The sequence below is a fragment of the Perognathus longimembris genome, chromosome 5 (assembly GCF_023159225.1).
Source record: "Perognathus longimembris pacificus isolate PPM17 chromosome 5, ASM2315922v1, whole genome shotgun sequence".
Classification (NCBI taxonomy): Eukaryota; Metazoa; Chordata; class Mammalia; order Rodentia; family Heteromyidae; genus Perognathus; species Perognathus longimembris.
The window spans coordinates 26,105,736-26,177,824 of record NC_063165.1 but is presented as its reverse complement, the minus strand read 5'-3'; the positions used below and the strand labels follow the sequence as shown (position 1 = coordinate 26,177,824).

The 72,089-nt window shown below is 36.5% G+C and overlaps 1 protein-coding gene across 3 annotated transcripts; it reads left to right on the top strand.

Moving 5' to 3' along the window:
- The first annotated feature begins 12,883 nt into the window (after positions 1-12,883).
- On the top strand, positions 12,884-53,146 carry Vgll3 (vestigial like family member 3). 3 transcript variants are annotated; one of them, XM_048346442.1, is made up of 4 exons: positions 12,884-13,437; positions 24,096-24,213; positions 32,624-33,160; positions 47,597-53,146. In XM_048346442.1, the coding sequence occupies exons 1-4, from the start codon at positions 13,312-13,314 to the stop codon at positions 47,638-47,640; spliced, it is 825 nt and encodes a 274-aa protein (XP_048202399.1). In that variant the 5' UTR covers positions 12,884-13,311; the 3' UTR covers positions 47,641-53,146. The 3 variants fall into 3 exon arrangements, with proteins under 3 accessions (XP_048202399.1, XP_048202397.1, XP_048202396.1); XM_048346440.1 differs by having other exon boundaries at positions 23,931-24,213; XM_048346439.1 differs by having other exon boundaries at positions 23,928-24,213.
- Positions 53,147-72,089: the final 18,943 nt, after the last annotated feature.

Genomic DNA, 72,089 nt, shown 5'->3' with positions numbered 1-72,089 from the left:
CTTCTTTAACTGGCCAGGCAATGATGGTATGCATGAGTATATACACTCTTATGCATATGAAAATGTGGAGGTACTGTAGGGACTCATTTGTTTTAAGTTGAAGGGATTGGAATGTTTTATTAATTTGCTGAGTTGACCCTAAACTTTTTAAATCAGAAGCAAGCATCAGTATCACCTAATTGAAAGTGCTACTAGCCATTGTTGATATGCCATGTAAATCTTACTATTTTGTTTATCCAGTGCATAACAGAATCAATGGCATATTGAACATATCCAACAAATATACCACATTTGTATACTTTTTAATAATTGTATAAACAAGTTTATGAATTCATTCAAGATTCATATTCTGTAAAAATATGAAAAAGTAGTTTTGCATAGAAATCCAGTCCACTACTAGACCTGAATCTTCAAAAATTCTCCTTTAGTGTATGATTTATTATAGGACACGCTAGGCTGTAATAATATGAAAATTGCACAATAGTAGTGAGTGACCATAAAAACTTATTTCTTCATCTTACCATTTGCTGTATCTGGAAGTTGGCCTACCTCATGGCTATTTCCTTCAAATGATAACTTGAAAACTGGGACATTTATATAATGTTGTTCTATTCAGAAGTAAAATGAAAATGGCAGCATCACCCCTAGCATTCTTATTTTGTGCAAAAGTATATTTCTTTAAATTAATTCTTTGTGCTAGGCAGATGTGACATACTTGTAATCTCAGCTTCTCAGAAGAGAGAAATAGGAAGATCATAGTCCAAGGCTAGCTCAGACAAAAGCATAAGGTCCTATTTGAGGGGGGAAAAAAATTAAAAAGAAAAACAAACAGAGCAAAAAAACTAGGGTTAGAGCTGGAATGGTAGAAGCTTCCTTAGCAAGTAGAAAGCTTGGAGTTCAACCCAGTACTGCGATATATTAATTGAATTTAGTAATTAAAGTAATTTTTGACTTTTATTATTTTTTGTAGCAAACATCAAGAATGATAAATGTGTACTTACTGTAATTGTATGACAGCTAAATGTTAAAGTATCTATTTTCCTTTAGCTTCTATTTTTTCTAGGCTGCATATCATAATTCATGTAATCAGGCTTCATACAAAAATCACGCTATTATCTTATCAAGTTGATTCTTTTCCGCTGAGTATCCTTCAAGTTGTTAATGACATGAAGCGAATTCTGTAGCTCAGTATCCCATTATTTAAACACTAGAGATCCCACATTCTTTTTAATTCTAGATCATCTCCCGAGATTTATAGGACACAAGGAAGATGTTCTAAAGTATTAACCAATGCTAGCAATTCCTCATTCCATTTCAGCCTGTCACGTCTGCCACTGGGTCTCAAGGCTTCAGGCAGGCCTTGCCTCCAGGCAAATAACAACTGTGGAAGCTAGAGAAGGAAAACATCAAATTCCTGGCTTTTGAGCTTTAAAAGCCATACACAGATACTTGAAAATCAAGTTTCTCTTGCCTTTGAAGAGATCTGAACTCTCTAGACTTTTAGACATAAGTAAGTGCTGTGGAAGAAACCAGAAACCTAGACGTGGGAAAGGTTTGAGAGGTAGGTGGCTCTTTACCCTCGACCCTCTTCTCTCATCTTCATAGATAGGGTCAGCTCCTCAGATGTGAAAAGGAGCAACAAAAGCTAAACAAAATACTTGGGACTCTGTGTTCTGGCATGCTAAAAGACATGCTAAAAGACATTCTCTTCCTGAGAATGTTGACAGGAAAAGAGGAAAATATAGACGTTTCAGTCTATTTTAACCAAGAATCATTACCCAAATGATTTGAGAAAATCTTGAAATGACTGAACTGACTAGTGATGTACTAAAAATTGCTTTGCTGTGTGTGCTTTAGCATGATCAGATACCGAGACAGAGAATATGTTGGGTCTTAGAATAAAGACTGTCGGTGCTTCCATGTTTTGGGGACACAGCTTGAAAATACACAACTGCAAAGCGTTTGCTCATGAATGGAAAAGGTATTTGAATTGAATTGAGTTGAATTCAGTTATCACCTTGTGTATTTGATTCCATTTTAGTTTCTCTCTTAGAAAACAAAATTATCATGAAATATATTGATATATATGATATATGTGATATAATATATATATATATATCATGAATTTCTTATAGACAGAGTGAGGCTATTACATGAGGTAAGTGCTGGTGAAAGTGCTTTGTGATATTTGTTGTTGTAGACATGTCATCATTACTGTGCTTTGATGAAGATGCTATGATCAAAAACTTAGACTGAAAGGCAATATAAGTGATTTGATGCTGCATTTTGACCTTGGGTATGAAGAGACAGTAGGGCATGGTGTTTCTAAAGAACTACTTGGGCAGTTTGAAGTACAGAAACAGACTTGGCAGAGGCCAGACATTGTCTCCTTCTAATCCAGATAATAACAATTTGACTGGATCCAGAGACTTCCCTTGCAGTGGTAATATATGAGTGACTTTTTTTGCATATTACCTAAACTTGAATTAACAATGTTCAATATTACATCTCATATTTCCCAAGAATAGCTCCCACATTTCCTTATCTCTACCATCTGTTCACATGAAGTTTCTCATCTTCTAGACATATCTGAAGTTGATAATGCTATGACCTGATTATCAAATACTCTAAAATTACTTTAACATTTTTAAACATTTGTTATTATCCATAGCAAACATGATGTGCTTCCAGGAAAAGTAGAAACAAACAGTTCAGTCTCTGAGAATTTATGAGATTTAATTCCATAAAATTGGCAGCAGACATGCCATTATTTCAGTTATTCATTTTTAAGAAAGAACAAAACTTTTATTTGGATACTCTAAACAAGAAAACTGGGCATGTGTTGAGGCAGCTGAAGTGCTGTTTTACCCTGATTTGTTTATTTTTGTGTTTCCTGTCTCTTTGCTAGTTCAACAAAATAGTCTATGCAGAATATATATTTTTGTTCTGTTAAAGACCAATGCCATTTATACTACAGAACATTACTGCAGACTGAAGAGATGGTATTAATTGTGGTGGGAAGGGGCCTATGGAGTTTCTCAATACAATGGGTAAAATAATTTAGAGCTACTTTAATTATGTATCAATATTCTTCACTCCCCACTTTGGACATAGTAGGCACATTGAATAAGAACTGGACTGTGAGACAAATGCGTGGTTAGATGATGATATCAAATCAGTAAATCACATGGTACTTTTATTTCCTAATCTGTATAATGAAGGTAATTACTCCTCTGGTCTCCTGAGGTGCTTGAGGATTTGGTGAACTAATATATGTAAAGCATTTACAACTACCCTAGAATATTGGAGTTACTTTAAAGGGTAATTATTATTATTATCATTATCATCACTATTATTGTTGTCTCCTTATCTGTATCCTGATCAAATTTATGCTGTGTTAGATAATCCTCCCAAAATACTAACTGGACTAAGATAGAGATAGCTACTTAAAGATATATGAAAGTTACTCATTGAAGAAGAGACTGAAAGCCTAAACTGTCAAGTATATTTTCTGTTTAAAATTCATATAAAATACATTTATCATCTATGTTTTTGACTGGAAGAGACCAAAGTAAGAGCATAAGAAAAACACAGATAAATGAACAATTCCACAGCTTTCAGCATTCAGAGATCAGACAGTGCTGTTCAATTCAAATTAAGCTCAGCAGGTTTATACTCAATCCTTACCTTTGGTGCTGGATGAGTCACTAGCAATGTATTTAACTGCCTTTTCCCTCATGGAATTTATCTTTTTATAAAGGAGGTAATTATCATAATTGAAATGATCAGAGCAAAATAAAGAGCAATAATTCTAATTGCATACAATCAAGTCTCCACATATAAAGTGAAGGTTATACAAATTGCAATACTATAAAGCAAGTCAATTTTCAAACATTAGGCTATCCTGGTTAAATAAAGCAGGTGCTACTTTCAATGGGCTTTGGAAGTGGGTGGAATTTTTTAATATGTTCCAAGCAGTGAAAGGCATAGAAACCATAATGTTTAGATGTCTTCTCCAGTGATCTACGTACACAGTTTGAATGAAGTGAGTAGCTGGGATCCAATTAAGTTTTAAAATTTCAAGACATATGCATAAACTGTTTTTTGATCAAACAGAGAGTATGAAAATGGAGAGACAGCAAGAATAGCAAGGTTAACATTTTTTTTTTCCTTAAAAAGTTACTGGTGTTAAAAGTGGTACAAAAAAGAAAGAAAGAAAAACAAAACAAAAACTCTTAAATACACAGCCTGTTCTCTGTTTAATGTTAAATGCAAATTATTAGAAAAGTTGTGATTTTTCTCTCAGTGTTCTTGCTGAATACCTCTTGGGCAAAGCAAGAGCACAGCTTGTGGTGACACTTTGTCCCTAATACTTGTTGCAAATCTATGTGGGTTAGTTTCTCCTTTCTGTTTTCTGTCTCCTGAATGACAGCAACATGGTCCCTTGGCTTCATTTATTTTAAAATATTTAAATCAAATTATAAAACTAATGTATTAAAAATAAGAAATAAATGCAAACCAGATCCTTCTGGCTGCTGTGATTTATTAGCCCAATTGGTCTTTGTCTGTGGCTAGTTAGCCTGGTTGGTTAGAACAAAGTGCTAATGATGCCAAGATCAAGGGTTTAATCCTCCTTGGCCGACTTAGCTATGTTCCATTCCACGGACAGAGCCATAATAAGACCTAGGGCAGACTTCAAGTGAGTGCATTCTATTTGTCAGAGGCTGCAAGTGAGAATGTATTTGAATCAGCTTGTTTCTGTCATTACTACCAAATAACAAAGCAAAAATTCAAGGTACATACTAAGCTAATAGCATGATATTGCTTCCCATGAGAAAAGATGACTCCATTATACACTCAAGTGATACTGCTGTGTGGTTTTTTTATTAGTAATTAAGTTGTTAATGATATATGGCTAAATAATAATTTCTCAATACTTGTTTAGATAATTCTGGATTTTTAGAATGCTTTATTTCATTCAATACATAATAATTACCTATACTTATATGAGGTCTACATATAAATATATGGATATATATTTATATACACATTGTGGAATGATCAACTCTAGTTCATTAACATATCTATTATCTATCATCTTTCTCTTTTTTTCTTTTCTTTTTTCTTTTTCTTGTTGGTTTTGGGGGCTTGAACTCAGGGCCTGGGCACAGTCCCTGTTCTCTTTGGCTTAAGGCTAGTACTCTATCACTTTGAACCAGAGTGCCACTTCCCATTATTGACTGGCTAATTGGAGATGAGTCTTGAGGAAACTTTTCTGCCTGGGCTGGCTTTGAACTGTGCTTCTCAGATCTCAGCCTCCTAAGAACCTTGGATTACAGGTGTGAGTCACCAGCACATGGCCTTCTTATTCTTTATTGTACAGGTTAAGTTTGTATTGGTATGTTTTTATCTCATTTTGCTATTTCACAATTGGAATACATTTATTATTAAATATCTACAAAATGTATTAGATCTGAAAGGCTATATAGAATCTGAAAATCCAATTAAAATGATCAAGTACACGCAGTAGTGCATATGTTGTCATGTATATGTTTGACTGATAAATATAGGTGCTAGAAGGAGGGTGTGGCAAGCATAGGTTGGTCTCTCAAGAAGTGAGATGCTGTGTTAATAAATGTTGGCAATTACTGTATCTTTGGTGGATCAATCAGAATAGTTCAGGTCATATTTTATTAAGCAAATCAAACCATATGGACCAAGGAGGGGAGAGGAGGAGAAAAATGAGGGAGGAGGTAACAAGTTGAACAAGAAATTAGTCACTGCCTTGCATATGAATCTGTAACCGCTCTGTACCACACTTTGACAATAAAGAAAAAAGCTTAATAAATAAAGTAACATTGATAATTGATAGAGATGAAATTCTAGCCTCAGAAACTTCAGATGACATTCTCAGCTCTCACAATTTAATGTAATAACATAAGAAGAGTTAATAAGAGAAGCAATCACCTTACTACATGTAAAAAGATCAGGAAAAAATAACCTGAAAGAAGCATAATCTAAGAAATACTTGAAGAAAAGAGAAGAAAAGAGAATCTTTTAAATTGTGATCAAACTTTTGTTTAGCTCATTATGAGGTTTTGAAAAAAAAGTTTCCTGGGATAAAGAAAAGTTCTTGGGACAAAATATAAATTAAGTATTAAAACTAAAATAATATAGAATGCATAGGGTTTTATTTATTAATTTATAACCTCTATGTAACATACTTCTCTACTGGAAATGTTAGAGGTTCTGTGGAACATTCTAGTTTGGAGGCTAATCTTGTATGTTGTATTCATTTGGAGATGATTTAAAGACTGATATGAATATACAGCAAAATGAGAAAGGCTCAAATTCAATATTTAAATTTTTAGTAGGAGTTAGCAAAGGACAGTGAAAAAGAATATCTAGGTTTTAAAAAAGCATATTAAGCCAGGTACAGGTGACTCATGCCTGTAATCCTTAACTACTCAGGAAGCTGAGATCTGAGGATCATGATTTAAAGCCAGCCCGGACAGAAATCCAGAAGTGGGGCTGTGGCTCAATGGGGCTGAGCACTAGCCTCGATCAAGCTGAAGAGCTCGGGCACAGCACCCAGGCCCAGAATTCAAGCCCCACCACGGATCCTCACGCCCCCCCCCCAAAAAAAAAAAAGAAAGAAAAGCTAGTTAAGACAGGACAATGCCTCAATGCCTTGTAAAGTTGTCAAGAGGAGAGGAAATTTAAAGAAACTTTGACCCACAGGCCAAAATTCATGGAACATGAATTTGGTATAGGAAAATTTGCATTTGTCAGCAGGTTCATCATTAGTACCCTGAATAAATTTTCATGGTGAAGTTGAGATGGAGTAAAAACATAAGAGGAAAGGGAGGTAATTAAGAAAAATGAGTTTGAGGGATTAGTGAAATTTGGAGAAGATAGGAAGTAATGATTGTGAGAAGATGTCTGTACATAGGGAAGAAAAGCAGTAAATTGCTAAATATGGAAGACGACTATTTAAAGCAGGTAATATGAAGGGCAACTGGACACAATAGATTTTTAGCTTTTAATGCTTTATCCATGAATCCTGACTCCCCAGTTTTATTTCTATTCTATTGGTGCCACTGACACTTTTCTTAGAGGTAGGGAGGAGGCTTTCCCAGGCTTTGAAGTCAACTTCCTTTAGCCCGCCTATGCTTTCTTAGGCAAAGGCACAAAAACGATATCCTACTCCTAGATCTTCCCATGCAGCCTCCCTTGCCTCAGACACAGTTGTATTCTGTAACCAAGTGCCAGAAACCAAGTGCTGTATGTAACTAAGTGCCAGAAACATAGCGACTTGAAAAGATGCTCACTTTTTACCTTGTATTTCTGGAGGTCAAAAGTGCAAAACATCATCTTGTTACTGATGTCAGCAGGGCTGCGCTGTAGCTGGAGGTGCCAGGGGAACCCATTTCTTCCATTTCTTTTGTTTTTCTAGTGTAGATTCTCTGACTCTTAAGGACCTTCTATTTTCTACACTGGTGATGGCAGGTAGGTTTTTTTTTTTCTTTTTTAATAAAAACAAAACAAATAAACAGAGTCAAGGACCTGTAGTTCATGCCTGTAATCCTAGGTACTTAGGAGGCTGAGATCTGAGAATCACAGTTCAAAGTCAGCTGGGGCAGAAAAGTCCCCATGAGATTCTTATCTCCAATTAACCACACAAAAACTGAAAGTGGAGCTATTGCTCAAAGAGGTAGAGCACTAGCCTTGAGCAAAAAGAGCTGAAAGAGAGCACAAGGCCAAGAGTTTAAACCCCACAACTGATAGAAAAAAAAACATTGCATCAATATGACACTGACTCCTGAGTCTCCTACCTCATTTTCAAAGATAATTATCATCTTCTTCTCTTCAGATCTACTAGTAATGGTTTTTGAGTTGGTAGACAGGGAAAGAAGCAGTTACAGAGTTCAAGTCTCACCTTGAACCTAAAAAATAAATAAATAAAGACCCACTCATAAGTAGACTTAATTCAACAAGATCTAACTTCCCTTTGGCTATGTAAGATAATGTATTTCAAATAGAGTGTGGCAGCACACACTTGTAATCTCAGCTCTGGGCAGGATGAAGCAGGGGCATTATGTGTTAGTAGTACTTTGGGCTGCATAGTGAGTGTAATACCAGCCTGGGCTTCAAAATGGGATCCTATTTCAAAACAAAGCAAAAATATAACAATATTTGGATGCATTCATGAGTTCCCTGGGATGAGAGTTTGGATCTCTTCTGCAGGGAGAAGGTGGAATTACTTTGCCTTGAACAACAACATAATACCCTCAATAGATAAGATGCACACATGTTTCCTTATAGTCACAGATATTAGAGTAGGGGGAATTTTCAGTGGATTAAGTTTAGGACAGAGGGAGGACCAAAAGCTAGCTATTGGTGACTAAGGACAGACAAGAAGACATTTGGATACAGAGGCTGAGATAGCCATATGAATGTACTATAGGGTGTATCATAAATCATATACCATACATTTTACCCTAATACCCTGAAATAGGAAAAACTCACTTTAATTTGCTTCTGTACAAAAATTTTACTTTGGAGACTCAGCTCAATAAATTTTGCTTGAAAACTTGGAAGTATTCTGGGAAATGTAGTCAGGAGTCATAAAAATACAGTGAGAGTAGTACTGAAAGAACACCTGAATCCGAAGAATTAGGAATATTAGGGGTAATTTTTTATTTTTACTATTTTTTTCAGTGACTTGATAAAAGAAAGAACAGAAAGTAAATATTATGTGGGTAAGACTGGTTTCTACATCAGAATAGAATAATGAAGAGTGCTTGAGGATGAGAAGCAACATTATCTCAGACATCCACATAATCAAGTTCTAACCTATTACTTTTTTGTACACTATAGCCTGAGTACCTTAGTGGCCAGATTGCATTTTCTGATCTGAGCAGTTACAAATGTTAAATATTATTAGCTTGGCTTGTATTCCTATTAGGCTCTCCCGCAGTTTTTATAGAAATCTAACAGAAAGCCTCTTCTTTTATGTTTTTATAAATCCATGCTCTCAAAAATATGTATGATTATGTTCACACATCTATACTGTATGTATATATATGTAAATACATATATGTTTATTTAGATAACCTTGCCAAGGGATTATAGGAAGAATCAGAAGATCTGGGGCTTTGGCTCTAGTTCTGCCACCATCTCCAAACATCCTTTCATTAGACAATCTGCTCATCAAAAAAAATGAAATCTTTAACTGAGGTGAGTCTTTTGATACTTTACTAAACTGTTGAATATCTACCTGGAATAAGTGGGTTAGGTACATCCCCCTTCCTAGCAGAACTCCAACTTAGCTCTACTTCAGAGAAATTAACTTCAGTGTTTAAATGAACCAACTAAAACTGTAGAGTTTGACAAGCTATTCTCTCATGTATGTGTCTGTCTTTCTAGATTCCAATTCTGAGCATAATTTATCTTCATGTTCTCATTTCCTTCTACCACAGCAATATAGAATAAATGGAGATATCAAAATAAATTATTTTTAGGTGTGTTTTGCCAAATACTCCCAGACTGACTTCTATGCTGTTTTATACAGATGAATTACATCTTTGTCATACAAATAAATATTTGCAGTACACTGGGACACATGAATGCTGTAGCAATGGGGACAGACATTGACTCTAGTTCTGGTTTCATTTTTCTCAATAAATGAATACAATCTGGCACTTCCTCATGATAAATATGAGGAGTGAGTGAGAGAAACAACTTTTGCATATCTTCTACAGACTACACTCTCCGTAACAAGTGTAGTAGAGAAGGAAGATACAGAATACATCATTGTGCAAAATAGCAAAAACTAATGCATTGGGTTATTTGAAGATATAGTAGGAGGCATTATATAGGGTGTTGAGGAAAAGCTTCCCTCACACAAACTAGAACCTTGGCGTAATGTAGTCATTTTACACTTTGGCTCCTAAATTGTCTCATCTCACCAAGACTTGTTCATTCTATCACATAATAGAAAGTTTGAAACAGACTTTGCACCATGTGCTGTGGTGATTTTCACTGATTTAATTTGCTCAGATCCCTCATGAGTTTGTAAGATCTAATCACTGTCTCATTTCTCTTTTTTTATATTATTAGTGAATGAATATTAAGCCAAGAATTATAGGACTGAGTTTAAGAGATAAAAGTTACCTCTGTTTTCAAGCAGCTATGGTCATGGTTTGGAGACAAGGAACAATTTCAGATCAAGTTGTTAATTAATGGTTAGTATGACAAAGCTAATATCTGTGGAGTTCTGCAGATGCTGAAAATATATACATGGAATTGGTTTCCTTTGGATGTCTTAAAAGATGACTCCTGAAACAATAAGAAGGAAATAGCTAGCAAACAAGAGGCTGGCTGTTGATGTGCATGTTTTTCACATCTATACATACCCACACACATAATTCTATAAATGTAGGAGATGGTCCCACACCTTTGTGCTAGACTGAATGGTTAAGAATTGGAACTACAGACTATATGGAGTTATAGTGAGGAATTTTTTTTAAAGAGGTAGGAAACTGCATTACACTACTAGACTTGAAGTGGTTGGAACACCAAAAGTAGGCTATAGTGCTTGTGGCTCACACCTATTAAACTTGCTACTCAGGAGGATAAGACCTGAGCATGTCCATTTGAAGCTAATATGACCAGGAACATTAGTGAGGTTCATTGTCAGCACAAACCTAGAAGTGGAAATGTGACTCAAGTGGTAAGAACCAGTCTTGAGTGGGGGAGAAACCAAAACAACAACAAATGAAAAAGTGAAAGCATGAGGCCCTAGGTTCAAATTTAGTACACCACACACAAAACCCCCAATAGGATTGGTATTTGTGAAGAACAGCTTAGAATGTATTTAAACTTGAATCAACCCGGGAATTGAAAGTCACCTCCTCAGGAGTCTAAGTGAGACATATCGGAGGAATTAAAATGATAGCAACAATGTAAGAGGATGGGGGAAGAATAGCAATAGAAATGTGAAATGTTGGATCTACAGATGCCATGACCAGATGTGGGGACTGTGAGGAGAAAGGAGCATTGGGAAATTTATAGATGTGTATAACTGGAACAACAGGTAGCTGGAGATTTTGGTACCTGGGATGAACATTTAAAGAGATGTAGCAGATTGGGGATGTGAGGAGACTGCAGTTACCGGCAAGGGCCTTCATGGAACACAGCTATGGAACTGTGTAGAAAAAAGTGGAATTGATGGGGATGAAGCACAAGAAAGGGGTTTCATCAAGTAAGGTGAACTAAGGAAAAAGCAGGCATAAGCATTTAATTGATAACATTCAATATTTTCAATATTCAATGGGTAGAAATGAGTGAGTGAATAAAAGTTACTATGGAGTAGCAAAAGGTCCCCAGAAAATTAGTATAGTTGGTGTGCTTGAGTGTCTGTGTGTGTGGGTGTGGGTAAACTATACATAGATAGTTATGTGCTTAGAAACGTCTATGATTGGGTGACCAAATTTATCTTGTGCTAGGCCAGGAGAGAGAGAGAGAGAGAGAGAGAGAGAGAGAGAGAGAGAGAGGAGAGAGAGAGAGAGAGAGAGAGAGAGAGAGAGAGAGAGAGAGAGAGAGAGAGAGAGAGAGAGGGAGAGAGAGAGAGAGAGAGAGAGAGAGAGAGAGAGAAACAGAGAGAGAGACAGAGACAGAGAGAGGGGGAGGGAGGGAGGAAGGGGGAGGGGGCGAGGGAGGAGGAGGAGGGGGGAGGAGGAGGGGGAGGGGAGAGGGACAGGGACAGAGAAAGGGAGAGGGAGAAGAAGAGAGACTTATAATGACAATCCTTCATTGAGCCTTTACTACTTCCATAAAGGTTTGTCTTTAGACAAAGTCACATGTGAGGGGCTTATGCTTCAAAGTATAAACTCTAGGGGAACAAAATTCATTATAACATCAGTGAATTTGTTTCCAAATAGACTTTTCCTGGGGGGGGGGGCGGAGGTATATCTTTCTTTCTGTCACACAGATTGCTGTTCATTCTAAAAGAGATAAAGATCAGAGAGCTAGAGTTTGTTCATCGGTAAATAAGTGTTACTGTTTTTCTACAGTTGTATTCGTGCGTATTTATATGTGTACAGATTCCTCCCCCCCATTTTGGAGAGGGGTAAAAGCCACTTACAAATAAATAAGACTTTTATTGAAAAGTGGTCTAATGAATTATACTGCTGTACAGAAAACAGAGGAAGAAGAAGGCAGAAAGGTACAGAACCCACAAAAATGCACGCCATGAAATTGTAAATTAAAAAAAAATCCTCCGGTGCATTCTTTGGCAAGTGCACACTTGCAATCACGTTTCCTTTCGCGTATGGCTATTTTGAATGTTGGAGCTAATCCTCCCTTAGTTTCCGCCTGCCTCTGTTTTACCGCTTTGTACACTTTGCCTTCTTTAGGTATGATTGTAGGGTCTGAGTTAATGCTCTAGAGAGAAAAAACAAAAATGTTCCTAGGTATTGAGAAACCCTAGCCCTGGCGGGTCAGATGATGGGTGTCAGAGACAGGGTGGGCGCCCGCGGAGCTCCGCGGGCGCGGAATCCTTGACATACCATTCCCCTCCCACCAGCATCGCGTCCCGGGAGGAGGGAGGCGGAGAGGTCTGCAAACTTCGCTCCAATCCACAGCCAGCCCTCCCCAGGGTCCCCCTGCTGGGCGACCCGCCCACCAGCTCGCAGAGTAGGGGCAAAAAGAAAAAAAAAAAAGAAGAAGAAAAACTTTGCAAAGCAACTCCTCAGAGCCTGGGAATGCAAAGTGCTTCCTCCCACCCCCCAGTCCACCCCTCCCGAGTATCCCCCCCATCACTTGCTCCCGCCTCTGGGTCCTCGCCCCGCCGCGATCGCCCATGATAGGCCGAGCCCGGGGCGTGTGGAGTGTAGACGCACGGCACTGTCCCGGCTCCCCAGGGCTGCCTCACCCCAGACCCCGGCTGCGGTGGTGGTTGGCGCAGCAGTGGGTGCCGCCGCTTCTCCCTCCGGGTCTCTAAGTCCCGCCATGCTCCGGCCGCGGCGCCCCGGAGCTGCGCTCTCGTAAAGCACGAAGGGGGGAAGGAGGGCGGGGGAGGTGGCACCCGGAGGGGCTGAAGATGAAGGTGCCCGCGCATGGGCCGCCGCTGACTGCCCACCCCTCCCGAGCTCGCGCCCGGCGCGGAGCCCGCGGCCGCGGAGGACCCGCCTCCTCCGCAGTAGCAGCCGGAGCCGCGACGCAGGCGGCGGCGGCGGCGCAGGCGGCGGCGCCCCTCGCGCCAGCGCGCACGGCCGCCACCCGGGGGTCGCCGCGGCCCCTGCTGCCATGAGTTGTGCGGAGGTGATGTATCACCCCCAGCCGTATGGAGCGCCCCAGTATCTGCCCAACCCTGTGGCAGCTGCAACCTGCCCCACAGCCTACTATCATCCGGCTCCACAACCTGGCCAGCAGGTGAGTCACCGACCGGGCAGCCGGCCGGGGGCGGGGGCGAGGGGCACCGGGAGTATCGGTCCGGGGCTCCCGGCGGTGGTGACAACCGTCCCCGCCGGGATGGGTGGCACAGAGGATGCCCGGGACCTGCGGGAGCGCCCTTGAGCGCAGAGCCTTCCCAGGAGAGGCGAGGAGGCTGCAGGAAGCGCTGGGAGGGTGGGGAATCTTGGAGAGGCTGTACCTGGCTGAGGGGGGGGGGGGGGCTTCACTTGGGCTGTGGTCACCCCAGCTCAGAGATCGCTGGGCTTTAACGATCCCGGCTGTCAGGATTCACGTCTTCGAAGCTCACCCGGGGCATCTGTTTTAGGACGATGTGAGTAAACTTCCTTTAAAAGCAAATGTTTTATTTCTTTGGAATGTTAGAGAGTCCCAGGGCTTTCTGGATTAAGAGGAGGAAATGTGTGCGGCCGAGGTAGTCGAAGCTACCTGACCACTGAGGTCATAAGACTGACCTTTCCGAGACTTTTAGGGTGGGACACTGCTCTGATGTAACCTAGAGTAGATATTTCTAGAACTTCTTTTCTGGCTGTGGTTTAGAGAAACGGGGGATGCCAAGGGTCTTTATTCATTTCCTCACTCCACCGAAAGACAGTTGCTTATAGGAGGTGTTCAGTCTGTGGATCTCATTCAAGAGGTAACCTTGAATCTCTGAATTACTGGGGCGCCGCCATGCCAGAAGACTGAAAATATTGACCATGAAAATGGATTTGGAGCTAGATAGGAGATGATGGAGTTACTGTTGGAAGGGAGAGTAGAACTACAGGAAACTGAAAACAAAGTGCCCTGGAATATTATGCTGGACACAAAAGCAAGTGCGCCAGAGTTTCGTTAGCCCTGTAGTGTGTGTGTGTGTGTGTGTGTGTGTGTGTGTGTGTGTGTGTGTGTGTGTGACACGGGGCTGTACCACTAGTCTTCCTCAGACTGTGGTGATTAGTGGGTGCTGATCTCATGGGACAACAAAAAGAGAATACTAATAAGACAACTACATGAAGTTAGAAAATTATGATCTGCAGAATTGATTGGTTATTAATTTCTTCAGGACTATAGGTGTTACTCTAACCCTAAGGTTTGACCTTGTAATCAACCAGACCTCTGAATTGAGGTATTTTCTCAGTTTCTTTTCCTATTCAACGCGTTGTAGTGCTACCTTTTGGAAATAAAAACAAAAAAGTAGTTTTGTTTAAAGAGTAGTTGTAAAATGCAGCCGATTCTTGAAGGGTGCAGCTGACTTAATTGAGGACCACTGAAGGCACATGAAGAAACCCTACTTTCTTGTGATTATAATTTTCTCATTAATTTGTAGATATTTAACAGCTTTATTGCTTCAAAGCAAAATAACTTCTGAGGAGGATAAGAAAGCATTTTTTTGTGATTTATGGTCAGGGTTCATAGATAAACATTTTGTTTAGCTGTTTGCTTTTCTTTGGCATTTACCAAATGGAAAAAGCCACATAAGTTTAATTCAGGCAAGTAAGGCAAAGACATTGCTGGTATTAGTAGTTCTCAGGAGTAGATGAAGTATTCTTTTCTTCCTCTCTGATTGCATAGAAGCCCTCAATTACCAGTTGGAACATGGATGAGCAATAGATTCTAAATGTTGAGAAGAGTACTTTCCTCTTACTTAAAAAAATCAAGAACTAGTAGGAGAGTTGGGAATAAGGTGGTTTATTTGAAAATCTGTTAAAGGAGGTTCATTAAAATCTAAATCTTTTATTTAGATCAGAATTGTAATTTTTTAGCTAAAATTATAATTTCATGTTAGAAAAATTCAGTAAGAAATGACTCCATATACTTAATCTTGCTTTTGCAATAGTACTTAGTTCCAGCCCCCAAATTCCATTCTTTTGCTAAATCCATCAACAAGCTGAAGAATGAGCTAAAGAAATGAAAATTTAAAAAATAAACTAAAACCTGAATTGTTTACATGGCTGTGTTGCCCAGTGATCAATTTCTGCCTTAGTTTGAGCTTTTGTACACAGCACTTAGGGAGATGCTTGGCAGAGTTGATACAAGGGTAGAGTTGAGAGATATGTTTGGAAATCTTCATGCTTCTTTAACTAAAGTGGTTATTCATGATTTCTTTCTTCTCTTATAAAGAAACTGCTTGACTTCTAGTGGTCAGTAAAATGAGCAGAAGTTGACAGTAACTACTGCTCTTTTTCTTGTCAGGAGTTTATTTTGATGACCTATATTTTCTATTGGAGAAAAGAGTAAATCAGGAATTCTTATCAAGCTGACAACATTTTTAGACTATGCAGTGCGTGGGTGAAGTGGGACTAATATTGACTTGGCCCTAATGCAGTCATCTGAGAATACATATTTTGGTTGTTTTTGCATTCCATAAGGTTTTATCATTATTATCCATGAAGATTGTTTTCTCCGTACATGGGAAGTGACCCCTAATAGCATCTTGCCTGGGAGACAAAAATAAGGGATGTAATTCCTACTGCACTTGAAAAACTGATTTGTTAAGCGGTGAGAAATGAAAAACAACAGAAATAGTGAGAGAATAGTCAACCAAGTTTAAAGGTAATTTATAAAATAAGTGCTAAAAAAGAGAGCACTGTAGTTTTGTACAACTACATTTGTAGTAGTGTATCCTTCAGTTGATTTTTTTTCCCCCCATCAAGTCTGTATAGCAATAAAATCTTTTGTATGCTTTCTTCTGTGTTTTTCAGTGCAGAGGATCAAACTCAGGGCCTCACACATGCCAGGCAGACATTCTACCACTGGGCTCCATCCCCAACCCTGTATTCCTTATAAATCACTGTGTCAAAATTGGTTCATGATGGATTCTAACATAGGCCTATTTCTCTCTCAATATATGATCATTTAACTGAAATTCTTCATTGAAATAACATAGTCTCATTTTCTACACACATACACTGTGAAACTTTTCAATTCAGGTTTTTATTAGAAATATTATGTATTATTATAGATGAGTTGGCAATTATTTACAAGCATAGTAAGCTGCATCTATGCAAGGTCTAGTATGTTAGTTAAGCATACAGTAGGCTAAATGAATAAAAGTAATTTGAAAATACCTGAAGAACAAAATTTACAGTCTCAGTTATCAATTCCAAGAAATTGCGTGGCAGTGCACAAACATAATTGTGTGATTAGCAGAGGCAGAAATTTGTGAGGGAAGGCAAGTTACCTAGGCCCTCCTCTATCTACCGTCCTTAACATCTCCTTGGAGAACTTGGGACTGAGCATCTCAGCACTTGCTCTGAAAGCTGATGCCACTGCCAAATGTGTACAGGAAAGTGTTCATGCCAGGCGCTGATGGCTCATGCCTGTAGGCTTAACTACTCTGGAGGCTGAGATCTGAGGAACATGGTTCAAAGCCAACTCAGGCAGGACAGTCCATGAGACACTTATTTCCAGTTAATCACCAGAAAACCAGAAGTGGAGCTGTGGCTCCAGTGGTAGGTAGAACATAGCCTTGAGCAAAAATACTCATGGACAGACAGTGTAGTGCCCAGTCCCTACCAGAACTGGCATGAAAAAATAGTTCATTTGTCTGTGTAACACTGATGGTAAAAAGCAGTAGAAAGCTTTGAAATACATGTCCGGAAAAATTGAGGGCCCTGATTTGAAATCATAGATTTCTTTCATACACAGTGAATTTCTCCCCTTAGTCTGTTGTCAAAATCCTTCTTCATATCCATAATGTTAAAATCAGGAAGATTCAAAATATTTTCAGAATTTTTTAGTTCATGTGTGAGACAACAAAAGCAGAGAACAATTCCTAAATTCTAATGATATATAGAAGTTTTCCTCCCTCCCTCCCTCCTTCCCTTCTTCCCTCCCTCCATCCCTCCTTCCTTCCCTCCCTCCCTACCTCCCTCCCTTCCTTTCTCCCCCCCCCTCTCTTTCATAATCACATTTCAAGCTTGGTATAAGTTAGAACATATTTATGCTGTCCTGTTTAAGGGGAACAGCTGGCTCAATGTGTATGCATGCTTTCACTTAAAAGAATTGGATTTCCCTGGGATGCAGCATTGCAGTTATAAGTCTGAAAAATTTTTAAATTTGTTCTGTACTCTGCCACCTTGGTTAGATCATGAAACTTCTCTGAGATTTTGTATGTCATGGGAAAATTCTGAAAAAATTGTACTTCAGTTTTGCCACTTAAATCTGGCAAAATGCATGTTCATGAGGTCAACATAAGGAAGATTTCAAAATTGATTGATGACAAAATTAGGACCTCCAGGTCCTCAGCTTCTCAGTGAACCAGGTGGAGAATCTTTCCACCATGCCAGGCAATCTCTCCCAAGGAATTTTTCTTTTTGGCTATTGCAAAATGGACTTATTTTTGTCCTTAGTGCCTCCAATCAATTTTTTTTGATATAAAAGATTAATATGCAGTAGATTCTTTGGCCTTGGAGTTTGAGATTCTTTCCAAGTCCTTGGTAGTGTACTTTTTTTTTTTTAAGTTGAGGCATTCCAAAGGCCTTTTGCAAGCATTTATGTTATGCTAATGACTTTTGCTATCTATGTTGCATCTTTCGTTGATGAAGCAGAATGTCCACTTAGCAAATACACACTTATTTACTTAAAATAAACTATCAGAAGTGATATTGACACTCGCTTTTAAGTGCCACACACTTTACTGCTATTCTAACTAAAAGCTTAGTTTCATTAAAGAGGAAAGACTATAATTATAACACAAATTATTTTAGCACATACTACTTAAGGGAGAGGATTTAATTTTTCTTTTAACTGTCATGTTGAACTTAAGTGTATTTCTAAGGATTAATACAGGGCTTGTTTGACAAAGTGCAGTCCCTAGGATTCCACAATACACAAGTTAACTTGACTGCCAAGTCTTAAAAGCTTAAACTCCTCCATAGTTGCAGGATCCCAGTAACTTCCCCACCAGAAGAATTAAAAAAAAAAAATACAGGAAGTTAAACTTTAAAGTAACTGAACTCTTGACTCTGGTAGTCAACCTGAATAAGGATGGCTATAGGACAGGACTGATCATCATAAAAGCATACACAGTGCATACATGTTCATCAAGAAACCAATACCACAGCACAATGACATTAGAAATTTAAGAGAAGGGGCTTTTGGCCAAATGCAAGGAAGCCCTACTTCATCTTCCACTGGTAAAATCTTCCATTTGGCACAGTTTATGATGGTGGTGATACGACAAATACTTAGGGAAAGAGGAGTAGCCTTGCTCTCTTGTGCAACATCTCTTCAGGCTCCTGCAGAAAAGACACTGACCTGACCATGTTGAACAGTATGTATATTTGTCTTATCTTCATTTGTGCAGAGACAATTTTCAATGAGTATAAAAACAACTATTGTACTTGAGGCCTACGGCAGATTCTAAAGCAAATTGGTCACTTAAATCACAGCAACTTAAAAAAATGGATGAATTTCATATTAAAATGTTTAACTTATTTTTCATACTTACAGTCTCTGGTTCAAGATAACTTGGCACTGAAAATTCTCAAAACAAATACACAAAGCATAGAAAATAGTTTAAGGTATTATCTCGAGAAAAGTATTTTATTTTTTAATTCAAGAAACAAACTCTCTCTAACAGTTAAATTTCAGGCTGTCATAGTGGCAATGAGGGCAGTAATTGTGGGCAAAATTCCACCCTGAGCCTTTCAAAGCACACCTCTTTAAGCAGCTGTTTTTCTGCTTTGGCTACTCATTTGGGAAGACCCTGAGAGTGCCTTGAACCATTAGGCCCACACAGCTGCTGTTAGAATAACTCGCAAATGCTGTATTTATACATATCTCAGGAGATAAGAGATTTATGCTAGTGATTTACTCGTGTGGTCTGAGCTGGGGCAACTGAACTATTTTTCACTTGTCTCCTAATATCAGTAGAGGGGAAAAATGACTCAATCTTAACAGGTACCCTTTCTTTTTAAAACTGTTATTATTTGAAGATGCTAAATTACTTTTCTTTGGAAGATAGAGTAGGGAGATTCTAAAACTATATCCCTGTATGTATCATAACCAATTTCTAGGAGTTGGGCTAGATGGCCCACATCTGGAAATGAGAATCAGTGTTCAGTTGTCTGTAGATATTTTTTGGCTAAGGTTCTGAAAAATCAAAAGAGGTGGCCAGTGTAAGAAACAAAATAAAGTGTGAATTTGTCTAAAGCTCCAGAATTTTGCTGATTAGGATATAGAGTTGGATGAGGCCTCTGAAATAATCCTTTCAGAAGACTTCATTTTCAGAAAGGCAAACTCCAGGCAAAAAGGTTCTTTGACTTGGTGAAATCCTCTTTGCCATTTTCATTGCTCTTTAATTCCATTGCCTTTCTCTTTATTCTCTCTCATTGTTTTCTCTTTATATCAGTTGTCTTACAAAGTAGAATTCAATTCATAGGTGACCTAACCTTCCCTCCCTACTTTCCTCATTTAAAACATGTGGAGTATTAGCTACTTTGAGAAATAATAGTTAATCATTTGGATAAAATGTGGGGCTCTCTTTTTTACTATTGCCCTTCAAATCTTTTCCAAGCTATGAGAAATTTCAATTACGGGACAAAGTATGCTGTTTATCTTATATATCCAAATGTTTGCACAATAGCTGACACAAAATAAGAATTAGCTGGCAATTGGTTGAATGAATGAATGGATAATTTAAAAGCATCATACCTAAGTCTAGTCACAGGATTATACACACATGCCAGAAATTTATACATCAGAAACTATTGTTTCATTCAAAGTAGTTAGAGTAAGAAGACATACTCTAATGATGTGATCATTGCTTAAAACATTTTGGGAATGCAAATTTTGAAATTGCTTCTAAGCCTGTGGCACATTTTTTCAACTTCATAAGAAGTGGAAAATTTTCATCTGTGGAGGGGGCAGGTTACATTTTTTTATTATTACCAGAATCATTTAAAGGCCATATACACAAAAGTAACACATCAGGTTAAGCAATATTATTTTTGGTTTGCTCCTCTCTACTATTAAGAATTTTAAAAAACAAACAAAACAAAAGAAAAAACCACCAAGCAGACAAAAACAAACCTAGAATCACGAGGTGTGACTATTTCTTATGAGCTAACTTTGCTCACATTTTCCAAAATAGGATTGCTGGTTGTATGTAGCTGCAGCTGTAGTATGTATCTGATAGCCAAGGGGCCAATGTATTTTCAGATGTGTAACTTCAGTGCTATCAAGGCATCTATACTTTAGAAAAATCATTGCATTTCTTAATAGCACATCTCTTGTATCTCACATATGACTAATATGTTTAAAGTAATTTTTAAATATTATAACTGACCTTAGACTGTTTTTGTTAGAATGGATGGTACCCATGTCCTGGAAGTAGTTTATTCAGCCAAAATAATTTTCTTATAGGGACTCATTCTCCTTAGTCTGTTTATGTTAGCACATAATTTGTAGTCATCCCTTTCCTACTTAGGTGATCCTAGCCCTAGACAATTACATTTTTCATATGTAAATTAGGAATAACTTTTTGGCTAAAAAATTGTGTGTCAGAGAAAGTTAAGTGAAACAAAATATATAAAAGATCTGTGGCATATTTTCCAAGAGTATCTTGGAACAACATCTTGTTTTTTTCCAAGAGTATTATCTGAGATTTTTTTTAATCTGTTGTACAAATAAATTTTTAAAGGATGATCAAAGAAAAAGGGACTCCTTCTATAGACTTTCTGAGTTTGATGCATTTATTCTGGGTTAGTTTTTTGTTTGTTTGGGATATGTTTTAAATATAAAATAATCATTGCATTTAAAGGAGATAACCAGTAGGAAAGCAAAAGAGTTTTTTTTTGTAAATGTCCAATTATTTCAGTGATTCAGGAAAATATTTTTGTTTCCTTAAAAAAAACACACACACACACAAAAATAAACCTTCCACATATGCAAAGTAATCACTTGGCCTATCCAGGCTTAAACCTTGGGGAGTTAGTGGTATTTGGCTCCTAATAAAGTCTCTCCTTTCTCTCTCTATCTCTGTCTGTCTGTCTGTCTGTCTCTCTCTCTTTCATCAGACAAATTCTTTTCCTTGCATATTCCTGCTATAGTTTTTTTTTTTTTTTTGGGTGGGGGGCGGGGGGGGGGCGCTAACAGCCAGTCTTGAGGAAGTGACTTTTGCTTCCCACTGTCCTTCACTCTTCTGCTTCATCCCTTCCTTTGTACCCATATTATGTCTGCCAATCTTGAACATTTCACACAACTCCCGACTCAAGTCACCTTGGGAAAAAATTTGTTATTATGGTGCAATAGCAATGAAATGTAAGGGTGTGTGCTTCTAAGTTAAACCAACCTGGTGTTCTTAATTTAATGAGTTTGGTTTTCTTAGCAGTTCTGTAGGGTCTTATAAGACATCCATGGATATTTATGAGAGATTTGGATATTTTATAAACTGATTGCACATTTTGAGAAAAATAAGAACTGTATTATATTTTTACCTTGACTCTGGAAATCCAGATTCTAATGCATTGAGATTTTGACTCTAACATTTGGGACATTTTATTCCAAAAAGTGAACAACAAGTAAATACAGAACAAAACAAAAGTATATGTAAGAAATATGTTGAGTTTAAAAGGCAAATAATATACTTATAACTACCAAACCACAGCTCTCAGAAAGTCGCTGACATTCAAGTGTCTCTGAAGAAAATTAGGGTGGTGTGAATGTTATGCTATTTAAATTTTATGTCTGTTTTCTTACTCTCACTTAATTTTAAAACACTTACAGAAGTTTAAAGTATCATTTTAGGTAGCTACTGCGCCCTTTTGATACTTTCAGATTCCTATTTTTTTTTTTTTTTGGCCAGTCCTGGGCCTTGGACTCAGGGCCTGAGCACTGTCCCTGGCTTCTTCCCGCTCAAGGCTAGCACTCTGCCACTTGAGCCACAGCGCCGCTTCTGGCCATTTTCTGTATATGTGGTGCTGGGGAATCGAATCTAGGGCCTCGTGTATCCGAGGCAGGCACTCTTGCCACTAGGCTATATCCCCAGCCCTTCAGATTCCTATTTTAACAAGTGGAACTGCTTGTTCGGTTAAAACAAATGTGTTGGAAACGTAAATACTTAAATTGCACCTCTATAGTAAAAATTAGCACAATTTTATCTATAAAAATGTGTCAGTTGGAATAATATTCTTATGTCTTGCCTTTTGATGGTATGTCATAGGCTCACTTTTATAGAACAACAGATGTTTGTAATATCCAGAGGGAATATTTGGAGTGTATACAAGTGTAAACAGATATATTACATACTCATGAAAAATAAAGAATATAAAGAACTGGTGTATGTATTGACAGGGAATAATTTTTAAAATTAGACCAATGACATATATTTTGTTACAATGGCGGTTGTCACTTACTTTTCTCACATTACTGAGTACTCTTTTTCCTTTCCTTTCCTCTCCTCTTCTCTTTTCATTAAATATGTTTCCCTTACTCTCCAACATTTCATGAGAACAAACATACAGACACAAGACACACACACACACACAAACCCCTACACCTATGAATGCATTATTGTGCATTCTCTCTTTTCCATGTTTTCTGACATTCAGCCACTCATTTAACTTCTGGATGATTTTGTGTGTCTGTCTTTAAGTTTATTAATAGTAACTATGGTATAGGATTGTAAAGACTGAATGAGGAAACAAAACAAGGTTTCAGAAGTGTTTCCAGCATAGTATAGGTTAATTGTTACTGTAGTGATGATCATCTGTCAAAATATTTCACATTGCCAAACAGTTCTCATTTTTATTTGAGAAAGACAGTCCTTGTTAGTATTTGGTATTATTTTCAGTAAGCCACAATAAAATATTTTTTTTCTTTCTATGATAATGGCGGTTAGCGGAACATCTGAAAAATATGTTCCATGCAAAATGGATCTTCACACAGACTTATTTTGTCATTTCAGTTTGATTTTTGAGAAATGAGTTCAGCATATCTGCCAAATCCTTTTATAAGATGCTGCATTCCTGTTTTTATTTTAGTTTATTTCATTTATGAAAAGCGCTTTTCTTCTCCACCCTGCCCCTGGACAGTTAGGTCTCCCCTCCTCTATTCTTCTCTATCCAAAACTATAATGTCACTGCTGGTACATAACATCTTTAACAGCCGATCTAAAATCGGGGAGGGAGGAATCTGAAAAGAATCTGTCACTGTGTTTTAACCATTGTTGTATTAGTGTAGCTGAATTTAAAGCAAAAATAACAAAACCAAAATTCCCTCTGACACTGAAAATATTACAATTTGATAATGAACTTTTTGCTTTGCCAAATTTAGAACGACAGATTTTTCTCTCTCTCGGTATAGAGGAGGCAACAGGTTTGGGGAGGGAAATGATCGAATAAAACAGATGTAGAAGAAACAGTTTGCAAACATATGTTAATATTTAGATTTTTTTTGTAAGTGAAAAGTTAACTGGTTAATGCCTTTTTACAAACTTTCTTTGATACTGTGTTTTGTTTATTCCATCCCAGAAGAAGTTAGCGGTATACAGCAAGATGCAGGACTCTCTGGAAATCACCCTTCCCAGCAAACAAGAGGAGGAGGAGGAGGAGGATGAGGAGGAGGAGGAGGAGGAGAAAGACCAGCCTGCCGAGATGGAGTACCTTAACTCTCGCTGTGTCCTTTTCACTTATTTCCAGGGAGACATTGGGTCAGTAGTGGATGAACACTTCTCAAGAGCTTTGGGCCAAGCCAGCACCTTCCACCCAGAATCTGCCATTTCAAAAAGCAAGATGGGGCTAACCCCCCTATGGCGAGGTAAGAATTCAAAAGCAGATGCTCTCCAGGGCACTGTCTCTGTTACGCAACTGCCTGTACCAGGTTCCAGCTGGAGGCTTGCCTCTGGAGGACGGATATCCACTAGCTTTTTAATTTCTAAGGACAGCAAGGAATTTCTTTCAGACAAACAGCTGGATCAGTTTTGTCACATGTGGAATGTAGGGTTGGAAAGGATGCAGTCACACCCCTTAAATTCCTCATGGAAAATAGTGATATAACTGAGCCTGAGTTTATAGTGGCTGAATGGAGCTGCCAAGCTTCATTGCTAAAGCCCCCATGGCCCAATTTGGATCTTGGAATAATAGGCATGCCTGAATAAACTTCTAAAAAAAAAGTAATAGCTTTTGCTCATTCTCTAGGTGTTATGTGGTGGCCTAGTAGAGTTCTGAGTCTGATAGGAACACAGACATAAGGCCTTCTGTGTTCTTCCAGTAGCTTTTTTTCTCAAATGATTTATTACTCATTCTGTAGACTATAATCTAGTCATCCAAGGTAGCATCTCTATGGCTGAAATAGGTGATTGTAGCTTGATACACTCACAGAGCTTCTGATGAATAGTTTCAATATGGAGGTCACAGAGATTTGTTTGCATATGACTTCTGGCTCACAAATAATAATTGCAAGATATTTTAATCATGGTAATTACAAGAGTAGAGGAGAAAACACCATATCCTTCCAACCATAGCTTCAGACAGAAGCTGTTACTGAATTTTTTCCTCTTCAAATTACCTGCTGATAAGAGGAATCTAATAAAATGGTTCTTTACATGGGATTTCCTGATTAAGAAGACAGGCATCACACAGAAGTCTGTTAGAAATTCAAATCCTTGGGCCATGCTTTAGACTGGGAGTATCAGAAACTGCAGGTAGGGTATTTTGTATTAAATCAGCATCCTCAGTGATTTAGATGGAGAATCAGTGTGACAAGTTCTGATCTAGTGCTGCTAGACATGCTATAGGGTGCCTTGCCACAAATCCATTGCACCTGCATCTCCATACACAAGGAAAATCATACTGTACCAAATGCTCAGAGTGATCCTCATGAACAGGCCACCTGAAGTAGGCTCAGGTGAGCTGTGACTACTGGCTCCTCATTGTCAGAGGAATGGTTCTACTCTGTTGGACAGGTGCTGGCTTGCTTGCTAGGTCTGATCTGTAGATTGGATGCTTCCCCTTACCTTTTCCCTCTCCTTTTGATCTTTCCCCCTTTCCCTGTTCCTTCCCTTCCTCTCTTCTATCCTCCCTGGTCCTTTCCCCTCTCATTTTTTTTCCTCTAGCATACATACTATTTTATTGGTAAATACCATGGACTTTTTCCAGGAAGCCAGGCTTAATCACTGGGAGCCTAAGATGCTTATGGAGTCATCTCATATTCTATTTGATGGCACATAGTAAATGTTAATAATTTATAATAAATAAGAAAGATTCAATGAGTCTTATGTTTTAACTAAATAGCCTTATATGTTAGTAATAAGTTCTATGAAGACAATCAGTTTCACTAGAGTAATAAATGCTATGTTCACTTTTCTTTTAAACCAGAGATTATTCAGTCTGGAAAGCAGAAACTTGCACCCAGAATTGTCTAATTGTCTACAAAAGTTGTTTGTAGCATTACAGTCAGTAGAATTTTAGTGCATGTGTCTACTTATAGATACAAAACCATTTCAATCCATGGATACTCTTCATGGACATATATATGTATGTATATATATTACATATGTATATATATGCACAACTTATTGGAATAATCAGAGATCTTTAAGCTGATATATTTTAGTAAGCATAGAGTGAATAGTGATGCAGTTTTAATGACTATGGTTACAGGTGTCTTTTATATCATATTTATATTTCAAGTGTATCTCCTGTTTCATTCTAATCAAATTTATATATTATGTAATTACTCACCTACTATGCAGTAGGCAGTGTTCAGGGAACAGCAAGTAGATTGAAGCTTTCTGTCCACAGAATGTCTTGTGTTTTTTTCTTTTTCTTTTTTGTGTGGTAGAGATAGTATAAAAAGATACTGTGACCTGCAAGATGATAATGGAAGTCTTCCATGAGATGGTTACATCTCAACAGAGACATGAAAAAAATAATTTCATTTTTCTTGAGAATATTTTTGGGGAAAAAAATCTACCAAGATGAAACACCCAGAGTAAAAGCCTGGAAAATGAGCTAAAATTAGAATGTTCAATGAAAAGCAGACATGCTTTATGTGCTTGAGGTGAAGTGATAGAATACATATTCTAGGGCGTTTTGTCTCTTCCTCTCCCACTGAGACTACAAATACTCTAGCTAGCTGGTTTGCATCATTTTCTCCAAGAAAATGTATTTTTGTGTGGATACTCTAAATAAAATGAATTGAAGTATCTTATGTTGGTACCATATGCATAATACTAGAAAAATAAAAATCTTCAGTAGAGGATTTTTTGGTATTATATTGTATGATATCTCTTGGTAAAATTTTCACATTTGTAAAACAAGTATTTAATTAAAGAATTGTTGGAGTTTTTCATTGTGTAAAGTTCTGTGATTTCAAATGTATTATTTGCTTCCTATTTGTAAAAAGAATTTTCTATTGTTTCTAGTTGTCTTTGCTTTAAGTCAATATACAAAGCTTGGATGGGATCCATAAGAGAGCCACAAAAAAAAGATACATAAGGTGGTGAGAATGTAATTTTAATTGCCAAAAATGGTAACAGGATTAATATTGTAGTCTTTGGAGCCTGCTCATTTTGGATTTAAGTCTATACCTTAATAATTGCAGGTTGCAATGTAATCTTGGATTAATAATTTACAATCTGAGTTCAAATTCCCTCATTGTAATATGTGTTTATTAAAATTCTTCTAATGTTATAAAGATTTGGTGATAATGTGTGTGAATAATTTAGCACAGGGTTTAGAACAAAGTATTCAATTAAAGTCAGATGCTTATTCTCTTTCCTTAAGTTTATACTCACTTTGCACAGAAAATATGATTGTATCATGAAGCATTGTTTTGTCAAGCATTATTTTTTCTAAAACATCTGGGGAAAAACAGCAGCTAAAGGCTAAAAAGGAGCCAGTATTAATGCCAGTATTAAAGCATCTAGTTTGTAGCATAAAGTTATCACACACCTACTGATACAGAGATACAAATGAACTAAGAACTGATATATGTTTGACTATAGAATAGATTCCATAGTAAATGTTCAAGTTAAGATACTGACATAGCTGTTAATATGGTAATATCAAATTTAATGTGTATTTCTTATGAGCTAAGGATGTTCTTTATCAGTACCAAGATTTAAACTCAGGACCACCTGCTTGCTTAGCTTTGCTTGCTCAGTTGGTACACTACTACTTGAGCCATGTCTCCAGCAAGCCTTTTGTTAGTTAATTGGAGATGCAGTATAGTCCCACAGACTTTTCTCACTATGAACCTCTAGATCACAGCTGTTAGATTAGCTGGGACTACAGGTGTGACCCACTGTCACACAACATTAAGAGGAAATATTTTTTTGCAAGTTGGTACAACCTCTCATCAGTTATCTTTAATTTTACTATATATTTTAGCTAGTGGTGTGTAGAGCTTTTCCGTTAAGAAAATGTAATAAATTTGCTTGTCATCTTACACTATGCATTGCTTTTCCCCAAAAGTGTGTGTGTGTGTGTGTGTGTGTGTGTGTGTATGTAAAAAAAGGTAGTGCTGGTTGTTGAGGCATACCAAAGTAGGCCAGATATTTTAAAAAACTGTGCATATTGATAAAGTTACTGGCAGCTTGTTTTTTCTTGTACTTTCAGTCTAATTATCTATTGGCTGGTTGCTGTAATTATCTGCTAGCGGCATCTCAGTCTTAAGGGAAAGACCTCTGCAAATGAATACTAAATTGTAACAGCGTAGAGGAGGAGATTGATGCTGGCTGATTGAGCTGGCTGACTGGTAACAACCGAGCTGAGCTGAAATATTCCTGGAGGCACTGGAAGAATTTGCTTGCAGGAAGTTTGGGAGAAACGTGAGGGGAAAGTGGGGTCCCGCTTAAGTCATCCAACTGCCCCCAAGGGATATGGGCACCCCATGTCACTCTAAACCTCTCCCTGAGAAGTCACCAGGCCTCTTTTGAGCAACTCTGCAATAAAACATCTGGAGGCATCTTTTGATGTAAAGATAACTCATAATTCTTGAATGATAGTAATAATGGAGCCGAGATTACATTTGACATCCAGTAGTTTTTTATTGTTTGGTTTGGTTTATTTTTTGCCAGACCTGGGGCTTGAACTCAGGGCCTGAGCACTGTCCCTGGCTTCTTTTTGCTCAAGGTTAGCACTCTGCCACTTGAGCCACACCACTACTTCTGTGTTTTTCTATATATGTGGTGCTGAGGAATCGAACCCAGGATTTCATGTATATGAAACAAGCACTTTACCACTAGGCCATATTCCCAGCCCCTAATCCAGTAGTTTTTAAATTGGAAAGCAGAATAAGAGAATGGGACTTTAAGAATTGTGTTGAGGATCTTAATTTTTTTTAACTGAGATATTTAATGCATAAAGGTTATCTTTAAATATGAGGTATTTTTATCAATATTTTAATATTAAGGTTATTAAGGTGATGAGATCAACGTCCTCTAGAATTTCATGTTCCCATTTCCTTAACGTAATTTTCTTTGCTTTTCAGAATAAACCATATTTTTAACTAATTTTGAATTTTTCTTCCTTGAAATATTTTGTATTCATTTTTCAAAAAAAGACATGTAAGGTTAATGTAAAAAGCATCACAAAATGAAAGTAGTATTTGATATTCCATGTTAAACCTCTTCATTTGTCTTGCATACATTTCTGGTCTGAAGTTACATAGTGATATCGCTTAGCATTCTCTGGGTGGCTTGTCCTGGAAAATATGCTTTTCTTCATTATATCTCTTGTTTAGGAATAAATACGTATATATTTTGTGTATGAGTGCTTGTGTGTGTGTGTGATGATTTTAAATCTCAAATGGAAATTGAACCAAATTATATTTAGGCTCTATTTATAGGATTGACTATCAGAGTTAACATCATTAATGTAACACAAATCTTGAATAGTGAACCCCAAATTACCATAGCATGTTCGAGGTTGTTTCCACCAGCCTGAAAAGGCAGTATTGCATTGAAATAGCTTGCACAGTTTTTCATATGCTTTTACATCCAACAATGTGGCTGTGATTAAGTACCCATAACCAGAGTCACATAATGAAAGAAATTTACATACATATGAAATAAGCACACTGATTCTCCAGCATGAAGTAAAACATGTCATCTGTTTCTTTGTGTCAGGAATTTTCTTTTAAATAAGCAAGATTCCAAATAGTGACTCTGAAGTATAGATTTCTGCATAGATATTTTCCATTCAGTATTGTTCCACTTATCTGTAAAGTGCAACAGTGTTTGTGTAAAGGCATGTATAGATTCCTGGAGGCTTTATAATAATGACTTATGCCAGCTGGGAAAATATTAAGTTGCTTTTAATTTTACTTTTTCCTTTTCAAGTGTTGTTGTTCAGTCTTTGAAACATAGATTTCTGCTCTCAGTGATAATATGTTCACTCTTTGCAATATGACCATTCATGAATAGAATGATATTATTTGGGTAAGGAATTTGTCTAATATATATATGTATATATTTGTGTGTGAAGATCTCAAGTCCTAATACATGTGTATGACTGGTTCTATGTACAAACAAACTCGAAGAGATGAAACATACTCAGAGAAATTAAATATTCTCTGTACTTTTGACATTTTGAGGGGCGATTGAATAAAGAGAACTCTATCTCTGGCACATATTTGTGGTCTAGAGTTTAGTAGATTTTATAATGGAATTCTGGTTGTACTAGGACATGGAAGTTATGAGCAGAGTGAAGATTTGTTCCCAAAGATGAAATTTGGGACAGCAAAGTGACAAATTAGTGGTGACCAAACTGTGGTATGTGATTTAAAGATCCACTACAAACTTAATGTGGGCTTCATGTCTTAAACATGATGACTTTCATTATTAGTGTAACAAAAATGTTCTACAAATAGCCATTGACTAAGACAAACTGAGTTTTATTCCCACAAGATTTGCACTTTTCCTTTTCATTAACAGCATTTTTCATATGCCCACAGGAGGCAATGATTAAATAAAGCATCTTTGCTTCAAGTAAGAGAACAACATATTTACTTCTTTTAAAATGTTGAAATTTTGTCATGGCACAATATACTAATAGCTTGCTGGAAATATCTGAAGATTTGCTGAATAGGTAGTCTTATCTAATGCCTCTTAAACAGCCTTTTTTTCCCTCTGCAAATGTTTTGAGAGTCAGTTTTACTGTGGATTTTACTGTCAATTTATTTATTCATGGAACAAATAAACAGAATGATGGTAATAGTGTTGTTGAACTACTAGTGCCACAGCTTATATGAAAATTAGAGAAAATGAACAGCACAGCAACATCCTAGTTATACTAGTTTCATGATATATTTTGTGGTTGATTTAACTTATTTATGCTTTTCCCTGAGGCAGGAAACTGTCTCTTAGAAATTTATGAAGTGAAATGATAAATATGTTAGGCTTTGAATACTACTAATTCAGATCACTCCTTAGAATATTCTTCATTCAGTGAGAAGACCTTGCAGGTTTTCTTTATGTGGAATTAGTGTGAAAATATACGCATTACAAATGTCGTTAGTGGTTATATACAGCTATAACAAGAAACAATCAATAAAACACTTTTGACTGAAAAGATTATTTGAGTTAAATGCATGTCAACACTTAAATGTATTATAGTACAGGGAGGGATGGCAAAAGAATCAACATGTTCATTTTTAGTCATAAGTTATGGGCTGACATGAAAGCTCTTTGACCAGCTACACAAAACTAGAGACAAGAGATTCAAGATGAGTTTACTACAGGTGAACATATACAGATCTTACTACAAACTTTCTGGATTAAAATCCTTTGAAGTCTTCTGAGATCTCCTTCAGGGGATAGAATTGCATTCAGTACTCTGGACAGAAAGATCACACTCCGCTGAGGCCAGATTCTTCTACAGTGTCATAGACTTTCCTTCTGATCACTTTCTCCTTAATGTACAGATTTTATTCTTCAAATTATATGCTGTTTTTTTTACTACTGCGTGTAGGCCTGTGTGAATACTGTATGTATGCACACACTTGTGTTTACATGTATATATGTATGTAATTCTTTCCTCCTCCTTTACAGGATTACCTCCTATGGAACCTTTCAGATTTAATAGAGTTATCACGTTATTCGGCTGTTTTCAGGTTCTTTCTCTCCACTTTTTACTTCACAACAGTTTATCTGCCCTCCTCCAAATTTTAATAAAAATGTTTAGCCATCCCTGAACCCCTATTTGTCACATAGTAGGTTATCCATATATTGTTATGATGAGGATATTAAGTGGATAAGACTAATGGAGTTGTGGAGAATTCTTCCTATTCCTTCTTTAATACTAAGTGTTATTATTTGTTATTGCCAACTCCTCATAATCTCTGTACCCATAAGCTTCCAAGCCCATAACCTCTACTGGAATCTCCTTCCATTTTGATTTTCACATAATCATCATAAATTCCAGAGGTTCAGGGTACAGTTTTAATTGCACCCTCTGGCAGTTATGAAGTCTTTTGATCATTGAGACAGGCTACATGATTTGTTCTTACCAGTTTGCCCTAGACTTTTTCTCTGCTTCTATTTCCTCATCACTAAAATGGATTGGATAAGTGCCTCACAACATTGGTGTGATTCTTGACAGAAATAATCTGTGAAAAGTTCTTGAGCTGGAGGTCGACATTTGGTGATTCTCATCATGTTAACCACTGTTATTCTCAGTCCATAGATGGATAGGTTTCCACAGGAGAAAAATGAAATGGTAAATCAGTTGGTGAGCACAATTAAATATGATCTTGATGCTATTTGTTGCTGTTGGGCATTGGAAAACTTGACTAAAAATTATTTTTGCTTGACAGTGGTTGATAAAATATTCCTAACCAATCCACACCTCACTTTTGGGATAACTCTTCTTTATCAGAGAAATGTGTAGCAATGTCATCTCTAAGGCTTAAGGCCCATGTGACTTCCTTTAGGAAGCAAATTTCAATTCTCAAATTACAAACAGGACAGCACAGGCTGATTGGTCAAATGAGAAGTGTACATGTGTTGGGAAGAGGAGGAAAAACATTGAGCACTTGGGATTCTGTCCACAGCCTTCAGTCTTGGCATGGAAGCCCAGTGCTTAGCCATATATCCGTTTACCCCATGTGGAGAAAGAAAGAGTGCATGTTAAGGAACCTGCTTATAAAACATGATTGGGCAAGTAAAGACAAGTCTGTCCCTGAACTGAGTCTTACATAAATAATGTGTTTTCTGTCTTCTCAGACAGCTCAGCTCTCTCAAGCCAGCGGAGTAGTTTCCCAACTTCCTTTTGGACCAGCTCTTACCAGCCCCCTCCTGCACCCTGTTTGGGGGGAGTTCATCCTGACTTCCAGGTCACCGCACCCCCTGGCACCTTTACTGCCGCTGACCCCAGCCCCTGGCCAGGCCACAGCCTTCATCAGACTGGCCCAGCCCCTCCCCCTCCCACGTCTGAGTCCTGGCACTATCCCTTGGCATCTCAGGTGAGCCCGTCTTACAGCCACATGCATGACGTTTACATGCGGCATCACCCGCATGCTCACATGCACCACCGCCGCCACCACCATCACCACCACCACCACCATCACCCTGCTGCTGGCTCTGCCCTGGATCCATCATATGGGCCCCTGCTAATGCCATCAGTGCGCGCCGCCAGGATTCCTGCTCCCCAGTGTGACATCACAAAGACAGATGCGACCACAGTCACCACTGCTACCTCAGCGTGGGCCGGAGCCTTTCATGGAACAGTGGACATTGTACCAAGTGTGGGCTTTGACACAGGTGAGCTGGCAGGTGTCCTGCTTTCTAGCAAAGGAAGAAAAAATGGTTAAGAAATAAGAAAAGATGGATAGTTTTGTTTAAATTCATTTTGAAATATAGTTTTCTTCTTTCATTGGGAAAGGTAAGCTTAGGTAATAGGTTTCTAAAAGCTGGTCATTTTTCAATAATATCTGCATTTCTGTAAAAACTGGTATGACTAGATGATGGCTGAGGAAAGTCTCAAGTCTTTTCTCCCATTTTATAGTCTAGAGATTAGTTCCTTTGCACTGAGTCTCTGGTTCTATGTTTACAAACAAGTGAAGACATTCTTTAAATCACCTATATCTCTGTACTCAGTACCAGGAGAATTTGGATGCTTCATTAAATTTTATTTTGCTTTTATGTTATTAGTACTCATTCATGAGTTGTAAATCAGAGTGCTTTGGGGAATGTCATCTACAGCTTAGTCCTTTGAAAAATAATTAGAAGACAACACACACACACACACACACACACACACACACACACACACTTCTTTTCTTTCTTTTCCCTTCTTGGCCCTTTCCTAACCTTGATATCCCTTTTAACTTTCTTTCCTCCCAAATTCCTCACCTTAAACAATGCAAGACTTAAAAGGCTACAATAGAATTTATTTCCAATAGATTTTGAAAGATGGTAAAGAATATACTACTTCAGAGTATTCAACTCTATGGAATTCACTAGTTCTAAGTTCATAGTATTAAAAATGCTTGAGCTTAAGTCTTGGTCCATAAGAGATATTATAGTAGTAGTAGTAGTAGTTCAGAGTTCATGAAATCAAAGTATCAGGTAATATACTATATATGTGTGTATACAATATAAGATATTATTAGCATTATATTGTCAATATTTATATGATATATACAATATATACATGCAAAGCATACATAAAATACATTTTAAATGATTATATTCCCAGAGTCTACATTTCAGTGTTACCCATTTCTACTTAAACCCAAGGTTCTTTACCTAACATGTTGTAACATCATAAAAAGACTGTTAAAAATACTTGTTCAGTTTCTAAATTTATTTGCAGTGTAAATGATCCTTAATTTGAGTGCTGATTTATAACAGATCACCCTTGATTATCAAATGTTTGATCATGTTCCATTCGTTTATGAATGGAACTTTTTGATTTTGATCAGCTTTTCTCCACAGAGTTTCCATCGTCCTTTTGAGTCTCTGCTTTACCAAAGTATTTCCAGTTTGTTGATCAAGTTGATCAAACCTGTATTAAGGAATGGGTTGTAATTTTTAGGCTAAGTGTGTTAAGGGACTAGTAATCACAGGGCTTTCTTCCTTTGACACATCCAAATTAAGCAACTCTTGAGTCATTCATGCCTGTAGACAGATATTGCTGAAGTCTCACGTTAGTCATCTCCTTCCTGGAGACAGTATCTTCTGCTTCACATCCATGGTACCTCTGAGGCTTGAATAACAACGCTTTTAGCAGTCAAATGATGTTTTCTCTTTCTCTGTTCTGTCATTAAAAGAAGTGGACATGCTACTTAATACTCTCCATCTTTAATTCTCTGTTATCTTTTGGTTAATACCTATGAACTTCAGTGTGACTGATTCACACATTATTCAGAATGCCAACTTGTAGTCTTAGCAGGATGAAAAGCCTTATTCTTACCTCTCACAAACAGGAAAAAGTGTATTTTTGTTGTAGAATAATCTTGAGATGATCCATTTGTGTATATTATGTAATTTATTTTTGGTCATGTCTGCAGTACGTTTTTGTGTTAGTTATTTTCTAGTTAGGCTCTAGTTTCATGCTACACTGGACTACTGTCTTCTTACTTGTGTTTCCCTATGTCGTGGAGGATGACAGGCACATGATATGGCACCCAACCATGTGTCCCTGGAGCTGGGATAATGGCACAAATTATCATGTGAGTCATTAGTTAAGGTGGAACTAGATTACAGGCTAGAACCACCATTCTCAAAAATACTTTGATCATCCACTCTTTAAGGAATTATCCAAGGAAAATCTATTTCTATCTATCTACATATATCTACATATCTTATGTTTCTATTCTCTTTATCCAGTTCTCCACATATATGTGTGTGTGTGTGAGTGTATACATGTATATATATGTATATATATGCAAATTAGATTTCTAGGGTGATCCATATCCATCCATTTATCAAGCTATGTATCTAATTTATATAGATATATCTATGTAGCTTAAATAGCACTATACAAAAAGGCTGGGATTTGAATCAAGACTTGCCCTTCTTTAAATGATTACTTGTATAGAAGCTCTAGGAGTCCCTTGGGAACAGTAATTCCAGAATGTGAGAGTAATTAAATAAAAAGAAAGATCTATTGTCAAATAAGTTTGACAGCATTGGCTGGTATATACTTCTCTTAGAAAACACCATCTGCTTTGGCATTTAAAAAGCTTTTATACATTCTTTAGTAAGTGAATGTTAAATTTGTTTAATAGGAGATTTTTTCTACTATGGTTTTCTTATGGACACATTTTGTTTTTAGCGTATTTATTAGCTTTTTATGGAATGCTTTTTGGATCATTTTTCTTGCTTGTTTTCCCTCATCATAAAAGACATAGTTTTCAACTTTGATTCATAACTTTCACCTCTCATTAAGCTAATATGAAGGAATAGAGTTTAAGGAGTTCAGGTGGGGCTGCCACTAATAAGTATAATGGTAAGATAAATAAGAGGGAGGGCTGGGAATATGGCCTAGTGGCAAGAGTGCTTGCCTCATATACATGAAGACCTAGGTTTGATTCCTCAGCACCACATATATAGAAAAGACCAGAAGTGGCACTGTGGCTCAAGTGGCAGAGTGCTAGTATTGAGCAAAAAGGAAGCCAGGGACAGTGCTCAGGCACTGAGTTCAAGCCCCAGGACTGGCACCAAAAAAAAAAAAATATCTAGCTTCAAGCATCCTTAGAATATTGTATGGGTCCTATGTGTGTTAGGAATAAGCCAGTTAAATATGCAAATGTTTGCAATTGTGGAAGTATGCTGCCAGACTTCTAATTAATATAAGAATATGCCTCCTATTCTGCTTAGAACTTTTGGTGATGATATGAAGCAAATTCTTATGTACAACTCATCCTTCACTGATCATAGACATTTAATGCATTGTAATGAAATACTGTCATTCTGCCTTTCTGTTATGGTTGTGTAACTTAATTAATATGAGGCATAACACCTCCTATTTCACGATCCATTTGAATTAACTTTTATACAACGATTTGTTAATGAAACCTTTTGACTGAACAACAAGGGAGACTTTATAACTTTCACTTCATTCACTGCATTTTAATTTTATCAAAGGAAAATAGTCCTACTTTGTGATGTGACATCTCTATAAACACAAGCTGGTCATGACTTGAAAGTGTATTCATCAGTAGAGCCACAGATTTATTTTTCTTATGAAACCTCATGTTATTTTCACTACAGTTTTGTCAGGATTTAATATTCTTTTTTTTTAACTGTGAGGAATGTCACAACAGTGTGGTATAAAATATACATAAACAACTTAGAGATGAACTATACATATTATTTTTACTAAGGCATATTTAAGTAACCTAAAATGAAAACTCAAAACCAAACATTCTGTACTATCTCAGAGGCTTGTGAAATCTGGTGCTAACAAGGAATAAAAACATGTTGATGTTATCCTGGCTTCTCAAAAACATATTTTAGGAGTGTTAGCTATAAATTTGTGCAAGTAGATTCAATGAGAGAATCATTAGATGAGCTTTCCCCAAACAATGGTGATAGATAGAAAGTACAATTCATCTAAATTCATCTCTCCCTCACCAAAATATTGTCAGATATCAAGTAAAATCAAGATTGTGTATCACAGAGCATTGGGTTTTACCAGACAGAAACAAAACTACCATAGTTATTAAATCCACACATTGCTTATGAAATGAAGGTTGTGAAATTTTCCATAAAAACAGAGGCTGGGTTTCTAGAACTTTGTCAGATGTTGATGTATAAAATGGATTGTTTCTGAAGAGATATTTTACATCATTTGACCTCATTCTGAACTTTAAGTTGAATTACTCTTTCATGAAACCTGGAAACCTGATGACTTAAGTGTTGTTATTAGGAAGGGAGAACTACACTGGGCACAATTGAGGAATTTGAAGTAGACAAATATTATTATCCATTTCTTTTCATAGATATTTTATATCATGTAAACTAAAGTTTAAATACTTTAAGGTGTTTTATGTGCTTTAACCTGAACTTTATAGTTCATATTTTGTTGTATGTAATAATTAAAATTGTAGTTAAATGAAGCATGTGTTTAGCATATGCAAAGCCTGGAACCCAATATCAAGCCCCCCACCCCAAATGCACACAATTTGCAGTATAATGCATAGTGTTCCCTTGCTGTGTAATGTATAGTGTTCCCTTGGAAATAGGCTATACCACTGATTAAGACCATAATGATCATTTCTATAAGGATGCTTTGCAATGAAATCATTGGTAGCAATGTAAATGTCTTTCTTTCATTAAATGCAGGAATTATAGAAAAAAAAAGGAAAAAAAACCTCTTACTATAGCAGCAAATAACCACATCAGAGAAGCACAATGATAATTAACAGGTTATTGTAATTAATGTTAAAACATCAATGCATATGCTACTTTTCTCTGCAGAGAAGAGAGAGTATCATCAAAAGAAGAAATATTTCAGCTGTTCCCACCAAAATGTTTCCCTTTCTTGCCATTTCAACTCTTCCCATGGAACATATATTTAGCCATCTAAATTCTGACAGATTAGGAATTGAGCCTTCTTGACAACATAAGCAATATCAGTGATTTTTATGAATGATTAAAAAATTAGGAAACTTTCTTTGATAGTACTAAATAGCACATTTGGTCTCAATCAATAAAAAGGTATGATTTTAAGAAATCATACCCCACCAAACAGAAAGATTAAATGATATTTGAAATTCAACACTAGACAAACTACACAGAGATTCTCAGTAACAATAAATACTGTTCACTAAAGATGTGCAGATTTTCACATACTTAAATGGAGTGTGCTATTTCAATGACTATACTTAGAAGGTCACAAGGCAATATTTGCAGATGAAAAACAATGTCAAAGGAAAAATTTATGAGCTAATGGAAATGCTTTCTTTTTGTTGTTATTGTTGAGTTTATTATGATTTGGTAACAATAAAGAGCTTAGTAATCGGCAGATGATTGCTTCACACTTCCTACAAAGCTTTATTTTTCTCCTTTGGCATAGGCCATAGCCCCATTTTCCACTGAGGGGAGGGGAAAAAACCATCAAAGATATGTTAAAATATTTGCACAGTCTTTTTATGGTGTTAGTTGTATCAGGCACATGTCCAGAATGACAAATTCGTGACTAGAAGGGTAATGGAAACCATCCTGAGATGCATGCAAAATTCTAGGAGATTCCTGCCAGATAGTGAGGTCCGCATGAAAAGTAAGTGGATGGTGAATCAGAGGGGAGCAATGCATTCCAGAGCACTGCTGTCAGTGTCATGTATCCATGGCTGGATTCTGCAGTCCTTAATGAAATTCCCTGTTCCCTCAGTCATGAAGACATCATGCCCACGCTCTTCTCTGGGACTTCTTCCATAGATGCCATAGGGCCATAGTTTCCAAAGCATACTCACACATCCCCAGCTTGATTAGGACAAGTTTGGGAGCCTTTGGGAGAGGATTATGAATGCTTTAGGATGAATTTACATAAGATTACAAATAAGAATCAATGTGAAATTTGAATCCTTGGAAATGATATCTTAGTTAAAGTAACATTGTGTCCAGCATCTCTATTTCTGGTAGAAAATTACAGAATTGTATAGCCTTCTAAGCAAGCTCTGGAAAGCGATTTGCCAGTAAAAGCACTCAAGTTTTCCCTTAGCATTGTTATCCACTTGAGTCTACTGAACATACCTACAGTTAGCAGCAAGTGAGTATATACTTATAAAAGAGCTTGGTCATAATATTGGTAACTAGGCTTTAGAGGCTGAATTTAAGAGAGGAATCTGTGAGTGAATTATGTGATACATTGCTGATTGAAAATAATTCAGAAAAGTACATACACATATGTCCTTTAAAAAGAGGGGAAAATCTTGTATGCGTGTATATCTACATTTCATTTAATGAAAGCAAGGAAAATCATTTTATCTACTCATGTTCCTTCTAGGGTTTCTGGTATGAGGGTCAATAATATGAATGTGAGGAGACCCAAGGAAGAAAGTGAGAAATTTAGAAGAGAAAAACATGGACATACATGTGTATGGGACCGTATGTATGTCGGAGAAAATAAGAGAAACATATGAGAGAGGAAGAGAGAGATTGAGAGAGGAAATTAATATATGTGCTTGAGAGACCAAGGTAGAAGACCTCTCCTACCACTGACCTATATCACAATTACAAAGAGAAAGAGATTAATTTCAGTAGTAACTTTTCCTTGGTTACTTAAGGGCTCAAAAAATAAGAGTAATGGTAATCTTTGAAAGGACAGAAATATGTATAAGACAAACAGAAAAGCAAAAATAAAAATAAAAATAAAAATCTAGGATCTGTGTCAGGTTTCTTAGCTGGGCAAAGCCCTATAATTCCTCAGGACTTCCTTTCCTTAGATTCAAATGGCAATGCTGTCTGACCTGACCCTGCTTAGATTCCAATGATCCACTGCTCATGATTGTGTTTTCCAGATGATGATCACTGATACAAAATGAAATATTTCAGATTTAAGGAATATGTTACATTTAAAATGAAAAAATTCACACTGAGGTGTGAAGCAGCATGGATAATTGATATGCAAGCTTTGAATTCTTCTGTCATATTTGGCCTATGTCTAATTTAATTCATTTTTGTTCGTAAAGATTAGCCATGCATGGTATTCTCAATAGTGGCTTATAGTAGCATTGGTCATACAATGAAAACTGGGTGATTTTTTAATATTGTTTGGGTAGATAATTAGAGGGTTGGGGTGAAAAAAAATTTAAATCCAGAAAGTCCTGGTAAGTTGTAAATAAAAAAAAACAGACAGAAATGGATATTTGTAAGTAGGATAGAACATTCTGCAACATCAATAAGAGTATTAAAATTAATCAACCCAACCTAAACATATTTATGTACTATAGAGATGGTGACCATTTTCAGTCACAGGAACCAGAGGAAATTTATGAACAGAATAAGAAATTTAGTCTCTGAGTGAGACTCAGAACAATTCCATGAACACCTGCTCATCTATCGAATGTGACTTTTTAGTTCACTGATACATCTCAGCATTTATTTTATAACCGACTTTGAAAATTCCTTTATTGTATCAATTACTATACAAATTAGATAACCTCTCTTACTTTTAAAAATGTTTCCTAAAAATCTCCAGCAAAATTTGGCAATATAAACATTAATTTTTTTTTTTACATTACTGGGTACTGATTCTAGGGTCTCACATGGGCTAGGTAAACATTCTATCACTGAGCTGTACCTCAGATCTTTATATATATATATATATATATATATATATATATATATTTTTTTTTTTTTTTTATTTATTTTGAGATGAGTCTCAGTAAATTGTCTAGGCTGTCCTCGAGAAAACCAAGTTTCTTTTTAATTAAATAATTATACAAACATACTGTGTACAGAAGTTTGCAATGTCAGATGTCATATTTCTTCATTTATAGCCCTCTTGATTGTTTCTTTTGTCATTTACTTCTTGTGGCTATAAGTTGAAACCTTGTACAAATATATTGTGACTCCCTAAAATAAGTGGAAATGTTTTGGGAAAAGATAAGTTGTAGACATTGAAAATTTCCCCAGGGAATTCTTGTGCAACCCTCACTGAAGAACCACACAAAACATTGAAATAGATATATCAAGGGTCAGGGTTGATCTGTATCAGCAAATAATCTCTTCAGTGATTCTTTATTGTTTCTTATAGCTTGCAGAAGAAAACATCTAAAAGAACAGCATGAAGAAAATCTACTTCAGAATTTGTTCCTAGATAATATTGCATTATCTTTGAAAGAGACTACACAAATTATGGACAACAATTCTATATGGTCTAAGGAATTTATAGATATTCTTTATCCCCTTCTGGTTAAGAGATAAAAGTTAGTCTTCCTGGCTTTTCCTTATTGTTGTATTTATCAACAATATAAGGTTTCACAAACAGTTGTCTGTGTCCAACATGTTCTGAATTTTTTGGCAACAAAGATAGCCACAAAAAGTCTTGCAAAGGACTGATGAGAGGCGAAATATGTCATTTTTCTTTTGGATGTAGCCTGATACACTGAAGATTAGCTTTCATATTTTTTTAAACCACAGGCATGTGTTTAAAGCTCATTTCCATGCCAGCTTTTCTTGAGCTGTATCAGGTGTTACTTAGCATCCTCATTATCATTAGGACCCTATTTATGTTTGCTAGGCTGAACAGATTCTTCTGTAAAGTTCCAGACAAAGCTTGTGTTCATATCACATAGAAATGAGTGAAGAGTTACCAATGTCAGGGGTCTCATTCCTACTAAATAATTTCTAATATATTTTACCTTAATGGAGATTGATTATGTAGACCAAATGAACATTAAAAGTATGCTTGTACCTTAGTAGCATTGAAGGAAATTTTAATATTTTGAGAGCTTTTAATGATTCATGCTTCCAGGTTCCTTGTTTCCCGTGTGGATATTATGTCCCTAATTATGTTTTCATGGACAAGTAATGGACGCAGATTAGCTCTCCCTTCATTTGGATGATCTATTTTTCTGAATCGTAAAGCTGTCACTGCACAACCTAGAAACCTCTTTAAAGATGCATGTTTGGCCACATTTGTTATCCAACAGATGTCTGGATAGTTAGAATCTCTGGAGAGTATTGTAAACTTGTGGTTTCAGTTACAATAAGTGATCCAAACTTTTTTCCCCCTGCTTAGGTCTTGTTCTTTGCAGTTCTGGGGGAAAATCTGTAGAAGAAATTACGGAGAGTATTTTATTTCACTCTCCCCCACTCCTTTCCTCCTTTATTCTTTGCCTCTGCGCTTTTGAACTTGAGTTTGCTGAATTGGTAAGCGTTGTCTAAATTCTTTATGGTGGCCTCATGATCCCCGATCCCCAGATCCTATCATAGGAGAGGAGATCAGTCACTTGAATGTTCATTTTTGACTCTGGTAAATTGTTTCCATGATCAAAAAGCACCGATTCTGTGGTTGATACTTTATGTTTATCTAAAAGCTCAATTTCCAAATGGCTGATTCAGCTTTATGCCTTTGTGTCTTCTAATTTACCTTTTGGCTGGGTTGTGCACCAGTCTCAGAAAGTGGATATCATTATTGGTGAAGGCTAAAGATTCTGTGCATAGAGAAGGCTGTAGTTTGGGAAGGAGAGAGGTTTGGAGAGGGTAATACTCTAGGTGACTTACTGTGAGGGCCTGGGAAAACAAGGGAAGTGGGAAACTCCTGGCGATGAATGGTTTGCTACCTGCAATGTTTTGCCTCGGGTGTGCAGGTGCTTTGCTTCTGACAATCACATGGTAAATTATGGTCTACTAAAAACATCAGGTTTGTTAGGTTTTAAATTTCTATTCTTCTTATAAACATGAGCTTGAAGACAATTTTTTACAAGTTCAGACAGTTTTCACCTCGTTATTTCTGACAGTACTACCGTGTGAAATTATAAATGAATTCTAAATATGCCTCAAGAAAATACCTTTAACTAGAAGAGCCATACAATGCTGCTATACCTAGTTTCTTATATCATTATATGAATGTGCGAGAGATATAATCACGAGAGCATTTGTGATTGAAATGTCATCTTAAATTAATGTTTAGTCTGGTATATAAGAAGAATGCACTTAATTTTCATGATAATAAGAAGACTTATCACCTGCATTTCACATAATAAATATGAAGATCAGTTATCAGAGAAAAATATTGTAATACACGGGAAAAGTGGTCATTTATACCTACCATACAGAAAGCACTTAGATATTAGTGACACATTAAAAATTGATCAAAAACAGGGCTGGGGATATAGCCTAGTGGCAAGAGTGCCTGCCTCGGATACACGAGGCTCTAGGTTTGATTCCCCAGCACCACATATACAGAAAACGGCCAGAAGTGGCGCTGTGGCTCAAGTGGCAGAGTGCTAGCCTTGAGCGGGAAGAAGCCAGGGACAGTGCTCAGGCCCTGAGTCCAGGGCCCAGGACTGGCCAAAAAAAAAAAAAAATTGATCAAAAATAAAACAGAGGGAAAAATGACAATCCCAGATTGCTGTGTTTCATTAGTAAAACAAATGCAAATGGCAAGAGTTTGATATTTTAAATGTATAAGATAATCATAAACAAAGCCAGGAACATTAAATATAGACTTTCTGTGCAAATGAATCCACCACAATTAAATGTTAAGCCCAATAATACAAATGATTGGATTCAGCAATTATTTCAGACAGTTTCAACAATACATAAATATTAATATTCATATAAGTAACATATTTAACTAGTACATATGTGTATGCATATGTGTATCAACATTATGTGTATCTACAGAGAATTGGCATATTGTGCAATAGATGTTCTGAAGCCTTCCAAAATTTGAGCAACAGTAATAGTTTTCCATGAGCATATTGCTGGCATAATGATTTACAGGTCAATATGAATAGTAGTACATGTTTGTAGATCTGAAATACAGGTTGTCTGCTGATAAGAAGGTTATATAGACATTTCACTTTCTAAATATTATTTATCTTGTTTAAGGCTTTTTATAGTGTTGTGAGACTTTCAAAATTGTTCAAGGAACAATAAAATATATTAATGGGCTTATACATTTTTATTTGATCTTTACTTGAAATTTCAGTTTCTATAAAGAACAGCTCTTGCGTGTACTTTTTTCCCCCTCCTAAGTAGTAAGGTGCTGTGCTTGCATAGATCTTATTTAGAAATTTCTCCTATTTTCTTTTACTTTTCATCAACAATATATTACTTATTGTATAGTTATTTCTTTTATCTCCAGCAGTAAAATTAATTGAAAGGACATCAACTTAAGGAGTAGTCATTCATATTGTCAAAAGATTGGACTTTCTTAGAAGTAGGACATATTTTCATTAGAAAATGACTGACAAATAGTCTGCAAAACTTAGCTCTGCAGGAGTATAAATTCTTTAGTTGCCTAATTTATTTCTTATTTTACCTACCTTGATGTAGACAATTTTTTTTTATTTTGTTCTGATTATTCTCCATTTAATCCATTGGTATCTCCACTGCTTTTCATTTATAATCAAATCTCATGTATATAATTCTCACATTCTCCTTTGTCCCCTCTGTGGGGTTCTCCTTGTGTTTCTAGAAAGTTATTCACATGCCATTGTTATTCACGTGCTGTGGCTTCTTGGTGTACTCAAACTGAGATCTCTTCTGTTTTTCTTTGTATTATTTGTATAGCATTTCCTTCACTAATTGCCTTTTGGGCTTGGAGGTGGGTTCATCTTTTTTGTGGTTTTTGATGCTCATGTGGAATGGCCTAGGCCATTTCTTCTGCTGTAGGGTACCTATATCATAACTCTGAGGAGTGATAGAGAGTACACCAGAATTCCCTCACACAACTTTTGCTGCTCTTGAGGTTTCCATATGAACTTCAGGATCTTTTCCTGAAACAGAAGCTAGGGAGGGAGAAATTGCTAGACGTTTTATGCTTTGTTCTACCTGAGTGCCATTCTGTTTCCTTATTTCAATAACTTTTTGAACAATATAAGTCTGTGAAGTCATGTCCTCCTAATATGAAAACAAAGATATCATTTTATGACTATTTGGAGAGTTATTCCCTATAAATGATGCTCTCACATACTGTCAGTGATTCAATCTGAATGAAGTATCCCCTCCAAAATTTTTAAGTCCACATTGGGAGACTATATACTTGGAGGAGAGTTAGTTATATCTAAAATACACATAGGAAAACCTGTCACTTGATACACTATATACTGTTATACCATTGCTACTTTCCTGAAGACAGTATGTGATCATTTACTATGCTTCAGAGAGAAGTCAAATTGGTATCCTTATTTCACAGTGTCACTAATAAAGTAATTTTGCTAATTTTGTTACCAATTCAATTATATGCAGGTGTTTCTAAGTAGGGCAAAAAGGAATATAAAAATAATTAGCTATTTTGTGAATTGATTAGTGAGAGGATATTTACTTGGGCCAACCTAAGATGAGTTGTATTAGACTACAGATACTGCCATAACATTATGTCTTTTGGTGCTTCATCCACCACTTACTAAGTGCGTGCGTCCTCTTATTTTCATCTTCTCAACAATTAGGTGGATATTATCAGAGCATATTATGGAGTATTACATGGGCATTTCACCTAAAGCTCTTAGCACAGTGCCTGCCATACTCAACACCATAAGACAGTGTTAAGTAGCATCATTTATTTTCCTCTCTACTAAAAATGTCACACACTAAGCAATAAAACTGAAACTGCTAATATAAAGAAAAGAAACATGGGTGGTTTCATATAGCCAATGGAAATGTTTCAGGAAATGCTATGAATTAGCAAGTTTGAGTTGAGCATATAAGTTTGAGTTGAGTTGAGAGGAAGAACATGCCTAAATAGGAGCAAAACTTAAGCAGAGCAAATGGGGTCTGTTCTGGAAAAAAAAAAAAAAGTGAAATCTTGTATATATGCAGATCACCTAAGACTGAGAGTTTATCAATTTGATCTCTCTTTGTTTCTGGAAAGAATTGGCTGACACTTCAATGTCCTGATCTACCCTTACTGAGTTTCTTTTTTTTTTTTTGGCCAGTCCTGGGCCTTGGACTCAGGGCCTGAGCACTGTCCCTGGCTTCTTCCTGCTCAAGGCTAGCACTCTGCCACTTGAGCCACAGCGCTGCTTCTGGCCGTTTTCTGTATATGTGGTGCTGGGGAATCGAACCTAGGGCCTCGTGTATCCGAGGCAGGCACTCTTGCCACTAGGCTATATCCCCAGCCCCCTTACTGAGTTTCTTAACTAGAAGAACCACAGGTCTGCTTTTCAGTTGGAATTTATTAGTAGAGTCTTTTGATTATGATTCCTCTTTTTAAGTGTGTGCATACTTATTCCTGTTTTAGTATTTAGAAATAATAATGCCTTATAATTAAGACATTTAATATATTGCTTACCTCTAAGAAGCTAAATCACAATGCTTTGTTAAAAATACCTTTTCATACCATAAATGAAATTAATTTTTATGGTTTACATTGGAGTAGTATATAGACATGGAAACAGAAATTGGAATGAATTTAAAATGGAGAGTGACTTCTGTTGTTCAGGTTGGGGAATTTGAGGTTATCTTAAGTAATGCAATGTTTCTCTATAGCAAAGGCTAACATGATTTTAAAGGAGTCGTATAACTTTGAAAAAAGCAACAACAAATGAAACAAACCCTTTAGGGACTGCGTTTCTTCAAAAATGAAAGCATAGTCAAACCACATGATGATTATAGCAATATTCATGACTTTCAGTGGTGACATTCTATAGATTGATGCAGTCTTCAAGTGTAGAAATAGTGAGTCATACAGAAGATGAGACGTTTTAATAATGAAAAAAATATTTATGTAGTCAGCAGATTGTCAGGAAAGGTGGTTTAGATTATAAGAGTGCCCCAATGGAGAATATGTCAGGTTGCAAATTATTCTAACCACAAAATCATTTAAAAATGAGTAAAGCAAACTTGAGTGACTTGATATAACCCCAGTCCTTTTTTCTCCACCTCATTCTCTTTTGTCCTCCTCGGCCTCTTTTAAAATGGAGGGGGGGGGGGGGGGATGGGAAAACCTGCTGATTCTGCATCTAAATATAATTTCAGTGATCTTCCTTGAGAAGAAAATACTGGAAGGGGTATCCTTTTGATATTAAAGAAATATTGGATTTTCCAAGTACAACAAGTCTATGCAGTATATGAACGGTTATTTACAATTCTGTGGTGGTAATTCTTGGTCTATTTCTCTCTCTCTCTCTCTCTCTCTCTCTCTCTCTCTCTCACACACACACACACACACACACATTTGATGTATATATCATTTTAGTCCAGAATTATAATTTACATAACTTGGCAAAGTATTAATTGAAGCACTGCCTAAAATCCCCCAGAAAATTGGCTATGTCTATTTTCTCCCAAAATTAATTTATTCTTATATACTTATTTACTCATAATCTAAGGAAATGAAAACAGTAGCAAAGAATATATATTATAAAAATAGCACTATTGTCTACAGAGATTGTGTGCATACTGAGTTGGTTGGCTTTCTAAAATCATGGGTAGAATTTGCTTTCAGAATAGATTGCTCTCCTAAAGATTTGGTATCTGTTCCCCTTATACATTGTAGGAGAACAAAGTATTTGTTGAGTGCATTATGTAACATGTTCTTTTTTTTCTGTTTGTTTTCATTGTCATCTTTTCTAGGTCTACAGCATCAAGACAAGAACAAGGAATCATCATGGTACTAAACCACAGTGTGAGAAGTCTAAATTCAGATTGCAATCTGAATCCAAGGCCCACTGGGAAAAGATGCTTTTGGGATTTTCCATTCTGCAATGAGACATGAGAAATGGAAAGAGAAGTGTCAGGCAGTTGACTTTGTTTGTGATCCTTTTCTGGACAAAGCAGAGTGGGTCTGAGTCATTGAAGAAAACTATTTTTGTTTGTGTTATTCTCTCATCTGAGCCTTTGTCAACTGTGCATCCCTTTCTTTTTTACTTTCTAGCTTTTATCAGTACCAGGGTTCATTTTTGTTTTATTTTAATCTTATTTTATTATTTTTTTTAATTTTTGAAGAAACCACATTGTCAGGAAATGATGAACCACAAATGAAAACACTCATTCTTTCAGGAATATAATTTTGTACATGTATGGTCATCTATTTTTATAGTAATACAGGAAGTTCGGTTTAGCATTGAGGAGCTATTTTCAAGGGATGTATTTTTGTTTTAATATTGTAAAAATTGTTGAGTTCTGTTTAAAGAACTTGCTCTCAGAGAAGCACTGGCAAAACCATTCAAAATACTCATCTTTAAAATGTCTATGATAGGCTGATGTCTATGCTTTCTAGGTTACCTCAAGTGTTTGAGATATTATCAATTTTTTTTTTTTACCAAAGTAGCTATACCATAGAAAGCCAATGCAGTATTGTTTTTACATTCAATCTCAGAGAAAATTAAATTTCATGCTAGCTCATAGAGTTTTGAGTTATATGTATAGATTTGAAAGAGAGCTTGTGTTTTTAGGGTCACAGTAAGGCAAAGGTTTTTCAATATTTTCATTTCTTCCAAAGAATACTTAGAGGTTGAGTAAGGGAAAAACTTGCAAAAAACTTTGAATCATATGGAAAGGTTACCTAAAGTATCTTTCTAGTCCATTCAACTTTGATAGAACCTAAGATTATATATAACTACTGTAGTAGGAATCAAATTGTACTTCTCAGTACTGCCTGTGAGTGCCAGTGATTTGTTTCTTCTTTTCTAATTATTCATTCATAGTGATTTCAAAGTTATATTTCCAGTGATTTTGTTGTTGTTGTTGTTCCTGGAGAGAGTTTGAAGGAATAATACATGGAACTCTTTTAAACCCAAAGCTCTGGCTCTTTCATATAATGTAACTCATCATTTTAACTGAAAAATAATATATTCTATAGGTATTGTTTTAAACAAAATTGTGTAAAGCATTTCTGGTTTAAAGGTAGTTCAACTTGCTTTAACCCACTTAAAAATTAGGGTAAAATAAAATTTATGTTTGGATTTAAGTTTATACTACCATTAATGAAATGAGGCTAAATTTGAAAATGTCTTGTCTCTAGGGATGGGCCATATATAAATGGTTGAGTAATATAGATAATTTTATTTCTTCCTTCTTTCTTCATTCATAGGAAATAGAACCATAGCAATGCACATAATGTATCAATGCCTACAATTTTCACAACATTGCAAGATTATTCAGATAGAATTCTTACAGATGAATTTAAAATATTTCCCTTGATTATATTTTATATAGTATTATTTTCCTGGTACATCCTGCAAGTTGTTGTAAACCTCTACACTCTCTTCTATTCTTACCTCTATTCTTATCTTACTTTGTTTCCCCTTAACTACATTCTCTTTAACACACTGTATCTGCATTTTTACCAGTCAGAAAGCCAAACTTAAGTAATTATCCTCACAAACCATATGACCTGATATTTCTAGGGAATCAGTTACTTAAATTCTGCACATTTTGATGCATATTTTGATTGGCTACAATTCGTCTGCTTGTAATTTCCCCCAAATATGTAGAGCACAGAGATGGATGAATCTGTACAATTTATTTTGTCTTGAGTTCTCCTGATCTTCAGTAGTTGTTATGGGTGACTCAACTGGAGATTACTTGCCTCTACTTCTGTTGGAATCCATTGGCTTTTCTTTCTGTGTCTTTAGAACTGTTTCTTGCTTGAACAGATATCATTCAATTGGTTTTTCCCAATGAAAAAAAGAGAGGAAATATAAAATCTTTGCTTCTTTCCTTATACACCACTAAATTGAATTGAAATTGAAACACTCAGGAAAATTAGATGGCTTCACCCAGAATTTAGACTTTTTTTTTACACTATGTAGACAAAATATTTCTTGGCTCTGGAGGCCAAAAGTGAATTGTATGTAAGCATAATAATCTCAATAGTATCAATCCTCTTGCTCTGGTTTTCTAACATAAAAACTATGATGTTGGAACTAGAAGATTCCCAACTGCTTTTTTTGAATGCTATCATCTGCCTCTTTGTTATGTGTTGATTGGCAATTCTGGGAGACAAATCCAGGCTCTTTGCATGCCAATCCAGGGCTCTACCTAATTGAGCCACATCCTCAGACATAGCACCCACGTCTCCATCTTATGTAGAACCACTGTAACTTACACTACCTTTAAAATGAACTTTATTCATGCTAACTAAAAGATCTCTGAACTAGATGCTAGAAAAATCTCATTTACCCAAAATCTGTATTGTGCTTTCACCTTAATTCGTCAGGAGAAGGAACATAGTAATGTTGGCAAATTAGGATCATAGTAGCATCTGTGATCCTTCATTCGTAAATTGAAAAGAACTTACAACTTTTTTGAAACCAGCATATTTTCTTATAAAGGTTAGCTAGCCTTTCTTAACTTTCTTCTCTAATCTTTCTTTTATCCCAATGTTATATCATGTAAAAGTAAAATGGCCCCCATTATTCTAAAGTATGCAAAATGAGGACCAGTTGAAGGATTCATTTATTTTAATAGTATTAAAATGTCATATTATACCAATAGTATTTTACCATTTCTTTTGACTGCTTGCATAATGTGAGAGAAAAACTAGTGTTTGAATTTACTAACTTAATGTTTCATTTGGAATTTAAAATGACAGTCAGAAACTATGTTTTAAGAAATTACATTTTATCCCTTACTGAGTGTATAACTGTTACATAGTAGGAACAGTGACATAACGTGGTGAAGAAAGAACAAATATTAGAGTTTAAAGCAGGGAATGATCAAGGAAGCAGAAAGAATTAATGGAAAGGTGCTTGATCATTGGACAAGTCTGAGTTTTAACTTAAGTCACACGTTAATATCATTTGTTTTACTTCATTCTTTATCCTATGAAAAAAAATGTGATAATACTAGCAAACAGGCAGACTGAGAAAATTGTAAATTATATGGAATACTTGACTCAGATGCTCAGTAAATATAATTGTCCATCAAATAAGTAGGTCCTTAAATGGAGTTGCTAAATGTCCCCTCTTCACTTTGCACTTGCCTTTCTGCCACAGCCTAGTATATGAATGAATGCATTTCTCTAAGACATGATTGCACAAGATTTCTTTTCTACTTCAACTGTAGAGTATAAATTTTTCAGTTAACTGACATTTTGTGTGCCAACTCTGAAGGAAAATTAGTTTGTCAGTGGCATGTAGGCTCAAGAGTTTTTTTTTTTTAAAACATAACATTTTAATCATCCCAAACCCTTATTATTTCTGCCTCCAAAATTGAGAAAGCAATGCTATCGCATTACCAAAGTGTATATACTTCTTAGTTACATTTTGGTCTTCCTTCCTTGGCATCTGAAATAAGAATATTTCATTTGAAGCTACATCCCCCCTTACCCTCTGCTGTTTTCTTTACTTGCCTTGGAGAAAAAGTTGCAAAATATGGTGGGAAAAAGTGTTTTCTGTACAAAAGGAGGGGTTGTGGAAGTGCACCCTTTCCCACCTCAGTCAGCAGATTTATTCATCTTGAGGGGAAAAAAATGAAACAACTTTATTGGAAGCACATGTTGACACTGTCAATTATTGAAGATTGAAGGAGATCACTGAATCATTGAAGTTACAAAGGGGTACCAGTGGCAGTTAGAATTCCTGTGAAGAATCAGCTTCACAAGCTGACAAAAGACAGTACACAATTTATGAGACAAAATGGAAATCAGTCTGTTAAATGTAAAGTATAGGACACTAATGACAAGTTTTCTTTTTTCTTCCTTGATGATTAACAAGATATATCTTTCAGATATGGTAAGTTTTTTTCCGAGAGAGAAACAACAGCGTATTTTATAAAACAAAAACAAAAACAAAAACAAAAAAACAGTTAAAAGATGGAGGGAACCCTTTATAGACATTATTACAGAACTATAATGATTGCTAAAATGGTTTAAAAATTAAATCTTCCAGTCCAAAATATATATGTTGCAAAATGAAACATGAACTATAAATGTTATTGTTCTGGTGGTAGGGACAGGAAACTGTCAGTTTCAATACCTTCAAAATTTATGTCACCTTGATAACTGGGTGATGATGATTTGTCACAGAACAGATTTCTAGAATTTCACTGTTATTTTTTTTTCCAGTGCTTTCTGGGAAATTCAGAACTAAGAGAAAGTTATGATTGTGAAAACATCCTAGTTATATTTACATTTTTTATCTTTTTCAGAAATCTTTGTTTATGATTTCAGATAATCAAAGTAATGTTCTCTCAAAATTCCAATCAGCTTGACTTGATCCAATAAATTTATCGAAATGTCCTTTTCTCAATTCCAGGAAATTCCAATAGATTTAAACACAGTGATTTACCAGTTTAATTAAGTTAACTGACTTTGACAATGTCTGCTAAATTGTGGACTCCTAACTTTGATTAAAAGAATATTCTTTCACAGGGCTGGAAGTATGGCCCTGAAGTAGCCAAAGGCTATGAGTTCAAGTTTCAGTAGTGACCAACAAAACAGAATAATTCTTCTAGAATACAAGATTCTTCATCAGAATTTTTTGGATATTTTAAGATTTGAACTTTCAAATGATATGTCTTGAGATGTACATTTTTTCTACATGATGACTAGAGCAAAAATGAATGATTATTTACACACTTGATTTTATTAAGATATTTACTTTGTTGTACATCATGATTTGCAAATATTCCATATTCCATACATTTTGAGAGATTCACAATATAGGGAAATTTTTCATATGATTTATTTACAACATTTTAAAGTGCATATACTTAAAGATGAAATATGGTTTTAATCTATTTTCATCATATAAACCTAGGTAAGGTGAAATTCTTCATAAAAAATATATAATATGCTAAACTATATTTTTCACTTCTATTAGGTAAACTGAAAGCTAATAATAAAACTACCTTACACCATTGAAAAATGAAATGACAGATTTGTTAATTCTATGAGGAGTTGTACTTTAATTTTACATTTGAGAAAGAGAAATTAATCTTAGTTATGATATTCTTAAACAAAAGTATATATGATTCATAAAACTTTTGGCTTTGTATTATAAAATCGTATTTTTTGTGTTCTTGTTGGGTTGGGAAATAGACATTTTAAATTCTATTCACTCTTCAAATGCGAGACACATAATTGTGTCAATGATATAAAATGATGAAAGACTTTGTAATAAAAACATGTCATTACCTTCAATTTGTTCAATAAATAATTTAATGTGAATTTGATGTTTATGCTTTGATATAGCAATTTGGTTTACACTTCTTGAGAGTTATCCATACTCTTTTTGTTTCTCCTTTATTCAATTAAGAACTTGTAAATATCTTTCAAAATAACATCTTGTATTTTAAATTTTTGAGGTTAATTTCTAGAGCCAAGACATTTGTTTCAGTTTGGAGTGTATTATAAAACAAATAGTTATAACACAACAGCAAGTGAAATTGATCTTAATTATATAGCAGCAAGATTCTTGATAATTTTTTTTTTTTGCCAGTCCTGGGCCTTGTACTCAGGTCCTGAGCACTGTCCCTGGCTTCTTTTTTACTCAAGGCTAGCACTCTGCCACTTGAGCCATAGTGCCACTTCTGGCTGTTTTCTATATATGTGGTGATGTGGAATTGAACCTAGGGCTTTCATGTATGGGAGGCAAGCACTCTTGCCACTAGGCCATATTCCCAGCCCTCTTGATAATTTTTTTAGAACATTGTTTTTAAGGTAGTTATTTGACCCATTGGGAAAGATATATATATTTTTTTTACATTTGTTGACACAGAATTTTCTTTAGAAACACGACAGGACATGTATTAAAAATGCTTTGCTAAAATTTATTAACATTGAAGAAATTTCCCTAAAAATGGTGCTTCAGCTTTTTAGGAAGGTAGACATGAGTTTTGCCCCATTGCCCTCTATTAAGTGTACCTTTAATATGAAAATGCAAATGTTTGAAAAGCAGTACTCACTTAAGTATGCTTCCAATGTTAGAGTTGATATACTTAGTCAAAGTAATTACAACAGCCTGCCATATTTAGAGCAGTGTATGAAGATTTTTAAGGCTGCTAAGAAATGTTACCACAAATACCATGGCTTAAGTAACACATGCATATGTGTTCAGGGTTCTGTTGATCAGAAAAGTGACATGAGTTTCCTCTTGATGAGCTACAAAGTATAGGCTACATTCTGTACAGAGGAGCCAAGGGAGAATGTTTCCTTGTTGGTTCCTCTGTAGCCAGCCCTTCACATTCATGATCCAGGCCTTCCTTCCTTCAAAGCAAGCAACAACAATGTGAGGTAGTTCTCACATGGTGTCTCTTGTCCTCTTTTTCCCCTCCTTCTTACCTATTTGTCCCCTGGAATGTTTGGATTCTAACTATATAATTCAGAATGTCTCTCCCCAGTTCTAGAATCCTTATGTTAGTTAATTAAGCAAAGGTTCTGAGCAAGGCAACATGAATGCCTTTAACGGCTTCTACAGCCAATTTAAATTTATATATATGTGTGTGTGTGTGTGTGTGTGTGTGTGTGTGTGTGTATGTGTGTGTATGTATGTATGTATACACCCACACATAATCCAGGAAGATTTATGATTCACTGGTGGAACAAGCACAACATAGTGTTTGTGTGGATTTTTTTTGGTGGGAGGCCCACTTTGGTAATAATTCTATAAGGAGAAAACATTTCATGTAGTTATTACAGTGGCTTGGACTCCACGGGGTTATGTAGTGTTTGTGTAAGACAAGTACTCAGTGGGGTGGAGAGCAGGTCATCCAGTGCAGATTCTTCTGAGCTGAAGTGTGTTTTCTCCAGGGACAACCAACTACTATTTAATTGTTATGCTTCCTTTTTTGGGAACATATGCCCATCTCATGATGTCCTAAGTCTTCAAGCATCTCTTTGACCTGCCCATACACATTAGACTACTTAGTGATACATGACCACATTGCTGTGGTAAAGCTTTCCCGTTTCTGTCCAGATTGAATTATTCCATCTGTTATCAGTTAAACAGTGGAAAAACTGTTAGGGAAAAGCAAACATGTTTTGATAGATTTAATGTGCAAAGTAGGTAACCATTTTGGGCCTTGTTGATGATCAATAAATGAGCTTCAAGACTTTGTTGGAAACACCTAAAACACAACTGTTTTACTTTCCATACCAAGTTTGGCTACGGCTGAATGAAGAACACCAGCATTGATCTTTGCTTTGCACTTGTACATGATACTATTTGCAGAAAGCCAAAAATAGCAACAGTGGATTTAATATCTTGCCAAAACTACAAAATCTGTTCCTCTTTAAGCATAAAACTCTAGCATTTCTTGTGGATATTGGAAAAAATAGAGGAAAATATAGCCTTAACCTTTTTCTGCTGAACATTTTCTATGCTTTTCAAATGAGTTATATGTGGCTTTGTGGAGGTTTGTATTTCCAAAATAAGACACCTACATCAGAAGATTATCCAGTATTACAATTTTTCTTTCAAAAATCACTTCTGATAACTGATGTGGTAAATAAATGAAGTAATATGCATATCCATCAATATGTGGCAATAGCATAATTAGGAATCCTATCTACCTCGAACATATATATATATATATATTCACTATATATCTGAATTTAGTTTAAGACTTTTAAGACAAAGATTAATGGCAATTAAGAAAGTTGCATATTAGTAGCTTAAAGACAAGACTGAGTAAATATTCCATGTTTCCTATCTCCCTAATTAATTTTTAAAGAATTATATATATGTATATATATATACATATATATGTATATATATATACATGTATATATATATATACATATATATATATATATATTTTTTTTTTTTTGGCCAGTCCTAGGCCGTGAACTCAGGGCCTGAGCACTGTCCCTGGCTTCTTTTTGCTGAAGACTAGCACTCTGCCACTTGAGCCACAGCGCCACTTCTGGCCATTTTCTGTATATGTGGTGCTGAGGAATCGAACCCAGGGCCTCATATATACGAGGAAAGCACTCTTGCCACTAGGCCATATTCCCAGCCCCAAAGAATTACATTTAACCTATCGAGTAGTATCTGTTTTCCTTCTCTTAAAACACTGGTGCTTTCTTCTAAGTGTTACCTGAGACGGAGATGGACTACTTTCTCTATACCCAGTTAATGACGACTCTTGTGATCAGCATACATGCACACACACACAGTCATACCACATACACTCACACATACCACACACACACATACACACACACATACACACGCACATGTATTGAAGAAGATTTTGTGAACTTTACCAAGAAAATAGCTTTCTACAGTGACTACTTTAGCAAGCATTTCCATGGGGGATTTTGAACAAACACAAGGCTGTTTGGAAATACTTGGTGTATGTAAATATGCAAAATATGTTCAACAGTGCTAACAGCTGCAGGGTGTACTCCCTTATCCTGGAGCAGAATATTTTGATGGCAGTCTTGGTTATATCTATTTTTTTCTCATCTTTGATTTACATCTCCCCTTTCATCTTTTACAAAAAATTCATATTTAACAATTTCCCCTTTCTCTCCCTCACATAAACATAGACACAGACAGACAGACAGACAGACAGACAGACACACACACACACACACACACACACACACACACACACCCCTATGTTGTTTCCAAGAGTGTCATGTCAGTAGATCCCACTGGAAAAGGTGGGAGTGGCCTTTGAGGAATGTTTCTGAATTAGATGATGTTGTAAAGGCTGCTCTTTGGGGAACTTGCTTAGACTCGTTCTGACACCAGCCTCACACATGGCCCAGACACTCCTCAGGCCAGATTCCATTAAGGCTTGTCATGCAAGTGGTGAGAAAATCCTGGAGTGGCGTTCCAGCTGTGACAGTCAGTCCCAGAGATCACAAAACAATTTTAATTGTCACTGTTTTATCAGGTTACTTATTAGGATACTTATCCAGTTATGAAAATAAGCATATGATGTTTCCTCAGACCCATAAAAGGAAAAAAAGGACCAAATAAATTTAAAAAACAGTATTTTTATACAGGATTTGAAAGATTGAAGGTTTGAAGAGAAAAAAATGACAGATGTGAAGAAAGGCCCAGGAACAAGTTCTATGGTAATTTGTTGATGTGATTTAGGGCCAAAGTTTTGGGGTTTGTCAGTGACTAATGAAATTTAAACTGCTGTAGGAAAACTGAATCTTCTATTTAGAGACATAATGAAATGTAAACAGTTATTTTAAGTCCTTCGTTTGCCATAACTGTTACACTCCATTATCTCAATTCTTTTTGGAAGTGAATATAGAAAAGGAGATTTGAGTTTTGACAGTACTACTGAAGAACTATCCATACTTGTATTCTCTAAGTCTCAGTGTCATCATTGGTAAAATGGACGTTTTAAAGGCAACTACTTCACAGAGTTACAGGGATTAAACAGAGCATGGGTTCACTTCCTACTAAGTAGGTACTATTGTTTCTCTTAATTATCTCACTTGTTAGTAACTGTGAAAACCATCACTGAAGCATTTGCCAAAGGTACTCAAGTGTGAGTGACAGAATTCAAACCCAGATTTACCAAACAAGAGTCTCAAGAGTTCTAATCTACTTTCTAAAGTTTATGCTATTGTCACATTGAAGTATGGGCATACATTACTTGTCACATTGAAATCTGGGCAAATTTTAATAGTTTCTCAGTAAATTAAAATACATGAAAAACTAAAATAATTGAAATGGCAAGAGGAACTATTATGGCCAGAAGAGGAACTGTGAGGCAGTAAGAAAGACTTATGTGACTTTTGGAAATAAAGTGACAGGCTCTAGAATTGCAGATCATTGTCTTCAGTTTGGACATTCACAATCAATTCATTTAGTATATACTGGTCTCAATGATTATGGTCAATTTTCTACCAAGCAATATATATAATTTCTTACATAATAATATGTCACATTTAAGATTGTTAATCCCTATTCTTGTTAAGTGATGAATGCTCTTGCCAAAAATAAAAATTGTACTTTAATCTGCATTCTATTTTTATATATTAAAGGAAATATTTTTGAAATATCCTAATTTCTCATAAAATTATTTAACACCCCCACAAATATCTTTTTTTTTTTTTTTTGGCTAGTCCTGGGCCATGGACTTAGGGCCTGAGCACTGTCCCTGGCTTCTTTTTGCTCAAGGCTAGCACTCTGCCACTTGAGCCACAGCGCCACTTCTGGTCGTTTTCTATATATGTGGTGATGGGGAATTGAACCCAGGGCTTCAGTCCCCCCCTCCCAAATATCTTAACTCACAGCTTTCAAAAAGCCAAGAACAGGTGACTATAACATGTCATCCATTTCCCAGCTGTTTGAAAGGAGATAATATCCTTATTATTATGGAATAAATACTAAGGTCTATAAAATTGGTAGATATGTGGATTTAATGTTCCAATACTAGACTTCCCTAGAAGTATAGGATTTTGTTTATTGATAAATATTGGCCCTGTAACCAGGAGCTTCACAAAAAACCCCTCATTGACTATTAAGCCTAACTCAGAGGAGTTCCTGTGCTCCTTTATTATAGATAATAAAATTGAGTTGCAGAGATTTTTAAATCAGAGGTATGAGGGAAATTAGCTGCTTGCTTATTATAGTTTCTAAGCTCATCTGCACTCCCAGATTATACCAAGATACTTGTCCCTTTTTAAAAACATGAGTTGTTTAAAAATCTAGACTAATTTCTGCATTACCCAATAAGCCCAATAGAGGACTTCAGTCTCTTAAACATGTATCAGAGGATTCCTGAATGAAAATAACATGGTTAAATTAACATTGGAAAAAATAACATGTTTATAGAACTGATATCTTTCGATACCTTGGAGGTTTCTCTGCAAACCTGAAACTTTCGTTTTACTAGGTCCTATGTTTTATACATGGTACTTCAGTGGGTCATTCCTGGATGCTAATAGAAGGGCTGTATGCGGGAACTGGTTTGTGAATGCATTTATAATATCTGCTGCCTACCACTTACAAGTACTTCAAACAGCAAATTCACTAGTATAAAAATTGCATTCTAAGTTTTAAAAATACTTTGGGACACAGGAGGGAAACAGAAGGGGAAACCAAAAGGTTTGGGAATGAATTTTACATAGACAAACAAGGAAAAAGATTGTGAGATGACTCAAAACTGAAGAATTTATGTTCAAATAACCTAAAGCTAAGAACAGTAAGGAATGAATTGCCTTTTGGGTGAAGCAGTCTTGTTTTCTTGAGAATAAAACTATATGATATTTCTGACTATGCATGACTATAAACCAGAAGTATTGTCACATGTTTAGAGTAATGAAATCTTAATAATGAAGCATTACTGAAAAAAATGTGCCCTAGATTATCTGAAAAAAAATGTTTTTTTTGACTTAGTTGTGTTACTAGCAACCCTGTGCCCCTGAAAAAATGACTGAATCTCTTGTGTTCTTTTACCTATGAAGTAGGGAGCTAGATATTATCTGGAAATTATTCTACCTTTGAAATTTCTGACTCTCTATATTTTTTGTTTAAATCTAATACCATATCTTATTTAAGCATTAGGATTAATATTTTCAAGGAGCTCGAATAGTTTGGAAAGAACAATCAAATTGGACAAGATTATTTGACAACTTCTTTAGCTACGAATGGAAAGCCAAGCTCTAAAAACTCAATAATGACAATGTGCAGAGAGCAACAAATAAAATTCCAAAGAATCCCGTTACAACAAATGCCGTTGGTATTTATGTAATCTGAAGAGGAAAAAATAAAAGCAAGGAAGACATGATTCCCTTAGGGATTTGACATCCTGGAATTTGTATTTATAACACAGTTTATCCTTGAAGGAGCCAATATTCAAACCTGTGTGTAATTTAGAATTTCTGCTCATCCCATGTGTCCCATATGCTGGTTTGAATTACTCAGTGTTGGAAAATAGAAATGTAGGGGGAAAAACCGTTTACAGCATTCCTATTACTAATTATGTGCAGCACTGTACAATGTTACAGATACATCAGTGGAGACATACTCTATTATCCAGGCTCTGCCCTTACACAGTTAGACCTGCCCAATTTGAAAAAGAAAATAAAAACCCCAGAATGTGTCCAGCTTAGTCTTATATTGCCTTCTGTAGTTTCTACTGGAAAACTTATACTTGGATACATTTCATTATTATTTCTATGCCTTTGCTAACTACTTCATTTTCTTATGTCCCAATTATCATTTAATTACTGACAATCTTTCACACTTCCATCAGGAAAAAAAATCATCATGATAATTCAAACATTTACCACCTATTTATGATGCCATCTGGTGAATGGGTCAAAAGTTTTCTTCTAAAAACATCATTGGTCTCTCCGCCCGAGGATTCTAAGTGTTTGGAGTTTTCCATCATGTTCTCTTCTAACAATAGCATTGCCATAACATAGGTAACTACCTTTGATTCCCTCAATCCTTGTGAAATAGCCTAAGGGTTCCTTGTCTTCATTCTTATACATAGATAGCACATCCTACTGTGCCCCTCGCTGGGCAGGGGACTTTGCTCATTACTGCTGCTCTGAAAAGATCAACCTTGTTTGATTGCATCACAGATGGAGGAACTGTTTGATCAGGACTGATTTTCTTTTTTCCCTAAGCCTTCCAGTGTCCCAGAAGTATCACAGGAGGATTGACTCTTGGCACTGGCAGGAAAGTATGAGAGAAATAAGATGATTCCTCCTCCTGTTTTGTTTTGGACACCAATTCTGGGAACAGCTGTGTCCCACATAAACTTTGACTCCTTTGGGGTCTCAGAGCCTCTTGCACGCACATCTACTCTGAGGTGTGTGGGAATCTGTGCTCCCTGAGACATGGCTTCTTGTATTTTTCCGATGGGTGGTGGTGGTTTCCTCATACTGCTAGGGACTGGTCTGCTTCATGGTCTTCTTAGCTTTTCTGACATAGTGTGCCTATTTCCTGTGATGACTTTGCCTTTGGAAAACATTTGTACACTTGCCTCTAATGTGGGATATTTAATGTGGTTTAGTGGAGGGGTCCCAGAAAACAATGCCTCAAGGAATGATTGTGGCATAGCATCATGTACATGTTAGAGCAGGAAAGCAGGAATGACCTGCTTTAAGGCAGAGAGGGGAATGTAAGCAATCCCTGGTATGCAGTAGCATCACAGTCAGCTGGGTTATCAAGGCTGTAGGAAACTAAGTAACCTGCCACAGCTGCTGTAATGACAATGACTACAAGTCTCCTAGGAATTGGGAAAATGTATTTGAGACAATGATAGTAAAGGAATTCCCAGGGAGAGAGAGGGGACAAAACCAGTGCAAAACGTTAACTCTCCGCCCAAATCACAGGTAGAGAAACAGAGTACTTCCTGGCAGTTTCAAATGATATGTTACATACATTGTATATAATTGTCAAGAATGGCTGAAAATTAGGCTTAACTGGGGAATTTGGAAGTAAACTAGTCAGATAACTGCTAAGTTTATTCTGTTAATTTAATGGATTAGTAAGAAAGCAACAATTTTCTTAGACATTGGCAGGAACATGGGTGATCTCAGCTAAGACTAGTAACCCTGGACTCCTATCATCTATTCATAATCCATATAGCATTTCTTTGTTTCTAGACCTCAGACAAGTCAGATTCTATTACTGTGCTGGACTCTGGGACATCAGGGAATAAACCACTATTTAAATTTTGGGAGAAGGAATTACAAGAGCTTACTCATATTAATTTGTTTGAATCTACATATCACATACATGAATTTATTTTAAACATGGTAAGCTAAGGAAGTGGACTATAAAATTAGGTTGTTAGATCTTATGAATATAGAATTTAATGTTCTGATTTGATCATCTGGAAATGTCCTACCAGCCTGCCTGGTTGAACAAAGCATGGATTCCACAAAGGGCTTTGCTTAATGAGGTCAAGATGGCAGAACTTTCCTGTAATTATTTAATGGAAACAAGGAATCTAACAGAATTACAAAATTGGTAATGTTAGAACAAAATTATTGTGTGCAACTTGGTTTCTCTCCTCCTGACAATGCTGCCTGGTATAGAAAACACTCCCATCTCTTGGGCATTTTGAGGGAAATGGCAGAATTTTCAAAACTTGGTGCTCAGGAGACTGGAGATGCCAGTAGTCATTGACATCCTTAAAGCTGGCTACCATACTTTAACAGGAGTTGTGAGACCCAAGAGTGACAGGGGCCAGGTGGCAAAACTTAGCCATGAGAGATAAGGATGGGCCAATTGCTATAATTGGCTGTAGACAACAACTATCATTGAGACAATTTTAACCTGTATGGACCCAGACTATACACAATTGATTACTGAGTCTTCAGAATGAACTAATAAAAAAATATAAACTGTTACTTGTCCAGGAAATACACTTATCCTGGGACTACAAATCTTGAGTCATGGTCTCTTGCCCAACTCCTCCAGCCAAGGTGGAAGATAAGCCAGAACTCTTTGACCTAAGGGCAGATCAGGCCACTTCGAGGAAGACCCTGCAACACTGTCATGTGTTCAGATTGTAAATCTTCCTTCCAGCATGTCCCAAAGGAGTATATGACCACTTTGCTTGTGACTCTGAACTAGAGAAAGGAAAAATTCCAGGCATTGTCTCTCAGATGACAGCAATCCCTGAGGACTTGAAGGACCATTATGATTTATTGAGGCTTGAGAAAGGGAGCTGATACATGGAATTTTGAACTAGAGTTATCTAAAATTTTGTCTAATAGGTCCCTGGATCACATTTTTTATTATTTCCCCTCTGAAAGAATCCTTGCATTATGTTAAGTCATGTTAGGTAAGTCCAAGGTTATTAGCCTGTAAGAGTCATCCTTAACTAAATAATGAATAAAAATAATCTTAAACCGGGAGGACATGCACATAGTAACTTTCCCAAAAAAGCATTAAAGGATGTAGGAATAGCATTCCCTGTAAATACTCTAAAAAAGCAGAAGGAATCAGGGAGAGTAACTTTGGATTTTCTTAAATTTACTGAGTCCATTTATATCTGTTGTTCTGGATGTATATCCTAAGTAAAATAAATTAAAATGTTTTTTGGGATTTAGTAATTAACAAATGATCTGCTCAATGAATGCCTCTTCCTTTTCTATAATGATATGATAGCTAAATCGAAATAGTTTAGTATCTGTTGCCAGGTTCATCAAAATATTGTGTGTATAAGTTTTGGACACTGCCATGTCTAAGTGTGTTCCAGTGTCTTTCTTGTTCTCTATAATAGTAGCACTCTGGGATCTCTATGGGGACATTCCATGGAACATCTCACTGGTTCTTGAAATTAATGATGATTGCATCTGGTAAAGAGGGAGTAACAATAACAAGCAATGTTGCTCAATGCTTAGCAAGCCATATAGGTGTAGCTAGTAGGGAATTAACCAGATGAAATTGTAGGCTTCTGCCATGTTGGTGAAATTACTGAAGACATGTAGGACTATTTGCTTCAAGGTAACAGATGATTCCATCAGATGTGTACAACATACCTCCCAGAAGGAGAAACAACCCCATAGTGAGGAAAACTAGTTTTAATAGAAACAGGTACGTACTTCAGAAGGAGATTTGCCTGCTCTGTGTAAGATGTTTTTTTCCAGCCTTACCACTCATAGCTCCACATAGCTCCTTGGTGACAGCCATGCTATGCTATACCAATTTGCTCCTCCTCTAGAATCCTACAAGAGCAAAAGTCCATAAACAGGGGCTGGGGATATAGCCTAGTGACAAGAGTGCCTGCCTCGGATACACGAGGCCCTAGGTTCGATTCCCCAGCACCACATATACAGAAAACGGCCAGAAGCGGCGCTGTGGCTCAAGAGGCAGAGTGCTAGCCTTGAGCGGGAAGAAGCCAGGGACAGTGCTCAGGCCCTGAGTCCAAGGCCCAGGACTGGCCAAAAAAAAAAAAAAAAAGTCCATAAACAAAATAAATAAAAACAATGAAATAGGTGAATATTCAGTTTTAGGGCCACCTCAGAAAAAATAAAAACATACTCTAAGGTCGGATTGAAACATGGACTCATGAGTGACTCTATATTTCCATAAGCATAAAGAGTGCTCTGGTCTGGGAACTCAGTCAAGGAAGTAGAAAAGTTAGAGATTGAAGGATCTCACCAATTTTTTGGTTGGATTTTAATCCCCATTACCAGGGAGTAAGAGTTGGGGTGTTCAAGAGGTGATTGGAGGTTAAAATTCTTCCCTTGTGAATGGATCAACTCATTCATAGATGAACGGCTTAATAGGTACAGCAGTAGTGTTTGTTACAAAAAAAACTCCTTCTGGCTTGCCCCTGCCTCATCATGTCAGACATCTGTCCTATTATGATGTAGCAAGAAGGCCTTGACTTACCTAAACAGATATTCTGCAGCACCTTGCCCTCTGACTTTCAGCCTTTATAGCCATGTGTGAAACATCTCTACTCCCTTAAACCACCCAATTTGTGATGCTCAGTTATAGAAACAGAAAACAAATGAATCTAAGGAGTGACCCTGCTCACTATTCTATCTGTGAACCTGATGACAGGCAAGTCAGGACACCGTGGAGGCTTAATTTCCTCTCCCTGTTGGTAGCTTCTCAAAAAGCTGGCACAGCTAGACTAAACACCTACAGAGAGAAAGAAATCCTTCGACTGATGTGGCTATTCCTTGCAAAGCTTTCCACACCTGGGTGACCTTTGTGCTTTCTCTGTAAGCCATTCTTGAACCCAGCAGCGATATCTTGATCTAATTCTCATTTCTTAGTGAGCTAAGTGCTTCTTACTCCCTGTCAGGCTGTCCTATAAATGTGTAGTGAAGTGGGGGGTTTGTAGCTCATTCATTGTTAGTCTTTCGGCCTCTTGTCTTGGCAGTCTGTTTGGCTATAACAGTGACCAGGGCAAATTCAGAACTCTCCCCTCCCAAGGCTGTCAAATAAGGAGTTTTGGAAACAGCACGTGCTGTACTACTTTTTGAGTTTGAGTTTTCTCCAATAAATTCTATGTATGCATATTTTTCTAATAAACTCCATGTATACTACAAACACATGGGCTGGTCATGGTGTGCTTGTGATTTCTTTTTTTCGGTTGCAACACACAACCCAGTTTATATGATTTGACTTCACTTTTGTGAAAAATTAATTACTATAATGCCAAAGTTCTTAGTTCTTAAAGAAAGGGCTTCCTAGGGGACTGACAATTGTTTCACTAAGTTGTGAATGGAAAAGAACACCTGTTTCACTCTGAGCTTCTTATACTACTAAGCCTTTGAGAATGGAGGAGACTACAAAACCCATGAGAAAACGGACTCTCACTAATGAGAGTGAAGTCTATAAATATGTATGGAATTTGGAAGATTTTTGAGGATGTATTCTTTGATTTTCATATTTCGTAGCAAAGATGAATTGAGATAATATGAACCAAAGACAACCAGAGCTCCAAGACCCCAGACAATGCAGAAATGTAGGTTTCTCACAGTGAGTAATGCACCTGACATCCCAGGTCATACTTGTGAGGATTGAATAACATGAGCATTCCCCAACTCCTTGGTTCCTAAGAGGTGCATGGTGTGTGTTGTTACAGGTTCTACTGCTGTTAATGACTGAGGTCAGTTCTTCAAAGAGAGAAATGATTCAGAATCAGATTTATGTCACAAGGGCTCAGGAATTACAAAAGAGTAAAGCATATTTATTTGCTCTTAACTTTCAGGCTTGTAGTGGGGGGAAATGCGATCATTGCAGCACAGCTTTTAACCCTGCGCAAATAGGATCTCCAGACCTCAATTTTTGTTTTTAGGTTTTTTATGTTTATGGGAGTTTGAACTTGAGGCCCAGCTCTTGCAAGACTGGCTAAGCTATGTTTGTTACCAGCCCGATTTTTTTCCCTAGTTATTTTAGGATAGAGTCTCACCTCCCACCCAGCCACATTCTTTTTTTTTTTTTTTTGCCAGTCCTGGGCCTTGGACTCAGGGCCTGAGCACTGTCCCTGGCTTCTTCCCGCTCAAGGCTAGCACTCTGCCACTTGAGCCACAGCGCCGCTTCTGGCCGTTTTCTGTATATGTGGTGCTGGGGAATCGAACCTAGGGCCTCGTGTATCCGAGGCAGGCACTCTTGCCACTAGGCTATATCCCCAGCCCCCAGCCACATTCTTGAGCTGGAATCTTCTACTTTCAGGCTTCCTGTCATTTCTGGGATCACAGGTACATGACAACAAGTTGGGATTCCCCTCCATGGAAATAGAATTTTGAAGATTTTTCTGCCTGAGTTGTCCTGGTACCACAATCTTCCTATCTCAGCCTTCCCTGTGATTGGATTGGCAGTACTTGGTACCATAGCTATAATCAGCTAAGAATTGAGAAGGGGTGTCATAAACATATTTCTCCAGGTGGTCTCAAACTCCATCCTTGTATTCTCAACCTCCCAAGTAGTTTACATGTGATATCTCAACACTTTTACTAAAACCCATTGTGAATGAACTGGCCATTGATATGTTGCCTCTGATTCTTAAGAGGAAATTAGCCATATAAGCTTTTATTACTACTCTATGGTAATTTTGATTTGCTATAGAATATTTTCTCTGGTCATAAAGATTATTTTTTTTCTAAACTAGTATTTAAGTGTCCCATCTAGGCTAATATCCTTTCAATCATTCATTCCTTTTCTTTTTGGGTTAGATTTCCTTCTCCGCTTTGTCATCTTACTTCATTGATAGGACTTTATTAGAAACAGTATTCTCATATTTGTTTTTACTTAAAGAACTTCACAATAGTCATTTTGAATTATTATTTTTTTTGTCAGTCCTAAGGCTTGAACTCAGGGCCTGAGCATTGCCCCTGGCTTCTTGTTGCTAAAAGCTAGCATTCTACCACTTGAGCCACAGTGCCACTTCCAGCTTTTTTCTATATATGTGGTGCTGAGGAATTGAACCCAGGGCTTCATGTATTCAAGGCAAGCACTCCACTGCTAGGCTATATTCCCAGCCCACCAAAGTAGCTGTTTTTTGTTGAAAAAATCAATTTGTTACCATAAATTATTTTTCTAATCAATGTTAGTACACTACGTTCAGTTCATTACTGATATCAAGAATGACAGTTATTAGAAATATGTACCAACACTAGAATTTCTGTAAAGTATAAGGTGATCATATATTTCTTGATTGTCTTTTTATAGGCCTGATGTACTTTTAAGCTTTTGAAGGAATTTACTTTTTTTTTTTTGTTTAAAATACGATTGAGACATAGTGGTTCAATATAACTATGTAGTTTACATAATTCAAGATATTAAATACTGTAAAGCTCACTTTTAATGGTGGAGGGTTGCTATGTTTTGAAGACAGTTTCAATGTGTCTCCTGCAGGCTCCTCCATTGGAAGCTTGGTGCCCTGGTGAGGTAAAGGTAATGGAAACTAAACCTTAGGAAGTGGAGCTGTATGGGAGATACACAGGTCACTGGGATCGTCTTCAGAAGGGATTGATGGATGACAGCCTTTCTTCTTCCCTGATCTGAGATATGCCCCCTCTTCCTACCACATGTGTTTTTGTCATTGCTATGGGCCAATGCCATGTGGCAATGACCCAAGATGGCTCAGCTAAAGGAGACCTTTGCAACAATCTGCATTATGTTATTTTGGCTTTCTTCTTCTGTACCGTGAAATAAATAAACCCACTTTCTTTATCAAGCTCTCCTGTCTCAGATTCTTCATTATCAAGATGAAAAATAGACTAATAATGTGTTCTAACATATCCCAGTTATATTTTTTATATTGATAGTATTAGAGCAATGTGAGTTGCTTTAATGTACTTAAATGGCTTCTCTGTGTATCATAGGAGATAATATTTGTCAGCCTCACTCTAGAGTCATCACAGTGAGTGAATATACTGAAAATTAAGAGTTCCTGACCTTCAGATTCCAACAATATCCCAGTATTTCAATAGTGCCTTGTCAATAGAAATGAGACTTCAACATTGTGAACCTAAATTTAGGAATTTTCACAAATGTATATTAAATATTAAAATATTAATATTAATATAATAAAATAATACATTGATATATTAATAATATATAATATAATATATTAATAAATTAATATATTAAGTCCAATGCAATGGGTTATATTTTATTCTTTAAATTTAATTATACCTTTTATGAAATGTTTTAAAAATAGGGGCTGGGGATATAGCCTAGTGGCAAGAGTGCCTGCCTTGGATACACGAGGCCCTAGGTTCGATTCCCCAGCACCACATATACAGAAAACGGCCAGAAGCGGCGCTGTGGCTCAAGTGGCAGAGTGCTAGCCTTGAGCGGGAAGAAGCCAGGGACAGTGCTCAGGCCCTGAGTCCAAGCCCCAGGACTGGCCAAAAAAAAATAAAATAAAAATAAAAAAAATAAATTTCACTTGGAATAAAGAATGTATAAATTCTGAGAATATCAAACTTTACAAATATATACAAAAAAATGAAAAAGCAGAGAGAAACAAAGCTCTTTTCAGCGAGACTTGCTCCAATATTTATCTCCTCAGCCCAAATTCTTTTTTTTGGCCAGTCGTGGGCCTTGGACTCAGGGCCTGAGCACTGTCCCTGGCTTCTTCCCGCTCAAGGCTAGCACTCTGCCACTTGAGCCACAGCGCCTCTTCTGGCCGTTTTCTGTATACGTGGTGCTGGGGAATCGAACCTAGGGCCTCGTGTATCCGAGGCAGGCACTCTTGCCACTAGGCTACATCCCCAGCCCCTCAGCCCAAATTCTTAGAAAATTAGACTGATTTTAGATACTATATCTGCAATTCTATAGGCAAATTATTGATTATTCTTACTGTAAAGCAAATTTGACTGCCCACTGTTCTATCTAGGATGAAAAAGTTATAAAGAAAATATTTTGTTTAAGAGAGATTATAGTGATCAAACTTGAAGGACTCAATGTAAGAAACATCAATTTCCCATTCATACTAGGGTCCTTTAGCTACTTTAGAACCTAAAATAAGAAGGGTTTTTCTTCTTCAAATTTCAACATCTGGAATATTTTTTCTTTTCAATTTCTACTTTTTAAAAACGATTTACTTTGAAAGTTGCAAATGTACCTTCTGCTCTTATTTAATTTAGCTCAGACTATTCACATATCCCTACCCAGATGCAGAAAGGTAGAGAAATATAAGCAAGAAGTGCTTGGTGAAATTTTCTTTGCCATAGTCACCAATAATGAATGTGTGCCGAGTACTTTTGCATATGTGCAGCATTGAGCAAAAGACTGAACATGGAAAAAGATAGTCTTAAGAAGGTCTGTATGCCTACCATGGGGAATCTCTTCATTATAGTCTTGCATGTGAAATGGTACAACTATTTCTCCAAAGAATCTTCAAACCCAAGTTTGAATTTACCTATGAAAGAAAGAAAATGAATTAAAATATTGTCCATAGAGTGTTTGTTCTAAAGATAGAGGTTACATGCTGTTTGTATCTATATGTCATTTTAAAATCAACTACCCAGGCTTTTTAATATCAGCATACATTAATTGTCCAACAGAGGTTTCATTGTGACATTTCACAATTTGTATAAAATGCACCAGGATCAACCTCATCCTTCTATCTCTCTTTCTATTCCTACTCCATACTTCACCAAACATCAACCACAGTCTTTTTTTTTACAATGATCTTATGATTGAGGGAGTTTAAATTCATTATTCAAAATATATATCCAGTGAGAAGTTAAATTGAATTTCATTTCTGATTGCACAACCCCAACTATATCTCCATTCGCAAGCTATAGTTCACCTATGCCAGTGGGCTAGATAACCACCACAATCTAATGCAATATTTAGATGATCACAGGATAATTGTTTATGGATCCTATATCATTTTCCTACTTCCTTTCACAACATTGTTCCTTTGAACAGCTATTTATATTGTATTTTGTGATATATGTAGAAACGTGGTTCATCAGTTCACTAGAGAACCAGAAGCAATGGGTTTTAGAGGGTACATAAAGATGGAATCATGCAAATTATGCAAGTACATATTTTTTTATATAGTATACACTTTAACATTATACACTTTAACATGATGATAGGGCCTTCATGGCCACTTTACCACTTAAAGATCCCACCCCTTAATATTATGACAGTGACAGTTAAATGTATTACTACAATGACAATTAAATTTCAATTTTGAACAGAATAAATATTTGAACAGTAGCACTGAGAATGTTTATGCATATTTACATGTATATATGTATATGTCATATATGCATAGCCATATGTGTATGTATTCACATATACATATATTTCCTCTATATCTGTATATCTTATTTATGTTTGGAGAGAGAGAAATTAATTTTATGACACTGCTCATATACCTACTGATTTAAATGTTAAGCACATTTAAAATGTACTTTAAAACATCATCTAGCATCCAGTTGCACAAACCAGATCCCATAAGTTTAGCCATTAAATATATGATTGCTACTCATAAAGTACTTAGATTTTTTTAAAGAATATATAATCTAACCATGTCTTTTAGATTAAAGGCATAACCTCCAAAAGTCTTTCTAATCTTACTTTACACTGAATAAAGGATTTTCCCCCCTGAAAATGAGTACATATTGTTATTTTAGTCCACTACTCTTCCTAGGGTAGAACTGATCAGCCACTGAATATAGCTCAATACATCTCTACAAATATTTTCTTAGTCCTTGATTAAGCCAAGAAAAAGTCAGGCCCTATTATCTTCCACCTCTACTCAGCCATTTCTTCCCTATGCACAGGCTTACAATATGAATTGTCTCTTCACATGTAGAAATTCCTCAATATAAACTTCATTGTAAATTATATGCTTGTGATAAAGGGACTGAACTTGTGTAGGTTATGAAACAGCAGACACTAAGCAACTGTGCTAATTACTGTGTGTGTGTGTGTGTGTGTGTGTGTGTGTGTGTGTGTGCTGGCATTGGACCTTGAACTGAGGACATCAAATTCTATCTTAGATTTTCTTCTCAAGGCTATGTTCTACAACTTGAACCACATTTCTACCTCTTTTTTTTTTTTTTTTGCTGGTAACTTAGAAGTAGGATCTCATAGACTTTTACCTGAGCTGGCTTCGAACTCTGGTCCTCAGATCTTGGTCTCCTGAGTATCTAGTATTATAGCCGAGAATCACATCCACCTAGCAGGTATATTTTTTTTTTCTTTTTTTTTTTTTTAGTTGCCAGGTACCATTTATTTTTTTAATTTATATATATTTATTATCAAAATGAATTACAGAGAGGTTACAGTTTCATACATTAGGCATTGGATACATTTCTTGTACTGTTTGTTACCTCGTCCCTCATTCCCCCCTCCCCCTCCCCCTTCCCCTTCCCCGCCCCCATGAGTTGTTCAGTTCATTTACACCAAACAGTTTTGCAAGTATTGCTTTTGTAGTTGTTTGTCTTTTTTTACCCTTTGTCTCTCGATTTTGGTATCCGCTTCCAATTTCCTAGTTCTAATACCAGTATACCCGGTTTCCAATATACTAAGGTAAGATAAAGAGAAAGTGTAGGTACAACCACAGGAAGGTGATACAAGAAGATCATCAGTAATAGAAGCTACGGTTACACATAGCACATTGAAAGTAGTTACAACAGTGATATAACAATCGTTTCCATAACATGGAGTTCATTTCACTTAGCATTATCTTATGTGTTTGTAAGGGTATAGCTTTTGGGCTCCTGTGATCCTCTGCTGTGACTTGCCTAAACCTGTGCTAATTATTCCCCATAAGGGAGACCATAGAGTCCATGTTTCTTTGGGTCTGGCACACTTCACTTAGTATAACTTTTTCCAAGTCCTTCCATTTCCTTACAAATGGGGTAATGTCATTCTTTCTGATAGAGGCATAAAATTCCATTGTGTATATGTACCACATTTTCCTGATCCATTCGTCTACTGAGGGGCATCTGGGTTGGTTACAGATTCTAGCTATGACAAATTGTGCTGCGTTGAACATTGTTGTGCTGGTGGTTGTGATTATGTTTGTGGTCTTTTGGATAGATACCCAAAAGTGGGGCTGCTGGGTCATAGGGGAGGCCTATGTTTAGCCTTCTGAGGAATCTCCATACTGCTTGCCAGAGTGGCTGAACCAGTTTACATTCCCACCAACAATGAAGTAGGGCTCCCTTTTGGCCACATCTCCTCCAACAGTTGTTATTGTTGGTTTTCTTGATATAGGACATTCTTACTGGGGTGAGATGGAATCT

Bases quoted from the DNA above. Each gene is read 5' to 3' on its own strand.
- Vgll3 (XM_048346439.1), top strand. From the start codon at position 13,312: ATGAGTTGTGCGGAGGTGATGTATCACCCCCAGCCGTATGGAGCGCCC. The intron at 13,438-23,927 runs GTGAGTCACCGA...ATTCCATCCCAG, and splicing joins CTCCACAACCTGGCCAGCAG to AAGAAGTTAGCGGTATACAG. The intron at 24,214-32,623 runs GTAAGAATTCAA...CTGTCTTCTCAG, and splicing joins GCTAACCCCCCTATGGCGAG to ACAGCTCAGCTCTCTCAAGC.